This window comes from Macaca mulatta, chromosome 1 (assembly GCF_049350105.2).
Source record: "Macaca mulatta isolate MMU2019108-1 chromosome 1, T2T-MMU8v2.0, whole genome shotgun sequence".
Lineage (NCBI taxonomy): Eukaryota > Metazoa > Chordata > Mammalia > Primates > Cercopithecidae > Macaca > Macaca mulatta.
The window spans coordinates 86,362,583-86,430,368 of NC_133406.1; the positions used below are offsets into that span (position 1 = coordinate 86,362,583).

The 67,786-nt window shown below is 53.1% G+C and overlaps 1 non-coding gene and 15 pseudogenes across 1 annotated transcript; all 16 read left to right on the forward strand.

Moving 5' to 3' along the window:
• The first annotated feature begins 630 nt into the window (after positions 1–630).
• On the forward strand, positions 631–749 carry LOC114674822 (5S ribosomal RNA; annotated as a pseudogene).
• Positions 750–6,024: 5,275 nt separating this feature from the next.
• Positions 6,025–6,151, forward strand: LOC114674631 (5S ribosomal RNA; annotated as a pseudogene).
• A 3,623-nt stretch (positions 6,152–9,774) lies between these two features.
• On the forward strand, positions 9,775–9,893 carry LOC114674871 (5S ribosomal RNA; annotated as a pseudogene).
• Positions 9,894–12,501: 2,608 nt separating this feature from the next.
• Positions 12,502–12,620, forward strand: LOC144338847 (5S ribosomal RNA; annotated as a pseudogene).
• A 2,904-nt stretch (positions 12,621–15,524) lies between these two features.
• LOC144338828 (5S ribosomal RNA) lies at positions 15,525–15,643 on the forward strand (annotated as a pseudogene).
• Positions 15,644–20,524: 4,881 nt separating this feature from the next.
• Positions 20,525–20,643, forward strand: LOC114675111 (5S ribosomal RNA; annotated as a pseudogene).
• Positions 20,644–23,839: 3,196 nt separating this feature from the next.
• Positions 23,840–23,957, forward strand: LOC114674613 (5S ribosomal RNA; annotated as a pseudogene).
• Positions 23,958–26,637: 2,680 nt separating this feature from the next.
• On the forward strand, positions 26,638–26,756 carry LOC114674614 (5S ribosomal RNA; annotated as a pseudogene).
• A 5,481-nt stretch (positions 26,757–32,237) lies between these two features.
• LOC114674976 (5S ribosomal RNA) lies at positions 32,238–32,356 on the forward strand (annotated as a pseudogene).
• Positions 32,357–34,396: 2,040 nt separating this feature from the next.
• Positions 34,397–34,515, forward strand: LOC114674612 (5S ribosomal RNA; annotated as a pseudogene).
• Positions 34,516–36,762: 2,247 nt separating this feature from the next.
• Positions 36,763–36,881, forward strand: LOC114674624 (5S ribosomal RNA; annotated as a pseudogene).
• Positions 36,882–38,665: 1,784 nt separating this feature from the next.
• LOC114674610 (5S ribosomal RNA) lies at positions 38,666–38,784 on the forward strand (annotated as a pseudogene).
• Positions 38,785–42,959: 4,175 nt separating this feature from the next.
• On the forward strand, positions 42,960–43,078 carry LOC114674666 (5S ribosomal RNA). The gene has a single exon (XR_003725789.1). It is a non-coding gene; the product is annotated as a 5S ribosomal RNA (ribosomal RNA).
• Positions 43,079–45,450: 2,372 nt separating this feature from the next.
• Positions 45,451–45,569, forward strand: LOC114674802 (5S ribosomal RNA; annotated as a pseudogene).
• A 9,409-nt stretch (positions 45,570–54,978) lies between these two features.
• Positions 54,979–55,097, forward strand: LOC144338864 (5S ribosomal RNA; annotated as a pseudogene).
• Positions 55,098–64,810: 9,713 nt separating this feature from the next.
• On the forward strand, positions 64,811–64,928 carry LOC114674619 (5S ribosomal RNA; annotated as a pseudogene).
• Positions 64,929–67,786: the final 2,858 nt, after the last annotated feature.

The following is a 67,786-nucleotide window of genomic DNA, read 5'->3' on the forward strand; positions in this document are numbered from 1 at the left end:
TGTGTGTGCGTGCATGTGTGTATGTCTGTGTGTGTGTGTCTCTGCATGCACGTGTGTGTACATTCCCACATGTGACCACCCGGATGTGGCTGTGTGTGGGCCTGTGGATTTGCTCCTGATGGTGGTGTGGTGTGTCTGGGTTTCTCTCAGCCCCTCTCTCCGGAGATCCGGTTGCCAGCTCCAGTGCCAGCCTGGGGCAAACCAGGGCCATCAGCCATCCCCCAAACCCCCACGCCCTCTTGCCCACAGGCTGGGCCTTGGTTGGGACAAGCGTCCATGATAGGGGCCTTCTCAGAAAAAGGCCATGTTTGCCCTTGACCAGCCCTGACACCCCTGGGTGGGTGGGGCAAGAGGGGGCGTCACAGAAGCTCCCGAGTGGCCATGGATCTAGAAGAATACCTCTGAGACAGGGTGGATGGGCTGTCATGATTGTGGGCCCTGGGCCCTGATGCCTTGGAGCACTCCCTGTTCCATGCAGGCCCCACGTGGTGGAAACTCTGGAGCTTGGGAGCCAGGGAAAGGCCTCGGGCTAGCGGCTCCAGGGTCCAGATCTGAACCCGGTGGTGCCGGTTGGAAGCCAGCAGGCATGGCTGGGTGGCACTCATGGGGCAGCCATGGGACTCTGCTGCTGTCTATGGCCATACCACCCTGAACGCGCCCGATCTTGCCTGATCGCGGAAGCTAAGCAGTGTTGGGCCTGGTTAGTACTTGGATGGGAGACCGTCTGGGAATACCGGGTACTTTAGGCCTTTTTACTTTCTTTCTTTTGTACCTTCCTTTCTTCACTTCTCGTTCTCTCTTCTTTCTTTCTTTCTCTCTTTTCTTTCTTTCTCTCTCTCTTCCTTTCAATCTCTCTTTCTTCTTTCTTTCCTTCTTTCTTTCTTTTCTTTCTTTCTCTCTCTCTTTCTTCTTTCTTTCCATCTTTCTTTCTTTCTCTCTCTCTCTTTCTTTCTCTCCCTTCCTTCCTTCCTTCCTTCCTTCCTTCCTTCCTTCCTCTTTCTCTTTCTTTCTTTCTTTCTTTCTTTCTTTCTTTCTTTCTTTCTTTCTTTCTTTCTTTCTTTCTTTCTTTCTTTCTCTCTCTCTCTCTCTCTCTCTTTCTTTCTTTCTTTCTTTCTTTCTTTCTTTCTTTCTTTCTTTCTTTCTTTCTTTCTTTCTTTCTTTCTTTTTCTTTCTTTTCTTTCCTTCTCTCTCTCTCTCTCTCTGTCTCTCTCTCTCTTTCTTTCTCTTCCAGACGGAGTCTCACTCTGTCACCCAGGCTGGAGGGCAGTGTCGGGATCTTGGCTCACTGCAAGCTCCGCCTCCCAGGTTCACGCTATTCTCCTGCCTCAGCCTCCCGAGCAGCTGGGACTACAGGCGCCTGCCACCACACCTGGCTCATGTTTTGTAGTTTTAGTAGAGACGGCATTTTACTGTGTTAGCCAGGCTTGTATGGATCTCCTGATCTCGTGATCCACACACCTCGGGCTCCTAAATTGATGGGATTACAGGCGAGACCCAGCACGCCCGGCCCTGCTGTAGGCTTTTGTGGCTTTCCCCCTCCCTCCCTTCCCCCTACTGTCACCATGCTTCCCAACCTCCCCTGACTCTGCTCCCCGTTTATCGCCTGCCTACAATGCCTTCAGGGCCGGGAACCTCCTTCTGGGGTTCCGCCACCAAAGCTCCACCAGGCAGAAGCATCCCACTGCTTCTGCCTTGCCGTCGCCCAGCCAGGAGAAGGGCTCCAGCCCAGGAGGGCAGGTGGCCAGACCCCAAAGGCCCAGATGTGGGTTCCCTGCTGTTCTTGGTTCCTTCCTGCTCCCGGAACACCCATGCGATCCAATCCACTCATCAGGCGCCACTGCAACCTTCCAAACCGGGGGAAGGGGCAGGCAGGGGCAGTGAGTGCCACACACGCCAGCCAGGAACTCTGCTCCAGAGCACAGGGGCTGCTTTATCTGGGGGAAGGACATTGCTTCGCCAGCCACCAGGAAAACAGTCCCTGTGCACCTGGATTCCCATTGCCACCAACTTCTTGTAAACTCCAGTCCCAAGGACATGCCAGAGACCCAGGCCTCCGGCCCTGTGGGCATGCCGGGTGCCATGGCTCCCGCCAAATGGACCAGCACCCTCTGTAAATCCAGGGGTCCACTGCCCTGCACCAAGAGTACAGGGAGATGACAACAAAGGAACGAGTGTAGGAAACCCACCTCCAAAGCAAGCAATTAATCCAAGACAAAACCTGTCTCAGCACTCCACGTTACTCCTCTCGCATGGACGGCCTGGCCACCCTATTATGGCCGAACCCAAGCCCCTCCACCCTATCCAGGACTGCTCAAAAGGGCCCTGCCTACCGGTTCAGGGTGGTATCTCTCCAAGACTCTATTGCTCTCCCTCTCTAGCTCCCTCCCCCTCTGTTTTCCTGGTTTGCCCCTGCATCTCGCGCTACTTCTGATGCATTACCTCTGTTTCTGTCTGTCTCTGTCCCTCTCTCTCTCTTTGCCTCTCTGTCTGTCTCTTTCCCTCTCCCCATCCCCTGTCTCTCTCGATGGTTGTCTCTCTCCCTCCGTCAGTTTCAATCTCTCCATCCTTCTCTTCCTTGCTCTCCTTCAAGCTGGTTGTGTGTGCGTGCATCTGTGTGGGTGTGTGTGTCTGTGTGTGTGTGCATGTGCGTGTGTGGGTTCCCGCATGCGATCGCCCAGGTGTGTCTCTGTGTGGGGCAGTGGATTTGCTCCTGGTAGTGGTGGGGTGTGTCTGGGTTTCTCTCAGCCCCACTGGCCGGTTATCAGGCTGCCAGCTCAAGTGTCGGCCTGGGGCAAAGCAGGGCCATCCCCCATCTCCAACCTCTCACTCCCTCTTGCCCACCGGCCGGGCCTTCGTCAGGACAAGCGACTGTGGTGGGGGTGTTGTGATAAAAAGACAACGCGCAGCTGGGCTGGCTGTTGGCCCTTGGCCAGCTCTGACGGCTCTGGTTGGGTGGGGCAAGATGGGGACTCACAGGAGCTCCTGAGTGGCCAGGGATCCAAAAGAATACCTCCATGACAGGGTGGAGGACAGGACGGGGTCCCAGGATTGTGATCCCTGGGCCCTGACACCACAGAGCACTCCCTGTTCTGAGTGGGCCCAACGTGGTGGAAGCTCGGGAGATCGGGACCCGGAGGAAGGCCGAGAGCGAAGGGCTCAGGGGTCCCGATATGAGCCCGGAGGCCCCGGGCCGGCGGAACCAGCTGGAGGCCTGCGAGCACGGCTGGACTGGGCTCTTGAGGCATCCAGGCTCCTCTGCCTGTGTCTCCTGCCATACCACCCAGAATGCCCCCGATCTCTTCTCTCTCTTTCTCTTTCTTTCTTTCTTTCTTTCTTTCTCTTTCTTTCTTTCTTTCTTTCTTTCTTTCTTTCTTTCTTTCTTTCTTTCTCTCTCTCTCTTTCTTTCTTTCTTTCTTATTTCTTTCTTTACTTCTTTCTTTTCTTTCTCTCTCTCTCTTTTTTCTTTCTTTCCCTCTTTCTTTCTTCCTTTCTTCTTTCTATCTTTCTTTCTTTCTCACCCTCTCTCTTTATCTTCTTTTTTCTTTTCTTTCTCTCTTTCCTTATTTTCTTTCATTCTTTCTCTCTCTTTCTTTCTCTCCTTTCTTTCTATCTTTTATTTCTTTCTCTCTTTCTTTCCTTCTTTCTGTCTTTCCTTCTTTCTTTCTCTCTTTCATTATTTCCTTCTTTTGTTTTTCTGGTTTGTTTTCTTTCTTTCTCTCTTCTTTCTTTCTTCCTTCTTGCTTTCCTTCTTTTCTTTCTCTCTATCTTTCTTTCTTCTTTCTTTCCTTCTCGCTTTATTATCTTTCCCTCTTTCTCTCTCTCTTTCTTTCTTCCTTCTTTATTTCTCACTTTCTAATCTTTCCTTCTTTCTTTCTCTCTCTCTTTCTTCTTTCTTTCTTTTTCCTTCCTTCCTTCCTTCCTTCCTTCCTTCCTTCCTTCCTTCCTTCCTTCCTTCCTTCCTTTCCTTCCTCCCTTCCTTCCTTCCTTCCTTCCTTCCTTCCTTCCTTCCTTCCTTCCTTCCTTCCTTCCTTCCTTCCTTCCTTCCTTCCTTCCCTGCCTTCCTGCCTTCCTGCCTTCCTGCCTTCCTGCCTTCCTTCCTGCCTTCCTTTCCTTTTCCTTCCAAATGCAGTCTTGCTCTGTCACCCAGGCTGGAGGACAGTGGCGTGATCTCGGCTCACTGCTAGCTCCTCTTCCGGGGTTCATGCCGTTCTCCTGCCTAAGCCTCCCGAGCAGCTGGGAGTACAGGCGAGGCCACGACGCCTGGCTCATGTTTCATAGTTTTAGTAGAGATGGGGTTTCACCGTGTTAGACAGGCTAGTCTGGATCTCCTGACTACGTGATCCATCCGCCTTGGCCACACAAAGTGATGGACTACAGGCCTCATCCACTGTGCCCTGCCTGCTGTAGGCTTTTGTGGCTTCCCCTGCCCCTCCCTTCCCCCATCTGTCACCATGCTTCCCGACCTCCGCGACCCTGCTCCTGCTTTAACGCCCACCTACAACCGCGCTGCATCCAGGGACATTCTCCTGGGAGTCCGCCACCAAAGCACCACCGGGCATCCCACTGCTTCCACCTCGCCGCCGCCCTGCCAGGCTCCTGGATTCAGCCCGGGAAGGCAGAGCGCTGGACTCCAAAGGTGCAGGCGCAGGTTCCCTGCCTTTCCTGGTGCCTTCCCATTACCGGAACGCCCAGGCGATTCAATCCACCCATCAGGTGCCACCAGAACCTTCCAAACCGAGGGAAGGGGCGGTCAGGGGCAGCGGGTGCCACATACACCAGCCAACACCTCCGCTCCAGTAGGCAGGGGCTGCTTTATCCGGGGAAGGACATTGCATTGCCAGCCACCAGGAAAGCAGTCCTTGTGAACCCGTTTTCCCATTGTCACCAACTCTGTGTAAACTCCCGTCCCGAGGACACACCAGAGACCCAGGCCTCAGGTCCCGTGGGCACGCCCGGTTCCATGGCTCCTGCCAAACGGGAGGGCACACTCCACAAATCAAGGGGCCCACCGCACCACACCAAGAGCACAGGGAGGTGCCAACAAAGGAAGGAGCCCACGACTCCCACCTCCAAAGCAAGCAATTAATCCAAGACAAAAGCTCTCTCCTGTTGCATGGACAGCCTGACCACCCTGTTCTGGCCCAGCCCAAGCCACCTGCACCCTATCGCGGCCTGCCCAAAAGCGCCCCACCTACCGGAGCAGGGCGCTCCCTCTCCAAGGCTCTATCACTCTCACTCTCTAGCTCCCTCCCCCTCTCACTTCTGGGTTTGCCCCTGCACCTCGCACTACTTCTGTCACCTTCCCTCTGTCTCTCTGTCTCTCTCTTTCTCTGTCTCTCTGTCTCTTTCCCTCTCCCCCTCCCCTGTCTCTCTCAAAGGCTGTCTCTCTCCCTCCCTCGGTTTCAATCTCTCCATCCATCTCTTCCTTGCTCTTCTTCAAGCCGTTTGTGTGTGCGTGCATGTGTGTGTATCTCTGTGTGTGTGTGTGTCTGTGTGTGTGCCTCAGCCCCTCTCGCCAGAATCAGGCTTCCGGCTCTAGTGCCAGCCCGGGGCAAAGCAGGGCCATCCCCCAACCTCCAACCCACCACACCCTCTTGCCCAACTGCCAGGTCTTGGTCGGGACAAGCGACCTTGTTGGGGACATTGTGAGAAAAAGGCCATGCGTGGCTCGGCTGGCTGTTCACCCTTGGACAGCCATGACGGCACTGGGTGGATGGGGTAAGAGGGGGCCACCCAGGAGCTACTGAGCGGCCAGAAATTCAAAAGAATACCTCCGCAACAGTGGGGAGGACTGGATGTGGTCCCACGATCGTGGGCCCTGGGCCCTGACGCCTCGGAGCGCTTCCTGTTTCAAGCGGGCCTGACCTGGTGGAAGCTCGGGTGCTCAGGAGCCAGGGGAAGGCCACGGGCGAGCAGCTCGTGTGTCCCCATCCCAGCCTGGCGGCTCTGGGCTGGTGTTGCCGGCTGCAAGGCAGTGGGCACGGCTGGGGCTGGCTCTTAGGGCAGCCAGGCACCTCTGCCGGCGTCTACTGCCATACCATCCTGAACGATTCTGATCTCATCTGATCTTGGAAGATAAGAAGATAAGCAGGGTCGGGCCTGGTTAGTACTTGGATGGGAGATCACCTGTGTATACCGGGTGTTGTAGGCTTTTTTCCTTTCTTTCTTGCCTTTTTTTCTACCTTTCTTTCTTCCCTTCTCTCTCTCTCTCAGTGTCTCCTTCCTTCCTTCCTTCCTTCCTTCCTTCCTTCCTTCCTTCCTTCCTTCCTTCCTTCCTTCCTTCCTTCCTTCCTTCCTTCTTTCCTTTCTGTCTGTCTGTCTGTCTGTCTTTTTTTCCAGACGGATTCTTGCTCTGTCACCCAGGCTGGAGGGCAGTGGCGCTATCTCGGCTCACTGCAAGCTCTGCATCCCGGGTTCACCCCATTCTCCTGCCCGACAGACGGGGTTTCACCGTGTAAGCCAGGCTTGTCTGGATCTCCTGACCTCGTGATACACATGCCTCGGTCCCCAAAAGTGCTGGGATTACAGGCGTGGTCCACCGCACCCGGCCAGCAGTAGGCTTTTGTGGCTTCCCCCCTCCCTCCCTTCCCCCTACTATCGCCATGCATCCCAACATCCCCTGACTCTGCTCCCCCTTTATTGTGCCTCTACACCCCTGCCGCAGTCGGGGACCTCCTTCTAGGGGTGTGCCAACAAAGCACCCCCAGGCAGCAGCATTCCACCACTTCTGTCTAGCCGCCCTCCCGCCAGGAACCTGGCTCCAGCCTGGGAGGGCAGGGGGCCGGACCCCAAAGGCGCAGGCCCAGGTGTTGGCATTGTGAGAAAAATGCCAAGTGCCATGGGCCGCCTGTTCGCCATTGACCAACCCTTAGGTCTCTGGCTGGGTGGGGCAAGAGGGGGCCTCACAGGAGCTCCTAAGCTGCCAGGGATCCAAACGAATACTTCCGCGACAGGGCGGAGGACCAGACGGGGTCCCAGGATCCTGGGCCCTGGGCCCTGGGCCCTGGGCCCTGACGTCTGGGAGCACTCGCTGTTCCTAGCGGGCCCGATGTGGTGATAGCTTGGCAGCTCGGGATCCGGGTTAAGGCCGCAGGTGAGAGGTTCGGGGGTCCGGATACGAGCTGCGAGGCCCCGGGCTGGTGGTCCTGGCTGCACGCCGGCGGTCATGGCTGGGCCTGGCACTTGTGGCAGCCAGGCGCCTCTGCCTGCGTCTACGACCATACCACCCTGAACGTGTCCCATCTTGTCTGATCTCGGAAGATAAGCAGGGTAGGACCTGGTTAGTACTTGGATGGGAGACTGTCTCTGAATACCGTGTGCTGTTGTCTTTATTGCATTCTTTCGTCTTTTTTTCTTTTCTACCTTCCTTTCTTTCCTTCTCTCTCTCTTTGTTTCTTTTCTTTCTCTCTTTCTTTCCTTCTTTCTTTCTTCCTTTCTTTCTTCTTTCTTTCCTTCTTTCTTTCTCTCTCTTTCTTTCCTTCTTCCTTTTCTTTCCCTCTCTCTCTCTTTCTTTCTTTCTTTCTTTCTTCTTTCCTTCTTTCTTTCTTTTCTTGGTTTCTTTCTTCCTTTCTTTCTATCTTTCTTACTTTCTTTCATTCTTTTCTTTTCTTTCGTTCTTTCTTTTCTTTTCTTTCTTTCTCCTTCCTTCCTTCCTTCCTTCCTTCCTTCCTTCCTTCCTTCCTTCCTTCCTTCCTTCCTTCCTTCCTTTCTTTCTTTCTTTCTTTCTTTCTTTCTTTCTTTCTTTCTTTTCTTTTTTCTTTTCTTTTCTTTTCTTTCTCTCTTTCTTCTTTTTCTTCCAGACAGAGTCTCACTCTGTCACAAAGGCTGCAGTGCAGTGGCGCGATCTCGGCTCACTGCAAGCTCTGCATCCTGGGTTCATGTCATTCTCCTGCCTCAGACTCCTGAGCACCTGGGACTATAAGCGTCCTCCACCCCGTCCGGCTCATGTATTGTAGTCTTAGTAGAGATGGGGTTTCACCATGTTAGCCATGCTGGTCTGCATCTCCTGACCTCGTGATCCACCTGCCTCGGCCTCCCAAATTGCTGGGATTACAGGCATGATCCACTGCAGGCAGCTTCTGTGGCTTCCCCCCTCCCTTCCTTCCCCCTACTGTCGCCATGCTTCCCAACCTCCCCTGACTCTGCTCCCACTTTATCGCCTGCCTACACCCTCATCACAGCTGGAGACCTCCTCCTGGGGGGTCCGCTACCAAAGCACGACTGGGGAGCAACATCCGACTGCTTCTGCCTTGTCGCCGACTTGCCAGGAGCCCGTACAAGCGCGGGTTCCCTGCTGTTCGTGGTGCCTTCCTGCTCCCGGAATGCCCAGACGATTCAGTCCACTCATCGTTCGCTGCCTTCCAAATTGGGGGAAGGGGAGGGCAGGGGCAGCGCGTGCCACACACACTAGCCAAGACCTCCACTCCAGAACTCAGGGCTACTTTATCTGGGGGAAGGATGTTGCCTCGCCAACCACTGGTAAAACAGTCCCTGTGCACCGGATTCCCATTGTCACCAACTTCGTGTAAACTCCAGTCCTGAGGACACGCCAGAGACCCAGACCTCAGTCCCAGTGGGCACGCCCAGTGACACGGCTCCCACCAATAGGACGGGCGCAGTCTGCAAATCAATGTGACCACCGCACTGCACCAAGACCACTGGGTGGTGCCAACAAAGGAAGGAGCCTATGAAACCCACCTCCAAAGAAAACAATTAATCCAGGACAAAACCCGTCTCAGCGCTCCGTTGCTCCTCTAGCATAGACGGCCTGTTCACCCTGTTCTGGCCCAGTCCAAGCCCCCTCCAACCTATCCCGGCCTGCTCAAAACGTCCCTGCACACCGGAGTAGGGAGCTCCCTCTCCAAGGCTCTATCGATTTTGCTCTCTACCTCCCTGTGCCTCTCTCTTCTGGGTTTGCCCCCGCACGTGGCGCTACTTCTATCACCTTCCCTCTGTCTCTCTGTCTCTCTCTCTTTCGCTGTCCCTCTCTCTTTCTCCGCCTCGCTATCTGTCTCTTTCCCTCTCCACCTCCCCTGTCTCTCTCGATCACTGTATCTCTCCCTCGTTTTCAATCTCTCCATCCATCTCTTCCTTGATCTCCTTCAAGTCGTTTGTGTGTGCGTGCACTTGTGTGTGTGCGCGTGTATGTGTGTGTCTGTGTGTGTGCGCGTGTGCGTGCAATTTCCCACGTGTGCCTGTGTGTTGGGCTGTGGATTTGCTCCTGGTGATGGTGGGGTGTGTCTGGGTTTCTCTCAGCCCCTCTTGCTGGAGATCAGGTTGCCGGTTCTAGTGCCAGCCTGGGGCAAAGCAGGGCCATACCCCAACCCCCAACCTCCCATGCCTTCTTGCCCACCTGGCGCATCTTGGTCATTACAAGTGACCGTGGTGGGGGCATTGTGAGAAAAAGACCATGTGCGGCTTGGCCGGCTGTTTGACCTTGTCCAGCCACGACGGCTCTGGCTGGGTGGGACAAGAGGGGCCCTGACAGGAGCTCCTCAGTGGCCAGGGATCCAAAAGAATAACTCCATGACAGGGAGGAGGACCGGACAGGGTTCCAGGAACGTGGGCCCTGGGCCCTGACGCCTCGGAGCACTCCCTGTTCTGAGCAGGCCCAATGTGGTGGAAACTTGGGAGCTCGGGAGCCAGGGGAAGGCCATGGGCGAGTGGCTTGGGGATCCCGATATGATCCTGGTGGCCCCGGGCCGGCGGTGCCAGGTGGAAGACCTCGGGCATGACTGGGCCAGGTTCTTGGGGCAGCCAGGTGCCTCTGCTGGAGGCTATGGCCATACCACGCTGAACACACCCGATCTCGTCTGATCTCGGAAGATAAACAGGGTTGGGACTGTTTAGTACTTGCATGAGAGACCTCGTGGGAATACCAGGTGCTGTAGGCTTTTTTGCTTTCTTTCTTGTCTTTCTTTCTTTTGTACCTTCCTTTCTTTCCTTCTCTCTCTCTCCTTTCTTTTTCTTTCTTTTCTTTCTTTGTCTCTTTTTTCCTTCTTTCTTTCTTTATTTTTCTTTCCTTCTTTCTTTTCTTTCTTTCCTTCTTTCCTTCTTTTTTCTTTCTTTTCTTTCTCTCTTTCTTTCTTTTTTCTCTTTCATTCTTTCTTCTCTTCTTTCTTTCTTTACTTCTTTCTTTCTCTTTTTTTTTTTTTTTTTTTGAGACGGAGTCTCGCTCTGTCGCCCAGGCTGGAGTGCAGTGGCGCGATCTCAGCTCACTGCAAGCTCCGCCTCCCGGGTTCATGCCATTCTCCTGCCTCAGCCTCCCGAGTAGCTGGGACTACAGGCGCCCACAACCGTGCCCGGCTAATTTTTTGTATTTTTAGTAGAGACGGGGTTTCACCGTGGTCTCGATCTCCTGACCTTGTGATCCGCCCGCCTCAGCCTCCCAAAGTGCTGGGATTACAGGCGTGAGCCACCGCGCCCGGCCCTCTCTTTTCTTTCTTTGTCTCTTTCTTTACTTCTTTCTTTCTCTCTTTTCTTTCTTTGTCTCTTTCTTTCTTATGTTCTTTCTTCCTTCTTTCCTTCTTTCTTTCTCTTCTTTCTTTCTTTTTTCTGTCTCCTCTCTTTCTTTCTTTCTTTCTTACTCTCATTTTCTTCTAGATGGAATCTCGCTGTCTCATCCAGGCTGGAGTGCTGTGGCGCTATCTCTGCTCACTGCAAGCTCCGCCGTCCAGGTTCACGCCATTCTCCTGCCTCAGCCTCCAGAGCAGCTGGAACTACAAGCGCCCATCACCACACCAGGCTCATGTTTTGTAGTTTTAGCAGAGACTGAGTTTCACCGTGTTAGCCAGGCTGGTCTGGATCTCCTGACCTCGTGATCCACCCGCCTCGGCTTCCCAAAGTATTGGGATTACAGGCGTGACCCACTGGTCCCGGCCTGTTGTAGATTTTTTGGCTTCCTCCCTCACTCAATTCCCCCTACTGTCATCATGCTTCCCAACCCCCCCGACTCTGCTCCCCCTTTTTCACCTGCCTACACCCCGGCTGCAGCTGGGGACCTCTTCCTGGTGGTCTGCCACCAAAGCACCACCAGGAAGCAGCATCCCACTGCTTCCGCCTCACTTCCACCTGGCCAGGAGCCAGGTTCCAGCCCAGGAGGGCAGGGGGCTGGACCCCAAAGACACAGGCGTGGATTCACTGCCATACACAGTGCCTTCCTGCTCCCGGAACACCCAGGCAATTCAAGATACCCATTGGGTGCCGCCACAACCTTCCAAACCGGGTGAAGGGTTGGACAGGGGCAGCTCGGTGCCACACACGCCATCCAAGACCTCCTCTCCAGAACACAGGGACTGCTTTATCCTGGGGAAGGACATTGCTGCGCCAGCCACCAGGAAAACAGTCCCTCTGCACCCGGATTCCCATTGCCATCAACTTCGTGTAAACTCCAGTCCCAAGGACACAACAGTGACCCAGGCCTCGGGACCCGTGGGCACACCAGGTTCCACGGCTCCGGCCAAACAGGCAGGGGCACTCTTCAAATCAAGGGGCCCAGCGCACCACACCAAGAGCACAGGGAAAGTGCCAACAAAGGAAGGAGCCTACTAAAACCACCTCCAAACAAGCAATGAATCCAAGACAAAACCAGTCTCAGCACTCCATTGCTCCTCTCCCATGGATGGCCTGATCAACCTGCTCTGCCCCAGCACCTCACGCTACTTCAGTCACCTTCCTTCTGTCTGTCTATCTCTGTCTCTTTCTCTGTCCCTCTCTCTTTCCCTGCCTCTCTGTGTGTCTCTTTCCCTCTCCCCCTCCCCTGTCCCTGGATCGCTGTCTCTCTCCCTCCCTCAGTTTCAATCTCTCCATCCATCTCTTCCTTGCTCTCCTTCAAGCCTTTTGTGTGTGCATGCATGTGTGTGTGTGTGTCTGTGCGTGTGCGTGTGCACGTGTGTGGGTTCCCACACACGAGTGCCCGGGTGTGTCTGTGTGTGGGGCTGTGGATTTGCTCCTCGGGGTGGTGGGGTGTGTCTTTGTTTCTCTCAGCACCTCTCCATGGGGATCAGGCTGCCGGCTCCAGTGCCAGCCTGTGGCAAAGCAGGGCCGTCCCCCAACCCCCAAACCCCATGCCCTAATCCACCGGCAGGGTTTTCCTTGGGACAAGCTATCGGGGTGGGTTCGCTGTGAGAAAAAGGCCATGCTCTGCTGGGCCGGCTGTTCGCCCTTGGCCAGCCCTGACAACTCTTGGTGGGTGGGGCAAGAGGGGGCCTTGCAGGAGCTCCTGAGCAGCCAGGAATCCAATGGAATACCTGTGCTACGGGGTGGAAGACTGGATGGGGTCCCAGGATCGTGGGCCCTGGGCCCTGACACCTCAGAGTGCTCCCTGTTACGAACGGGCCCAACGTGGTGGAAGCTTGGGAGCTCGGGAAGCGGGGTAAGGACATGGGTGAGAGCCTCGGGGGTCCTGATCTGAGCCCGGTGGGCCCACGCTGGGGGTGCTGGTTTGAAGCCGGCAGGCATGGCTGGGCTGGGCTCTTGGGACAGCCAGGCGCCTCTGCTGGCATCTATGGCCATACCACCTTGAACGCACCCTGTCTCCTCTGTTCTGGGAAGCTACTCAGGGTTGGGCCTTGTTAGTACTTGGATGGGAGACCACCTGGGAATACTGGGTGCAGTAGGTTTTTGGCTTTCTTTCATTTCTTTCTTTCTTTTCTACCTTACTATGTTCCTTTCTCTCTCTCTCTCTCTTTCTCTCTTCTTTCTTTGTTTCTTTCCTACTTTCTTTTCTTTCTTTCTCACTTTCTGTCTTCTATCTTTCCTTCTTTCTTTTCTTTCCTTTTTCCCTCTTTCTTTCCATCTTTCTTTCTTTCCTTTCTTTGTTTCTCTCTTTCTTTCTTCTTTCTTTCCTTCTTTCTTTCTTTTCTTTCATTTCTCTTTCTTTCTTACTTCCTTTCTTCTATCTTTCCTTCTTTCTTTTCTTTCTTTGTTCTCTCTCTCTCTTTCTTTTTTCTTGCTTGTTTGCTTTCTTTCTTCTTTCTCTCCTTCTTTCTTTCTTTTCTTTGTCTTTCTTCTTTCTTTATTCCTTTCTTTCTTTGTTTCTCTCTTTTTCTTTCATTTCTTTCTCTCTTTCTTTTCTTCCTTCCTTCCCTTCTTTCTTTCTTTTCTTTCTTTGTTCTCTCTCTCTCTTTTTTCTTGCTTGTTTGCTTTCTTTCTTCTTTCTCTCCTTCTTTCTTTCTTTTCTTTGTCTTTCTTTCTTCTTTCTTTATTCCTTTCTTTCTTTTCTTTGTTTCTCTCTCTTTTTCTTTCATTTCTTTCTCTCTTTCTTTTCTTCCTTCCTTCCTTTCTTTTCTTTCTTTCTTTCTTTCTTTCTTTCTTTCTTTCTTTCTTTCTTTCTTTCTCTCTCTGTTTCTTTCTTTCTTCCATTCTTTTCTTTCTTTCTCTCTCTCTCTCTTTCTTTCTTTCTTTCTTTCTTTCTTTCTTTCTTTCTTTCTTTCTTTCTTTCTTTCTTTCTTTCTTTCTTTCTTTCTTTCTTTCTTTTCTTCTTTCTTTTCTTTCTTTCTTTCTCTTTTTCTTCCAGATAGAGTCTCGCTCTATCACCCAGGGTGGAGTGCAGTGGCGTGATGTCGGCTCATTTCAGGCTCCATCTCTCATGTTCACGCCATTCTCCTTAGTCTCCAGAGCAGCGTGGACTACAGACGCCTGCCCCCACGCTGGCCTCATGTTTTGTAGTTTTAGTAGAAACGGGGTTTCACCATATTAGCCAGGCTGGTCTGTGTCTCCTGACCTCGTGATCCACACTCCTCGGAATCCCAACGTGCTGTGGTTGCAGCCGTGATCCACGGAGCCTGGTCTGCTGTAGTCTTTTGTGACTTCAACCATCCCTCCCTTTCCCCTACTGTCACCGTGCTTCCGAAATTCCCCAGATTCTGCTCCGTCTTTATCGCCCACCTGCAGCACCACCGCAGCCTGGGACGTCCTCTTGGGGGTCCGCCACTAAAGCACAACTGGGCAGCAGCCTCCCACCACTTCCGCCTTGCCACCACCAAGCCAGGAGCCCGGGTCCATCCCGGGAGGTCAGGGGGCCAGACCATAAAGGCGCAGGCGCAGGTTCCCTGCCGTTGGCGCTGCCTTCCCACTCCCAGAACGCCCAGGAGATTCAATGCACTCATCAGGCGCTGCCACAACGTTGCAAACAGGGGGAAGGGGCGGGCAGGGTCAGTGGGTGCCACACACACCAACCAAGACCTCTGCTCCAGAACGCAGGGGCTGCCTTATCAAGGGGAAAGGCATTGCTTTGCCAGCCACCAGGAAAGCAGTCTCTGTGCACCCGGATTCCATTGCAACCAACTTTGTGTAAACTGCAGTCCCGAGGACATGCCAGAGACCCAGGCCTTGGGCAACGTGGGCACGCCCAGAGCCACGGCTCCTGCCAAATGGACGGGTGCACTCTGCAAATGTAGGGGCCCAATGCACTGCACCAGGAGCACAGGGAAGTGCCAACATAGGAAGGAGCCTACGAAACCCAACTCCAAAATAAGCCATTAATCCAAGACAACATCCGTATCAGTGCTGCGTTGCTCCTCTTGCATGGATGGCCTGGCCACCCTGTTCTGGCCCAGTCCAAGCCCCCTCCACCCTATCCCGGTCTGCTCAAAAGGGAACTGCCTACAGGAGCAGGGTGCTCCATCTCCAAGGCTCTATCACTCTCGATCTTTAGCTCCCTCCCCCTCTCTCTTCTGTGTTTGCCCCTGCACCTCCCGCTACTTCTGTCGCCTTCCCTCTGTCTCTGTCTCTCTCTCTCTCTGTCCCACTCTCCTTCTCTGAATCTCTGTCTGTCTCTTTCCCTCTCCCCTTCCCCTGTCTCTCTCGATGGATGTCTCTCTCCCTCCTTCGGTTTCAATCTATCCATCCATCTCTTCCTTGCTCTCCTTCAAGCCGTTTGTGTGTGCTTGCATTTGTGCGTGTGTGTGCACGTGCATGTGTGGGTTCCCACATGCAAGAGTCCGGGTGTGTCTGTGGGGCTGTGGATTTGCTCCTGGTGGTGGTGGCCTATGTCTGGGTTTCTCTCAGCCCCTCTCACTGGAGATCAGGCTGCCAGCTCTAATGCCAGCCCAGGGCAAAGCAAGGCCAAACCCCAACCCCCAACACCCCATGCTGTCTTGCCCACCGGCAGGGCCTTGGTCGGGATAAATTACCACGGTGATGGCTTTGTGAGAAAAAGTCCATGCGCTGCTCAGCTGACAGTTCACCCTTGGCCAGCCCTGATGGCTCTGGCTGGAGGGGTAAGAGGGGGCCTCGCAGGAGTTCCCGAGCCACCAGGGATTCAAGAGTACCTCCGTGACAGGGCGGAGGACAGGACAGGGTCCCAGGATCATGGGCCCTGGGCCCTGATGCCTTGGAGCATTCCCTGTTCTGAGCAGACCCAACGTGGTGGAAGCTCAGGAGCTCGGGAGCCGGAGAAGGCCGTGGGCAAGCAGCTCGGGCGTCCTGATAGGAGACTAGCGGCCCCGGGCTGGCAGTGCCAGCTGGAAGCTGGCAGGCATGGCTGGGCTGGGCTCTTGGGGCAGCCAGACGCCTCTGCCAGTGTCTACTGCCATACTACCCTGAACGCATCAGATCTCATCTGATCTTGGAAGCTAAGCATGGTTGGGTCTGTTTAGTACTTGGATGGGAGACTACCTGGGAATACCGGGTGCTGTAGGCTTTTTTGCTTTCTTTCTTTCTTTCTTTATTTTCTATCTTTCTCTCTTTCTTTCGTTCTCTCTTTCTTTCTTCCCTTACTTTCTTTCTTTCTCTTTCTTTCTTTCCTTCTTTCTTCTTCCTTCTTTTCTTTCTTTCTTTCTTTCTTCTTTCTTTTCTTTCTTTCTTTTTCCTTCCTTCCTTCCTTCCTTCCTTCCTTCCTTCCTTCCTTCCTTCCTTCCTTCCTTCCTTCCTTCCTTTCTCTCTCTCTCTCTTTCTCTCTCCTTCCTTCCTTCCTTCCTTCCTTCCTTCCTTCCTTCCTTCCTTTCCTTCCTTCCTTCCTTCCTTCCTTCCTTCCTTCCTTCCTTCCTTCCTTCCTTCCTTCCTTCCTTCCTTCCTTCCTTCCTTCCTTTCTTTCTTTCTTTCTTTCTTTCTTTCTTTCTTTCTTTCTTTCTTTCTTTCTTTCTTTCTTTCTTTCTTTCTTTTCTTTCTTTCTTTTCCTTTCCACATGGAGGCTCGCTCTGTCACCCAAGATGGAGTACAGTGGTGTAATCATGGCTCATTAAAAGCTCAGCCTCCCTGGTTCAAGCCATTCTCCTGCCTCAGCCTCCCAAGTACCTGGGACTGTAGGTGCTAGACAGCATTCCTGGCTCATGTTTTGTAGTTTTAGTAGAGATGGGTTTTCACTGTAATAGCCAGGCTGGTCTAGATCTCCTGAACTCGTGATCCACCGGCTTTGGCATCCAAACGTCCTGACATTACAGGTGTGATCCACCGCGCCCGACCTGCTGTAGGCTTTTGTGGCTTCCCCCTCCCTCCCTTTCCCCTACTGTCGCCATGCTTCCCAACCTCCCCTGACTCTGCTCCCCCTTTAACGCCCGCCTATACCCCCTCCGCAGCTGGGTATCTCCTGCTGGGTGTCCGCACAAAAGCACCACCGGGCAACAGCATCCCACTGCTTCTGCCTCGCTGCCGCCCCATCAGGATCCACTTTCCAGCCCTGGAGGGCAGGGGACCGAGCCCCAAAGGTGCAGGCATGTGTTCCCTGCCGTTCGCACTGCCTTCCCACTCCCGGAACGCCCAAGCGATTCAGTGCAGTCATCGGGCACCGACGCAACCTTCCAAACCAGGCGAAGGGGCGGGCAGGGGCAGCGGGTGCCACACATGCCAGCCAAGACCTCTGCTCCAGAATGCAAGGGCCGCTTTATCTGGGGGAAGGACATTGCTTGCCAGCCACAAGGAAAATAGTCCCTGTGCACCCGGATTCCATTGCTACCAACTTTGTGTAAACTCCAGTCCAGAGGATATGCCAGAGACCCAGGCCTCAGGTACCATGGGAACACCCAGTGCCACAGCTCCTGCCAAATTGACGGGCACACTCTGCAGATCTAGGGGCCCAAAGCACCGCACCAGGGGCACAGAGAGGTGCCAACAAAGGAAGGAGACTACGAAACCCACCTCCAAACAAGCAATTAACCCAAAACAAAACCCATCTCAGCGCTCCATTGCTCCTCTTGCATGGACGGCCTGGTCACCCTGTTCTGACCTAGCCCATGCCCCCTCCACCATATCCCGACCTGCTCGAAAGGGCCCTGCCTACCGGAGCAGGGTACTCCCTCTCCAAGGCTCTATTGATCTGGCTCTCTATCTCCCTCCCCTTCTATCTTCTGGGTTTCCCCTGCACCTCCCGCTATTTCTGTCGCCTTCCCTCTGACTCTCTGTCTCTCTCTCTTTATCTGTTCTTGTCTTTCTCTGAATCTCAGTCTGTCTCTTTCCCTCTCCCCTTCCCCTGTCTCTCTCAATGGATGTCTCTTTCCCACCATCGGTTTCAGTCTCTCCATCCATCTCTTCCTTGCTCACCTTCAAGCCGTTTGTGTGTGCATGCATGTGTGTGTGTGTGTGAGTGTGTGTGTGTGTGTCTGTGTGTGCCCGTGTGTGGGTTCCAACACGCAAGTGCCCAGGTGTCTGTGTATGGGGCTGTGGATTTGCTCCTGGTGGTGATGGGATGTGTCTGGGTTTCTCTCAGCCCCTCTCGCCGGGGATCAGGCTGGTGGCTCTAGTGCCAGCCCGGGGCTAAACAGAGCCATCCCCCAAACTCCAATGCCCCATGCCGTCTTGCCCCCCTGCCGACTCTTGGTCGGGACAAGTGACCGTGATGGGGAAGTTGTGAGAAAAAGGCCATGCATGGCTAGGCGGGCTGCTCGCCCTTGGCCAGCCCTGATGACTCTTGGTGGGTGGGGCAAGAGGGGGCCTTGCAGGAGCTCCAGAGCTTCCAGGGATCCAAAAGAATACTTCTGTGACAGGGCAGAGGACTGGATGGGGCCCCAGGATCGTGGGCTCTGGGCCCTGACACCTCAGAGCACTACCTATTCCGAGTGGGCCCGACGTGGTGGAAGCTCGGCAGCTCAGTAGCCGGGGAAAGGCTGCGTGCGAGCGGCTCTGGGGTCCTGATCTGAGCCTGGCATCCCCGGACTGGCAGTGCCGGCTGGAAGCCGGTAGACACGGCTGGACTGGGCTCTTGGGGCAGCCACGGGCCTCTGCCGGCATCTGCGGACATACCAGCTGAACGCACCTGACCTCCTGTGATCTCGGAAGCTAAGCAGCAGTCTGGTTAGTACTTGGATGGGAGACCGCCTTGGAATACTGGGTGCTACAGGCTTTTTTGCTTTCTTTCTTCTCTTTCTTTCTTTTCTACCTTCCTTTATTCTCTACTCTCTCTCTCTCTTCTTTCTTTCTTTGGTTTCTTTCTCTCTTTCTTTCTTTCATTCTTAATTTCTTTCTTCTTTCTTTCTTTCTGTCTCTCTCTCTCTTTCTGTCTTTCTGTCTTTCTTTATTACTGTCTTTTTCTTCCAGATGGAGTCTCTCTCTGTCACCCAGGCTGGGGTGCAGTGGCGTGATCTCGGCTCACTGCAAGCTCCGCCTCCCGGGTTCACGCCGTCCTCTTGCCTCAGCCTCCAGAGCAGTTGGAACTACAGGCGCCCGCCACCACGCCAGGCTCATGTTTTGTAGGTTTAGCAGAGACTGGGTTTCACCATGTTAGCCAGGATGGTCTGGATCTCCTGACCTCATGTTCCACCCACCTTGGCCTCCCAAAGTGCTGGGATTACAGGCGTGATCCACGAGTCCCAGCCTGCTGTAGGCTATTTTGGCATACCCCCTCACTCCCTTCCCTCTACTGTTGCCATGCTTCCCAACCTCCCCTGACTCTGCTCCCCCTTAATCATCCGCCCACACCCCCACCGCAGCCGGGGACCTCCTCCTGGGGCCTACCACCAAAGCACCACCGGGAAGCAGCATCCCACCATTTCCGCCTCACTTCCGCCCCACCAGGGGCCCGGCTCCAGCCTGAGAGGGCAGGGGGCCGGACTCCAAAGACGCCGGCGCAGGTTCCCTGCCATATGCTGTGCCTTTCCCCTCCCAGAACACCCAGGTGATTCAAGACACACATTGGGTGCCACCATAACCTTCCAAACCGGGGGAAGGTTCGGGCAGGGACAGCGGTTGCCACACATGCCAGCCAAGAAGTCCACTCCAGAGCGCAGGGGCTGCTTTATCCGGGGGAAGGACATTGCATCACCAACCACCAGGAAAACAGTCCCTGTGCACCCGGATTCCCATTGCCACAGGCTTCGTGTAAACTCCAGTCCTGAGGACATGGCAGAGATCCAGGCCTCAAGACCTGTGGGCACGCCAGATTCCATGGCTCCTACCAAACGGGCAGGGTCACTCTGCAAATCAAGGGGCAAATGGCACTGCACCAAGAGCACAGGGAGGTGCCAACAAAGGAAGGAGCCTACTAAACTCACCTCCATATCAAGCAATTAATCCAAGAGAAAACCCATCACAGAGCTCCATTGCTCCTCTCCTATGAATGGCCTGGCCACTCTGTTCTGGCCCAGCCCAAGCCCCCTCCACCCTATCCTGGCCTGATCAAAAGGGCCCTGCCTAAAGGAGCAGGGCACTCCCTCTCCACGGCTCTATTGATCTCGTTCCATAGATCGCTCCCCCACTTTCTTCCGGGTTTGCCCCTGCACCTCATGCTACTTCAGTCGCCTTCCTTCTGTCTCTCTGTCTCTCTCTCTTTCTCTGTTCCTCTCTCTTTCCCTGCCTCTCTGTGTGTCTCTTTCCCTCTCCCCCTCCCCTGTCCCTGGATCGCTGTCTCTCTCCTTTCCTCAGTTTCAATCTCTTCATCCATCTCATCCTTGATCTCCTTCAAGCCGTTTGTGTGTGCATGCATGTGTGTGAGAGTGTATGTGTGTATGTGTGCGTGTGTCTGTCCGTGTGCATGCATGCGTATGTAGGTCCCCACATGTGAAAGCCCGGGTGTGTCTGTGTGTGGGGCTGTGGATTGGCTCCTGGGGGTGGTGGGGTGTGTCTTTGTTTCTCTCAGCCCCTCTCACCGGGGATCAGGCTGCCAGCTCTAGTGCCAGCCTGTGGCAAAGCAGGGCCGTCCCCCAACCCCCAAACCCCATGCCCTAATCCACCGGCAGGGTTTTCCTCAGGACAAGCTATCGGGGTGGGTTCGCTGTGAGAAAAAGGCCATGCATGGCTGGGCCAGCTGTTCACTCTTGGCCAGCCTTGATGGCTCTCGGTTGGTGGGGCAAGAGGGGGCCTTGCAGGAGCTCCTGAGCAGCCAGGAATCCAACGGAATACCTGTGCTATGGGGTGGAAGACTGGATGGGGTCCCAGGATCGTGGGCCCTGGGCCCTGACACCTCGGAGTGCTCCCTGTTACGAGCGGGCCCGACGTGGTGGAAGCTTGGGAGCTCGGGAAGTGGGGTAACGACATGGGTGAGCACCTAGGGGGTCCTGATCTGAGCCTGGTGGGCCCATACTGAGGCTGCTGGTTGGAAGCTGGCAGGCACGGCTGGGCTGGGCTCTTGGGACAACCAGGCGCCTCTGCAGGCATCTATGGCCATACCACCCTGAACGCACCCTATCTCGTCTGTTCTGGAAAGCTACTCAGGGTCGGGCCTTGTTAGTACTTGGATGGGAGACCGCCTGGGAATGCCGGGTGCAGTAGGTTTTCGGTTTTCTTTCTTTCTTTCTTTCTTTCTTTCTTTCTTTCTTTCTTTCTTTCTTTCTTTCTTTCTTTCTTTCTTTCTTTCTTTCCTTTCTTTCTTTCTTTCTTTCTTTCTTTCTTTCTTTCTTTCTTTCTTTCTTTCTTTCTTTCTTTCTTTCTTTCTTTTCTACCTTACTATCTTCCTTTCTCTCTCTCTCTTCTTTCTTTGTTTCTTTCCTTCTTTCTTTCCTTCTTGTCTTTCTTTCTCTCTTTCTTTCTTACTTTCTGTCTTCTATCTTTCTTTCTTTTCTTTCTTTTTTCTCTCTTTTTCTTTCTTTCCATCTTTCTTTCTTTCTTTTGTTTCTCTGTTTCTCTCTTCCCTTCTTTCTTTCCTTTTATTATTTTTCTCTCTCTTTCTTTCTTCTCTTTCTTTCTTACTTCCTTTCTTCTATCTTTCCTTCTTGCTTTCCTTTCTTTTTTTCTGTCTCTCTTTGTTTCTGTCTTTCCATCTTTCTTTCTTTTGTCACTTTCATGCTTTCTTCTTTCTATCCTTCTTCCTTTTTTCTTTTTGTTCTCTCTCTCTTTCTTCCTTCATTAATGTTTTCTTTCTTTGCTTCTCTCCCTCTTTCTTTCTGTCTTTTCTTTCTCTCTCTCCTTCCTTCCTTCCTTCCTTCCTTCCTTCCTTCCTTCCTTCCTTCCTTCCTTCCTTCCTTCCTTCCTTCCTTCCTTTCTTTCTTTCTTTCTTTCTTTCTTTCTTTCTTTCTTTCTTTCTTTCTTTCTTTCTCTCTCTCTCTCTCTCTCTCTCTCTCTCTCTCTCTCTCTCTCTCTCTTTCTTTCTTTCTTCTTTCTTCCAGACGGAATCTCACTCTGTCACCTAGGATGGAGTGCAGTGGCATGATCTCGGCTCAAGGCAAGCTCCGTCTCCCGGGTTCACATCATTCTCCTGCCTCAGCCTCCAGTGCAGCTGAAACTACAGGCGTCTGCCACCATGCCAGTCTCATGTTTTGTAGTTTTAATAGAGAGGGGGTTGCACCATGTTAGCAAGACTTGTCTGGATCTCCTGACCTCGTGATACACCCGCCTTGGCATCCCAAGTTCCTGGGATTACAGGCATGATTCACCGCGCCCAGCCTGTTGTAGACTTTTGTGACTTGCCCCCTCTTTCCCTTCCCCATACTGTTGCCATGATTCCCAACCTCCCCTGACTCTGCTCCCCCATCATCGTGCCCCTACACCCCCACCACATCCGGGGACCTCCTTCAGGGGGTGTGCCACCAAAGCACCACCAGGCAGCAGCATTCTACCACTAATGCCTAGTCATCACCCCGCCAGGTGCCCGGCTCCAGCCTGGGAGGGCAGGGGGCCGGACCCCAAAGGCGCAGGCGCTGGTGTTGGCGTTGTGAGAAAAATGCCAATGCTGCTGGGCCGCCTGTTTGCCTTTGGCCAGCCCTGACGGCTCTCACTGGGTGGGGCAAGAGGGGGCCTCGCAGGAGCTCCTGAGCCGCCAGGGATCCAAAAGAATACCTCCGTGACAGGGCAGAGGACTGGACTGTGTCCCAGGATTGTGGGCCCTGGGCCCTGGGTCCTGACGCCTCACAGTGCTCCCTGTTATGAGCAGGCCGATGTGGCGGAAGTTCGGGAGCCTGGGAGCCGGTGGAAGGCCATGGGCGAGTGCCTCGCGGGTCCCGATATGAGCCCGTCAGTCCCAGGCTGGCGGTGCCAGTTAGAAGCCAGTGGGCATGGCTGGGACTGGCTCTTGGGACAGCCAGGCACCTCTGCTGGTGTCTATGGACATACCACCCTGAACTCGCTCAATCTAGTCTCTTCGTGGAAGCAAAGCAGGGTCCAGCCTGGTTAGTACTTGCATAGGAGACCACCTGGGAATACCGGGTGCTGTAGGTTTTTGGCTTTCTTGTCTTTCTTTCTTTTATACCTTCCTTTCTTTCCTTCTCTCTCTCTCTCCTTTCTTTTTTCTTTTTCTTTCTTTCCTTCTTTCTTTGTTCGTTCTTCTATCTTTCCTTCTTTCTTTCTTTTCTTTCTTTCTCTCTTTTTTCTGACTTTCGTTCTTTCTTGCTTTCCATCTTTCTTTCTTTCTCTTTTTATTCTTTCTTCTATCTTTCCTTCTTTCTTTCTTTTCTTTCTTTCTTTCTCTCTTTATTCTTTCTATCTTTTCTTCTTTCTTTCTTTTCTTTCTTTCTCTCTTTATTTCTTCTTTAATTCTTTCTTTCTTTTCTCTCTCTCTTTCTATCTTTTCTTTCTCTCTTTCTTTCCTTTTCTTTCTTCTTTCTTTCTTTTCTTTCCTTCTTTCTTTTTCCATCTCTCTTTGTTTGTCTCTTTTCTTTCTTTCTTTCTTTCTTTCTTTCTTTCTTTCTTTCTTTCTTCCTTTCTTTCTTTCAGTCTCTCTCTCTCTCTCTCTTTCTTTCTTTCTCTCTTTTTCTTCCAGACGTGGTCTTGCTCTCTCACCCAGGTTGGTGTGCAGTGACATGATCTCGGGTCGCTTCAAGCTCCACCTCCCAGGTAAACTCCATTCTCCTGCCTCAGTCTCTCGAGCAGCTTGGACTACATGCGCCCGCCACCACGCCCTTCTCATGTTTTGTAGTTTTAGTAGAGATGGGGTTTCACCGTGTAAGTCAGGCTTGTCTGGATCTCCTGACTTTGTAATCCACACTCCTCGGCCTCCCAAAGTGCTGGGATTACATTCCCTCTGGTGGTGCGCCACCAAAGTACTATTGGACAGAAGCATTCCACCACTTCTGCCTAGCCACCGCCCCACCAGGAGCCCGGCTCCAGCCTGGGAGGGCAGGGGCCGGGATCCCAAAGGCGCAGACCCGGGTGTTGGTGTTGTGACAAAATGTCCATGCGATTCTGGGCCGCCTGTTCACCCTTGCCCAGTCCTGACGGCTCTGGCTGGGTGGGGCAAGAGGGGGCCTCGCAGGGGCTCCTGAGCTGCCAGGGATCTAAAAGAACACTCTCTGACATGGTGGAGAAACGGACGGGGTCCAGGGATTGTGGGCCCTGGGCCCTGAAGCTTAAGAGCACTCCCTGTTCCAAGCGAACCGGACGTGGTGGAAGATCGGGAGGTTGGGAGCTAGGGGAAGGCCTCGGGCTTGCATCTCCGGGGTCCCGATATGAGCCCGGAGGCCCTGGGCTGGCGGTACCTGCTGGAAGCCGGCAGCCTGGCTGTGCCAGGCTCTTGTGGCAGCCAGGCGCCTCTGCTGGAGTCTTTGGCCATCCCACCCAGAATACACGAGATCTCCTCTGATCTCGGAAGCTAAACAGGGTCGGGCCTTATTAGTACTTGGATGGGAGACCGCCTGGGAATCCTGGGTGTGTATACTTTTTTCTTTCTTTTCTGCATTCCTTTCTTTCCTTCTCTCTCTGTCTCCTTTCATTCTTTCTTTTCTTTCTCTCTTTCCTTCTTTCTTTCTTTCCTTCTTTCTTTCTTTTCTTGCTTTCTTTCTCTTTCTCTTTCTTTCTTTCTTCTTTCTTGCCTTCTTTTTTCTTTCTCTCTCTTTCTCTCTTTCCTTCCTTCCTTCTTTCTCTCTCTCTTTCTCTTTCTTTCTTTCTTTCTTTCTTTCTTTCTTTCTTTCTTTCTTTCTTTCTTTCTTTCTTTCTTTCTTTCTTTCTTTCTTTCTTCCTTTCTGTCTCTCTCTCTCTATCTCTCCCTCCCTTCCTTCCTTCCTTCCTTCCTTTCTTTCTTTCTTTCTTTCTTTCTTTCTTTCTTTCTTTCTTTCTTTCTTTCTTTCTTTCTTTCTTCCTTCCTTCCTTCCTTCCTTCCTTCCTTCCTCTCCTCTCCTCTCCTTTCCTCTCTCCCTCCCTCCCTCCCTCCCTCCCTCTCCCTCCCTCCCTCCCTCCCTCCCTTTCTTTCTTTCTTTCTTTCTTTCTTTCTTTCTTTCTTTCTTTCTTTCTTTCTTTCTTTCTCTCTCTCTCTCTCTCTCTTTCTTTCTTTCTTTCTTTCTTTCTTTCTTTTTCATTCTCTTTCTTTTTCTTCCAGATGCAGTCTCGCGCTATCACCCAGGGTGGAGTGCAGTGGCATGATCTCGGCTCATTTCAGGCTCCATCTCTCATGTTCACACCATTCTCCTGTCTCAGCCTCCCGAGCAACGGGGACTACAGGTGCCCACCCCCATGTCGGGCTCATATTTTGTAGTTTTAGTAGAGACTGGGTTTTACCGTGTTAGCAAGGCTGGTCTGGATCCCCTGACCTCATGATCCACCCTCCTCGGAATCCCTGCTGTGGTTACAGCCATGATCCACCGAGCCCGGCCTGCTGTGGTCTTTTGTGGCTTCAACCCTCCTTCCCTTCCCTGTGCTGTCGCCATGCTTCCCAAATCCCCTGGACTCTGCACCCACTTTATTGCCCGCCTGCAACACCGCCACAGCTGGTGACTTCCTCTTGGCATTTGCCACCAAGGCACAACTGGGCAGCAGGCCCCCACCATTTCCACCTCGCTGCCGACATGCCAGGAGCCCGGGTCCATCCCAGGATGTCAGGGGGCCAGTCTATAAAGGTGCAGGCACAGGTTCCCTGGTGTTCGTACAGCCTTCCCGCTCCCAGAATGCCCCGGAGATTCAATGCACTCATTGGGCGCCGCCGCAACATTCCAAACCGGGGGACGGGGCGGGCAGGGGCAGCGGGTGCCACATATGCCAGCACAGACCTCTGCTCCAGATCGCAGGGGCCGCTTTATCCGGGGGAAGGACATTGCTTTGCCAGCCACCAGGAAAACAGTCCCTGTGCACCCAGATTCCATTGCCACCAACTTCGTGTAAACTCCAGCCCCAAGGATATGACAGAGACCCAGGCCTCGGGCACCATGGGCAGGCCCAGTTCCACCGCTCCTGCCAAATGGACGGGCACACTCTGCAAATCTAGGGGCCCAACACACCACACCAGGAGCACAGGGAGGTGCCAACATAGAATGGAGCCTACGAAACCCACCTCCAAAGCAAGGTATTAACCCAAGAATAAACTCATCTCAGCGCTCCATTGCTCTTCTTGCATGGACGGCCTGGTCAACCTGTTCTGGCCCAGTCCATGCCCCCTCCACCCTATCCCGGCCTGCTTAAAAGGGCCCTGCCTACCAGAGCAGGGCGCTCCCTCTCCAAGTCTCTATCGCTCTCGCTCTGTAGCTTCCTTGCCCTTTCTCTTGTGTGTTTGCCCCTGCACCTCGCCCTCCTTCTGTCGCCTTCCATCTGTCTCTCTGTCTCTCCCTCTTTATCTGTCCCTCTCTCTTTCTCTACCTCTCTGTCTGTCTCTTTCCCTCCCCCCTCCCCTGTCTCTCTTGACTGCTGTCTCTCTCCATCCTTCGGTTTCAATCTCTCCATCCATCTCTTCCTTGCTCTCCTTCAAGCTGTTTGCGTGTGCGTGCATGTGTGTGTGTGTGTCTGTGCGTGTTTACGTGCGTGTGTGGGTTCCCGCGTGCGAACGCCCAGGTGTGTCTGTGTGTGCGGCTGTGGATATTCTCCTGGTGGTGGTGGGGTGTGACTGGGTTTCTCTCAGCAACTCTCGCCGGAGATCAGGCTGCCGGCTATAGTGCAAGCCTGGGGAAAAGCAGGGCCATCCCCAACCCCCAACCCCTCACGCCCTCTTGCCCACTGTCTGGGTCTTGGTCAGGACAAGCGACCGTGGTGGGGGCATTGCGAGAAAAAAGCCACATGCCTAGACTGGCTGTTCGCCCTTGTCCAGCCCTGATGGCTCTGGGTAGGTGGAGCAAGAGGGGGACTCGCAGGAGTTCCTGAGTGGCCTGGGATCCAAAAGAATATCTCCGCGACAGAGCTGAGGATGGGACGAGGTTGCAGGATTCTGGGCCGTGGGCCCTGATGCCTCGGAACACTCCCTGTTCTGAGTGCACCCAAAGTGGTGGAACCTTGGAATCTCGGGCGCCGGGGGAAGGCCACGGGCCAGTGGCTCAGGGGTCCTGATTCGAGCCGGTGGCCCCGGGCTGGCGGTGTCAGCTGGAAGCCGTCAGGCATGGCTGCGCTGAGCTCTTGGGGCAGCCAGGCGCCTCTGTCAACATGTACGGCCATACCACCCTGAACGCACCTGATCTTGTCTGATCTCAGAAGCTAAGCAGAATCTGGCCTGGTTAGTACTTGGATGGGAGACTGCCTGGGAATACTGGGTGCTTTTTTGCTTTCTTTCTTTTCCACCTTCTTTTCCTCCCTGTTCTCTCTCTTCTTTTTTGCTTTCTTTCTTTCTTTCCAACTTACTTTGTTTTCTTTTCTTTCTTTCTTTCCTTCTTTCTTCTTTCTTTCCTTCTTTTCTTTCTTTCTTTCTTTCTTTCTTTCTTTCTTTCTTTCTTTCTTTCTCTCTCTCTCTTTCTTTCTTTCTCTCTCCATCTCTCTTTCTTTCTTTCTTTCTTTCTTTCTTTCTTTCTTTCTTTCTTTCTTTCTTTCTTTCTTTCTTTCTTTCTCTCTCTCTCTCTCTTTCTTCTCTCTCTCTCTCTCTTTCTCTCTCCTTTTCTTCCAAACAGATTCTCGCTGTATCACCTAGGATGGACTGTCGTGGCGCGATCTCAGCTCACTGTAAGTGCTGCCTCCCGGGATCAAGCCATGCTCCTGCCTCAGCCTCCCGAGCAGCTGAGACTACACGCTCCCGCGACCACGCCCAGTTCATGTTTTGTAGTTTTACTAGAGACGGGGTTTCACCTTGTGAGCCAGGCTGGTCTGTGTCTCCTGACATCGTAATCCACATGCCTCTGCCTCCCAAAGTGCTGGAATTACATTCGTGATCCACCGCGCCTGGCCTGCAGTAGGCTTTTGTGGTTTTACCCCTCCCTCCCTTCCCCCTACTATCGCCATGCTTCCCAAACTCCCCTGAGTCTTTCCCCTCTTTATCGCGCCCCTACACACCCAACGCAACTGGGGAACTCCTTCTGGGGGTGCACCACCAAAGCACCAGCGGGCAACAGCATTCCAGCGCTTCTGCCTAGCCCCTGCCCTGCCAGGAGCCCGGCTCCAGCCTGGGAGGGCAGGGGGCTGGACCCCAAAAGCACAGCCCCGGGTGTTGACATTTTGAGAAAAAGGCCATGCGCCGCTGGGTCGCCTGTTCACCCTTGGCCAGCCCTGATGGCTCTGACTGGGTGTGGCTAGAGGGGGGCTTCGCAGGAGCTCCTGATCCACCAGGGATCTAAAAGAATACCTCCGCGACAGGGCCAAGGAGCGGTCGGGGTCCCAGGATCTTGGGCCATGGGCCCTGGAGCTAAGCAGGATCGGGCCTGGTTAGTACTTGGAAGGGAGATCACCTGGGAATACCAGGTGCTGTGGGGTTTTTGCTTTCTCTCTTGTCTTTCTTTTCTACCTTCATTTCTTTCCTTCTCTCTCTCTCATTTCTTTCTTTCTTTTCTCTCTCTTTCTTTCTTACTTTCTTCTTTCCTTTTTCTTTCTTTCTCTCACTCTTTCTTTCTTTCTTTTCTTTAGTGCTTTCTTTCTTCCTTGTTTCCTTTTTTTCCATTCTTTCTTTCTTTCAGTCTCTCTCTCTTTCTTTCTTTCTTTCTCTCTCTCTCTTTCTTTCTTTCTTTCTTTCTTTCTTTCTTTCTTTCTTTCTTTCTTTCTTTCTTTCTTTCTTTCTTTCTTTCTTTCTTTCCCTTCCCTTCCCTTCCCTTCCCTTCCCTTCCCTTCCCTTCCCTTCCCTTTTTCCTTTCCTTTCCTTTCCTTTCCTTTCCTTTCCTTTCCTTTCCCCTTTCCTTTCCTTTCCTTTCCTTTCCTTTCCTTTCCCCTTTCCTTTCCTTTCCTTTCCTTTCCTTTCCTTTCCTTTCCTTTCCTTTCCTTTCCCCTTTCCTTTCCTTTCCTTTCCTTTCCTTTCCTTTCCTTTCCTTTCCTTTCCTTTCCTTTCCTTTCCTTTCCTTTCCTTTCCTTCCTTTCTTTTTCTTCCAGGTGGAATCTCACCCTATCACCCAAGGTAGAGTGCAGTGGCACTCACTGCAAGCTCCGCCTCCCAGGTTCATGCCATTCTCCTGCCTCAGCCCCCCGAGCAGCTGGGACTATAGGCACCCGCCACCATGTCCGGCTCATGTTTTTTAGTTTTAGTCGAGATGGGATTTCACCGTGTTAGCCATTCTGGTCTGCATCTCTTGACATCGTGATCCACCTGCCTTGGCCTCCCACAGTGCTGGGATTACAGGTGTGATCCACCGCACCTGGCTTGCTGTAGGCTTTTGTGGCTTGCCCCCTCCCTCAATTGCCCCTACTGTCGCCCTGCTTCCCAACGTCCCCTGACTCTGCTCCCCCTTTATCGCCCGCCTACACCCCGCCACAGCCAGGGACCTCCTCCTGGGGGTCCATCACCAAAGCACCTCCGGGCATCACAATCCCTCCACTCCCACCTTACCGCCGCAGCACTAGGAGCCTGTCTCCAGTCCGGGAGGGCAGGGGGCCGAACCCTAAAGGCATAGGTGCGGGTTCCCTGCTGTTCGCGGTGCCTTCCCGCTCCTCGAATGTCCAGGCAATTCGATTCACTCATCGGGAACTGCCACAACCTTCCAAACTGGGGGAAGGGGTGGGCAGTGGCAGCGGGTGCTGCATATGCCAGCCAAGACCTCAGCTCCAGAACACAGGGGCTGTTTTATCTGGGGGAAGGACATTGCTTCGCCAGTCACCAGAAAAACAGTGCCTGTGCACCTGGATTCCCACTGCCGCCATCTTCATGTAAACTCCAGTCCCAAGGACACTCCACGGACCCAGGCCTCAGGCCCCATGTGCATGCCTGTTTCTCATAGCTCCCACCAAAGGGGAGGGCACAATCTGCCAATCAAGGGGCCCACCGAATCGCACCAAGAGCACATGGAGGTGCCAACAAAGGAAGCAGCCTATGAAAACCACCTCCAAAGCAAGCAATTAATCCAAGAGAAAACCCGTTACAGAGCTTTGTTGCTCCTCTCGCATGAACGGCCTGGCCACCCTGTTCTGGCCCAGCTCAAGCTCTCTCCACCCTATCCCGGCCTGCTCAAAAGGGCCCTGCCTTAAGGAGCAGGATCCTGGACGCTGGGCCTTGACGCCTCAGAGCACTCCCTGTTCCTAGCAGCCCCGACGTGGTGGAACGTCGGAAACTCGGGAACTGGGGGAATGGCGCAGGCGAGGGGCTCGGGGGTCCTGATCCGAGCCCCGGGCTGGCGGTGCTGGCTGAAAGCCGGCGCGCATGGCTGGGCCGGTCTCTTTTCTATCTTCCTTTCTTTCCTTCTCTCTCTCTCCCTTCTTTCTTTCTTTTCTTTCTTTCTCTCTTTCTTTCTTCCTTCTTTCTTTGTTTTCTTTCTCTCTTTCTTTCTTTCCTTCTTCTTTCTTTCCTTCTTTCTTTCCTTTCTTTCTTTCTCTTTCTCTCTTTCTTTCTTCTTTCCTTCCTTTCTTTCGTTCTTTCTATCTTTCTTTCTTTCTCTCTCTCTTCTTTCCTCTCTCTCTCTTTCTTTCTTTCTTTCTTTCTTTCTTTCTTTCTTTCTTTCTTTCTTTCTTTCTTTCTTTCTTTCTTTCTTTTCCTTCCTTCCTTCCTTCCTTCCTTCCTTCCTTCCTTCCTTCCTTCCTTCCTTCCTTCCTTCCTTCCTTCCTCTCTCTCTCTCTTTCTGTCTTTCTTTCTTTCTTTTTCTTCCAGACGGAGTCTCACTCTGTCACCCAGGCTGGAGTGCAGTGACACGACCTTGCAGCCTCCCGGGTTCATGCCATTGTCCTGCCTCAGCCTCCCAAGCACCTGGGACTACAGGCACCCGTCACCACGCCCGGCTCATGTTTTGCAGTTTTAGTAGAGATGGGGTTTCACCGTATTAGCCAGGCTGGCCTAGGTCTCCTGAAGTCGTGATCCACCCGCCTCGACATCCCAAAGTACTGGCATTACAGGCTTGATCCACCACACCCGGCCTACTGTAGGCTTTTGTGGCATCCCCCTCCCTCCCTTCCCCCTACTGTCACCATGCTTCCCAACCTCCCCTGACTCTACTCTCCCTTTATCGCCCACCTACACCCCCACTGCAGGCTGGGATCTCCTGCTGGGGGTCCGCCACAAAAGCACCACTGGTCAGCAGCATCCCACTGCTTCCACCTCGCTGCCACCCCGCCAGGGTACCTTCTCCAGCCTGGGAGGGCAGGGGGCCGGACAACAAAGGTGCAGTCGCGGGTTCCCTGCAGTTCGCGGTGCCTTCCTGCTCCCTTAAGGCCCAGGCAATTCAATCCACTCATCTGGCACTGCTGCAATCTTCCAAACTGGGGGAAGGGGCGGGCAAGGAGAGCTGGTGCCACACACGCCAGCCAAGACCTCCGTTCCAGAATACAGAGCCTCTTTTATCTGGGGGAAGGACATTGCTATGCCAGCCACCAGAAAAACCATCCCTGTGCACCCGGATTCCCATTGACACCAACCTCATGTAAACTAAAATCCCGAGGACATGCCAGAGACCCAGGCCTCAGACCCCATGGGCACACCCATATCCACGGCTCCTGCCAAATGGGTGGGGGCACTCTGCAAATCAAGGGGCCCTCCGCACCGCTCCAAGAGCACAGGGAGGTGCAAACAAAAGAAGGAGCCTATGAAATCCACCTCCAAAGCAAGCAATAAATCCAAGACAAAATCGTTCTCAGTGCTCCATTACTCCTCTCACATCGACGGACTGGCCAACCTCTTCTGGCCCAGCCCAATCCCCCTGTACCCTATCCCAGCCTGCTCAAAAGGGCCCAGCCTACCAGAGCAGGGCGCTTCCTCTACACGGCTTTATCGCTCTCGTTCTCTAGCTCCCTTCACCTCTCTCTTCTGGATTTGCCCCTGCACCTCGCCCTACTTCTGTTGCCTTCCCTCTGTCTCTCTGTCTCTCTCTCTTTCTCTGTTCCTCTCTCTCTGCCTCTCAGTCTGTCTCTTTCCCTCTCCACATCCCCTGTCTTTCTCGATCACTGTATCTCTCTCTCCCTTGGTTTCAGTCTCTCCATCCATCTCTTCCTTGATCTCCTTCAAGCCAATTGTGTGTGCGTGCACGTGTGTGTGAGTGTGTGTGTCTGTATGTGTGCATTTGTGTGTGTGCACGCGCACGTGTGTGTTCCCCCGCACGAGTGCCCAGGTGTGTCTGTGTGTTGGGCTGTGGATTTGCTCCTGGTGGTGGTGGGGTCTGTCTGGGTTTCTCTCAGACCCTCTCACTGGAGATCAGGCTGCTGGCTCTAATGCTGGTCCGGGGCAAAGCAGGGCCATCCCCTAACCCCCACCCCCCACACCCTCTTGACCAGTGGGTGGGTTATGGTCGGGACAAGTGACCATGGTGGGGGCGTTGTGAGAAAAAGGCTATGTGTGACTGGGCCAGATATTCTCCCTTGGCCAGCAGTGACAGCTCTGAGTGGGTGGGGCAACACGGGGCCTCACAGGAGCTCCTGAGTGGCCAGGGATCCAAAAGAATACCTCCACGACAGGGCAGAGGACCGGACAGGGTCCCAGGATCGTGGGCCCTGGGCCCTGATGCCTTGGAGCCCTCCCTGTTCTGAGCGGTCCTGACGTGGTGGAAGGTCGAGAGCTCCGGAGCCAGGGGAAGAGCATGGGTGAGCGGCTTGGGGGTCCCGATACAAGCCCGGCGTCCCTGGACTGGCAGTGCCGGTTGGAATCTGGTGGGCATGGCTGGGCCAGGCTCTTGGGGCAGCCATGCGTCTCTGCTGGTGTCTACAGCCATACCACCCTGAAGGTGCCTGACCTCATTTGATCTCAGAAGCTAAGCATGGTCAGGCCTGGTTAGTACTTGCATGGGAGACCACCTGGGAGTACTGGGTGTTATAGGCTTTTTTGCATTCTTTCTTGTCTTCCTTTCTTTTCTCCCTTCCTTCTTTCCTTCTCTCTCTCTCTTCTTTCTTTTCGGTTTTTTCTTTCTTTTTCTCTTTCTTTCTTTCTTTCCTTCTTTCTTTTCTTTCTTTCTCTCCCTTTCTTTCTTTATTTACTTCTTTCTTTCCTTCTCTCTTTCTTTGTTTCTTCTTTCTTTCCTTCATTCTTTCTTTTCTTTCTTTCTCCCTCTCTTCTTTGTATCTTTTCTTTCTCTCTTTCATTCTTTCTTTCTTTCTTCTTTCTTCCCTTCTTTCATTCTTTTCTTTCTTTCTCTCTCCTTCTTACTTTCTTTTTTCTTTCTTCTCTCTTTCTTTCTTTTTCTTTTTTCTTTCTTTCTTTCTCTCTCTCTTTGTTTCTTTCCTCTGTCTTTCTTTCTTTTCTTTTTTCTCTCTTTCTTTCTCCTTTCTTTCATTCATTCATTCTTTCTTTCTTTCTTCTTTCCTACTTTCTTTCTTCCCTTTCTTTCTCTCTTTCTTTTCTTTCTTCATTTCTTTCTTTCATTCTTCCTTCTTTTCTTTCTGTCTTTCTCTCTTTCTTTCATTCTCCCTTTCTTTTTTCTTACTTTCTCTTTCTCTCTCTTTCTCTTTCTTTTTTCTTTCTTTCTTTCTTTCTTTCTTTCTTTCTTTCTTTCTTTCTTTCTTCCTTCCTTCCTTCCTTCCTTCCTTCCTTCCTTCCTTCCTTCCTTCCTTCCTTCCTTCCTTCCTTCCTTCCTTTTTCTTCCAAATGCAGTCTCAGTCTGTCACCCAGGCTGTCGTGCAGTGGCACGATCTTGGCTGACTGCAAGTTCCGCCTCCTGGGTTCACACCATTCTCCTGCCTCAGCCTCGCGGGCAGCTGGGACTACAGGCACCTGCCACCACGCCCGGCTCATGTTCTGTACTTTCAGTAGAGACAGGATTTCACTGTGTTAGCCACGTTGGTCTGGATCTCCTGAGATCGTGATCCACCCGCTTCGGCCTCACATAGTGCTGGGATTACAGGCATGATCCACTACGATCGGCCTGTTGTAGGCTTTTGTGGCTTGATCCCTTCCTCAATTGCCCCTACTGTCACCGAGCTTCTCAACCTCCCCTGACTCTACTCACCCTATATCGCCCATCTGCAACCTTGCCACAACCAGGGACCTCTTCCTGGATGTCCGCCACCAAAGCACCACGGGGAGCAGCATCCCACTGCTTCTGCCTCTCTGCTGCCCTGCCAGGAGCCCGACTCCAGACCGGGAGAGCAGGGAACAGGATCCAAATGCGCAGGGACTTGTTCCCTGCCGTTCGCAGTGCCTTCCCACTCCCGGAACGCCCATGTGATTCCATCCACACATTGGGCACTGCCACAACCTTCCAAACTGGGGAAAGGGGTGGGCAGGGGCAGTGGGTGCCACAGACGCCAGCCAAGACCTCCGCTCTGGAAGGCAGGGGCTGCTTTATCCGGGGGAAGGACATTGCTTCACCAGCCACCATTAACACAGTCCCTTTGCACCCGGATTCACATTGCCACCAACTTCTTGTAAACTCCAGTCCTGAGGACATGCCAGAGACCCAGGCCACAGGCCCCATGGGCACGCCCGGTGCCACGGCTCCCACCAAATGGGCCGGCGCACTCTGCAAATCAAGGGGCCCACTGCACTGCACTAAGAGCACAGGGAGGTGACAACAAATGAATGAGCCTACGAAACTCACCTCCAAAGCAAGCAATTAATCCAAGACAAAACCCGTCACAGCACTCCTGAGCAGCCAGGTACCAAAAGAATACCTCCATGACAGGGTGGAGGAATAGATGGGGTCCCAGGATCGTAGGCCCTGGGATCTGACGCCTTGGAGCACTCCCTGTTCAAAGCGGGTGCGACGTGGTCAAGCTTGGGAGTACAGGAGCCGGAGGGAAGGCTGTGGGCGAGCAGCTCGGCGGTCCCGATCCCAGCTCGGCGGCCCGGGGTCAACGGTGCTGGCTGGAAGCTGGCGGGCATGGTTGGGCTGAGCTCTTGGGTCAGCCAGGTGCCTCTGCCAGTGTCTACTACTATACCACCCTGAACGTGCCCGATCTCGCCTGATCTCAGAAGCTGTGCAGGGTCAGGCCTGGTTAGTACTTTAATGGGAGACCGTCTGGGAATACCAGGTGCTGTAGGCTTTTTTGTTTTTTTTCTTTTCCACCTTCCTTTCTTCCTTTCTCTCTCTCCTTTCTCTCTTTCTCTTTCTTTCTTTCTTTCTTTCTTTCTTTCTTTCTTTCTTTCTTTCTTTCTTTCTTTCTTTCTTTCTTTCTTTCCTTCCTTCCTTCCTTCCTTCCTTCCTTCCTTCCTTCCTTCCTTCCTTCCTTCCTTCCTTCCTTCCTTCCTTCCTTCCTTCCTTCTTTTACTTCCAGATGGAATCTCACTCTGTCACCCAGGCTGGATTGCAGTGGCGTGACCTCGGCTCACTGCAAGCTCCGCCTCTTGGGTTCACACCATTCCCCTTCCTCAGCCTCCTGTGTAGCTGGGACTACAGGTGCCCGCCATGACTCCCCCTCATGTTTTATAGTTTTAGTAGAGACGGGGTTTCACTGAGTTAGCCAGGCTGGTCTGGATCTCCTGGCTTCATGATCCACATGCCTTGGCCTCCCAAAGTTCTCGGATTATAGGAGTGATCCACCTTGCCCATCCTGCTGTAGTCTTTTGTGGCTGCCCCCATCCCTCCCTTCCCCCTACAGTCGCCATGCTTCCCAACCTCCCCTGACTCTGCTCTCCCTTTATTACCTGTCTACCCCACCGCTGCAACCGTGGACCTACTCCTGGGGGTCCACCACGAAAGCACCACTGGGCAGCAGAATCCCACCACTTCTGCCTCGCCGCCACTCTGCCAGGAGCCAGGGGGCTGGACCCCAAAGGCCCAGGTGTGGGTTCCCTGCCATTCGTGGTGCCTTCCTGCTCCAGGAATGACCGGGTGATTCAATCCACTCATCAGGCACCGCCACAACCTTCCAAACTGGGGGAAGGGGCGGGTAGGGGCAATGGGTGCCACACATGCCAGCCAAGACCTCCACTCCAGAACAAAGGGGCTGCTTTATCCAGGTTAAGGACATTGTTTCGCCAGCTACCAGGAAAACAGTCCCTGTGCACCTGGATTCCCATTGCCACCATCTTCGTGTAAACTCCAGTCCCAAGGACACTCCACAGACCCAGGCCTCCGGCCCTGTGGGCACGCCCATTGCCATGGCTCCCACCAAATGGACTGGCGCCCTCAGCAAATCAAGAGGCCCACCGAACCACACCAAGAGCACATGGAGGTGCCAACAAAGGAAGGAGCCTATGAAACCCGCCTCCAAATCAATCAATTAATCCAAGAGAAAACCCGTCACAGTGCTCCGCTGCTCCTCTTGCATGAACGGCTGGGTCACCCTGTTCTGGCCCAGTCTGAGCCCCCTCCATGCTATCCTGGCCTGATCAAAAGGGCCCTTCCTAAAGGAGCAGAGTGCTCCCTCTCTAAGGCTCTATCGCTCTCACTCTCTAGCTCCCACCCCCTCTCTCTTCTGGGTTTGCCCCAGCACCTCACGGTATTTGTGTCGCCTTCCCCCATCTCTCTGTGTCTCTCTCTTTCTCTGTCCCTGTCTCTCTGCCTCTCTGTATGTCTCTTTCCCTCTCCCCATCCCCTGTCTCTCTCAATCACTGTCTCTCTCCCTCCCTCAGTTTCAATCTCTCCATCCACCTCTTTGTTGCTCTCCTTCAAGCCATTTGTGCGTGCGTGCATGTGTGTGTGTGTGTGTGTGTTTCTGTGTGCCTGCACTCGTGAGTGTGTGGGTTCCCATGTGCAAGTGCCTGTGTGTGTCTGTGTGTGGGGTTGTGGATTTGCTTCTGGTGTTGGTGGGGTGTGTCTGGGTTTCTCTCAGTCCCTCTCTCCGGGGATCAGGCTGCTGGATCTAGTGCCAGCCCGGGGAAAAATAGAGCATCCCCCAACCCCCAACCCCCACGCCCTCTTGCCCACCGGCCGGGTCTTGGTCGGAAGAAGCGACCGTGGTTGGGGCGTTGTGAGAAAAAGGTCACAAGCGGCTGGGCCGTCTGTTCTAACTTGGCCAGTCCTGACGGCTCTGGGTCGGTGCGGCAAGAGGGGACCTCACAGGAGCTCCTGAGCTGCCAGGATCCAAAAGAATAGCTCTGCGACATGGTGGAGGACCGAACGGGGTCCCAGGATCATGGAGCCTGGGCCCTGACACATCGGAGCACTCCCTGTTCCGAGTGGCTCGGATGTGGTGGAAGCTCGGGATCTCGGGAGCCAGGGGAAGGCCGCAGGCGAGGGGCTCGGGGGTCCCGACTGGAGCCCGGAGAATCCGGGCTGGTGGTTCCAGCTGGAAGCTGGCAGGCATGGCTGGGCCAGGCTCTTGTGGCAGCCAGGCACCTCTGCCGGTGTCTACGGCCATATCACCCTGAACGCGCGAGATGTCATCTGATCTCGGACGCGAAGCAGGGTCAGGCCTTGTTAGTATTTGGATGGGAGACTGCCTGGGAATGCCGGGTGCTGTAGACTTTTTTGCATTCTTTCTTGTCTTTCTTTCTTTTCTACATTCCTTTCTTTCCATCTTTCTCTCTCTTCTTTCTTTCTTTTCTTTTCTTTCTTTCTTTCTTTCCCTCTTTCTTCTTTCTTTCCTTCTTTCTTTGTTTTCTTTCTTTTATTTCTCTCTTTCTTTCTTCTTTCTTTCCTTCTTTCTTTCTTTTCTTTCTCTCTCTCTTTTCCTTCTTTCTTTCTTTCTCTTTCTTTCTTCTTTCTTTCATTCTTTCCTTCTTTTCTTTCATCATTTCTCTGTCTCTTTATTTCTTCTTTCTTTCGTCCTTTTCTTTCTTCCTCTCTTTCTTTCTTCTTTCTCTCCTTTCTTTTTCTTTCTCTCTCTCTCTCTTTCTTTCTTTCCTTCTTTTGTTGTTTTTTCTTTCTTTCTCTCTCCTTTCTTTCCTTCTTTCTTTTCTTTCTTTCTTTCTTTCTTTCTTTCTTAATTTCTTCCTTCTTTCTTTCTTTCTCTCTCTTTCTTTCTTTCCTTCTTTCTTTCTTTCCTTCTTTCTTTTCTTTCTCTATTTGATTCATTCATTCTTTCTTCTTTCTTTTCTGTCTGTCTCTTTCTTTCTTTCTTTCGTTTTTTCTCTCTCTCTTTCCTTCCTTCCTTCCTTCCTTCCTTCCTTTCTTTCTTTCTTTCTTTCTTTCTTTCTTTCTTTCTTTCTTTCTTTCTTTCTTTCTTTCTTTCTTTCTTTCTTTCTTTCTTTCTTTCTTTCTTTCTTTCATCTTCCTTCCCTCCTTCCTTCCTTCCTTCCTTCCTTCCTTCCTTCCTTCCTTCCTTCCTTCCTTCATTTCTTTTTATTCCAGATGGCATCTCACTATGCCACCCACGCTGGAGTGCAGTGGCACAATCTTGGCTCACTGCAAGCTCCTCCACCCAGGTTCACACCATTCTCCTATCTCAGCCTCCCGAGAAGCAGGGACTACAGGTGCCCACCACCACGCCTGGCTCATGTTTTGTAGTTTTAGTAGAGACAGCGTTTCACCATGTTAGCCAGGCTGGTCTGGATCTCCTGACCTCGTGATCCACTTGCCTCGGATTCCCAAAGTGCTGAGATTACAGGCATGATCCACCGTGCTTGGGCTGCTGTCGGCTTTTGTGGCTTCCCCCCTCCATCCCTTCCTCCTACTGTCGCCATGCTTCCCAACCTCCCCTGACTCTGCTCCCACTTTATTGAACTCCTACCATTCCACCGCAGCCAGGGAACTCTTCTTGGGTGTTTGCCACAGAAGCACCACTGGGGAGCAACATCCCATCACTTCCACCTCTGGCTGCTGGCTCTAGTGCCAGCCTGGGGAAAAGCAGGGCCACCACCCAACCCCCAAGCCCCCACACCCTCTTGACCACCGGCCAGGTCTTGGTCGGGATAAATGACCATGGTGTTGGCATTGTAAGAAAAAGTCCACGTGTGCTCAGTTGCCTGTTCGCCCTTGGCCAGTCGTGATGGCTCTGGCTGGGTGTGGCAAGAGGGTGCCTCACAGGCGCTCCTGAGCTGCTAGGGATCCAGAATACCTCCTCAACAGGTCAGAGGTCCGGATGATGTCCCAGGATCATGGGCCCTCAGCCCTGATGCCTTGGAGCACTCCCTGTTCCCAGCGGGCCCAACGTGGTGGAATCTTGGGAGCTCGGGAGATGGAGAAAGGTGGACGGCGAGCGTCTCAGGGGTTCGGATATGAGCCTGGCATCCCCGGGCTGACAGTGCCAGCTGGAAGCCAGTGGGCATGGCTGGCCTGGGCTCTTGGGGCAGCCAGGCACCTCTGCCGGCATCTACGGGCATACCACCCTGAACCCACCCTATCTCGTCTGATGTCAGACGCTAAACAGTGTGGGGCCTGGTTAGTACTTGAATGGGAGACCGCCTGGGAATACCGGGTGCTGTAGGCTTTCTTGTTTTCTTTCTTTTCTACCTGCCTTTCTATCCTTCTCTCTTTCTGTCTTCTCTCTTTCTATCTTTCTTTTCTTTCTTTCTCTCTTTTGTTCCTTCTTTATTTCTTTCCTTCTTCCTTTCTTTCTCTTTTGTTCTTTCCTTCTTTTTTTCTTTTCTTTCTCTTTCTTTCGTCCTTTCTTTTCTTTCTCTCTCTTTCTTTGTTTCTGTCCTTCTTTCTTTCTTTCTCTGTTTTTTCTTCCCTTCTTTTCATTTGTTTTCTTTCTTTCTTCTTTGTTTCTTTATTTCTTTATTTCCTTCTTTCTTTTCTTTTCTTTCATTTTCTTTCTTTTCTTTCTTTATTTTTCTTTCTTTCTCTCTTTCTTTCTTTCCTTCTTTTCTGTCTTTCTCTGTCTCTTTCTTTCCTCTCCTTCTTTCCTTCTTTCTTTCTTCCCTTCTTTCTTTCTTTTCTTTTTTTTTTTTTTTTTTGAGACGGAGTCTCGCTCTGTCACCCAGGCTGGAGTGCAGTGGCCGGATCTCAGCTCACTGCAAGCTCCGCCTCCCAGGTTCACACCATTCTCCTGCCTCAGCCTCCCGAGTAGCTGGGACTACAGGCGCCCGCCACCTCGCCCGGCTAGTTTTTTGTATTTTTTAGTAGAGACGGGGTTTCACCGTGTTAACCAGGATGGTCTCGATCTCCTGACCTCGTGATCCGCCCATCTCGGCCTCCCAAAGTGCTGGGATTACAGGCTTGAGCCACCGCGCCCGGCCTCTTTCTTTCTTTTCTTTCTTTCTCTCCTTTTTTCTATTTTCTTTCTTTCTTTCTTTCTCTTTCTTTCTTTCTTTCTTTCTTTCTTTCTTTCTTTCTTTCTTTCTTTCTTTCTTTCTTTCTTTCTTTCTTTCTTTTTCTTCCTTCCTTCCCTTCTCTCTCTCTCTCTTTCTTTCTTTCTTTCTTTCTTTCTTTCTTTCTTTCTGTCTGTCTCTCTTTCTTTCTTTCTTTCTTTCCCTCCCTCCCTCCCTCCCTCCCTCCCTCCCTCCCTCTCTCTCTCTCTCTCTCTCTTTCTTTTCTTTCTTTCTTTCTTTCTTTCTTTCTTTCTTTCTTTTTCTCTCTTCTTTCTTTTTTTCTTTCTTTCCTTTTCTTTCTTTCTTTCATTCTTTGTCTTCCAGATGGAGTCTTGCTCTGTCACGCAGGCTGGAGTGCAGTGGCGTGATCTCACCTCACTCCAAGCTCTGATTCCCGGGTTCACGCCTTTCTCCTGCCTCAGTCTCCCTAGCAGCTGGGATTACAGGCGCTCACCACCACACCCAGCTCATGTTCTGTAGTTTTAGTAGAGACGGGGTGTCAACGTTTTAGCCATGCTGGTCTGGATCTCCTGACCTCGTGATCCACCAACCTCGGCCTCCCAAAGTGCTAGGATTACAGGCGTGATCCACCATGCCTGACCTGCTGAAGGCTTTTGTGGCTTCACCCCTCTCTCCCTTCCCCCTACTATTGCCATACTTCCCAACTTCCCCTGTCTCTGCTCCCCATTTATCGTGCACCTACACACCCGCCACAGCCTGAGAACCCCTCCTGGGTGTCTGCCACCAAAGCACCAGGGGGCTGCAGGACATCACCACTTCTACCTCGCTGTCACTCTTCCAGGTGCCCAGCTCCAGCACGGGAGGGCAGCGGGCTGGATCCCAAAGGCGCAGGCGCGGGTTGCCTGCCGTTTGCAATGCCTTCCCACTCCCAGAATGCGCAGGTGATTCAATCCACTCAACAGACCCTGCTGCAACCTTCCAAACGGGTTAAAGGGACTGGCAGTAGTAGCAGGTGCCACACACACTAGCCAAGACCTCCGCTCCAGACCGCAGGGCCTGCTTTTTCTGAGGGAAGGACATTGCTATGCCAGCCAACAGGAAAACAGTGCCTGTGCACCCGGATTCCCATTGCCAACAACCTCGTGTAAACTAAAGTCCCGAGGACTTGCCAAAGACCCAGGCCTTGGACCCCGTGGGCATGGCTGGTGCCATGGCTCCCGCTAAATGGGCAGGGGCACTCTGCAAATCAAGGGGCCCTCTGCACTGTGCCAAGAGCACATGGAGGTGCCAACAAAAGAAGGAGCCCATGAAACCCACCTCCAAAGCAAGCAATTAATCCAAGAAAAAACCCATCACAGAGCTCTGTAACTCCTCTCGCATGGACGGCCTGGCCACCCTGTTCTAGCCCAGCCCAAGGCCCCTCCACCCTATCCCGGCCTGCTCAAAGGGGCCCTGGCTAACAGAGCATTGTGCTCCCTCTCCATGGCTCTATCTCTCTCACTCTCTATCTCCCTCCCCCTCTCTCTTCTGGGTTTCCCTTGCATCTCCTGCTCTTTCTGTTGCCTTTGCTATGTCTCTCTGTCTATCTCTTTTTTCCTGTCCCTTTCTCTTTCTCTATCTCTCTGTCTGTCTCTTTCCCTCTCCCCCTCCCCGTCTCTCTCGATCTCTGTCTTTCTCCCTCCCTCGGTTTCAATCTCTCCATCCATTTCTTCCTTGCTCTCCCTGAAGACGTTTTTGTGTGTGTGCATGTGTGTGTGTGTTTGTGTGTGTCTGTGTGTGTCCACGTGCGTGTGTGTGGGTTCCGGCACGCGAGCACCCGGGTGTGTCTCTGTGTGGGGCTGTGGATTTGCTCCTGTTGGTGGTGGGGTGTGTCTGGGTTTCTCTCAGCCCCTCTCGCCGTTGATCATCCTGCCGGCTCTAGTGCTAGCCTGGGACAAAGCAGGGCCATCCCCCATCCCCAACCCACCATGCCTTCTTGCCCACTGGCCGGGCCTTCGTCGGAACAAGCGTCCGTTGTGGGGGAGTTGTGATAAAAAGGCTATGCATGACTGGGCCAGCTGTTCGCCCTTGGCCAGCTTTGTCTGCTCTGGGTGGGTGGGGCAAGAGGGGGCCTCACAGGAGCTCCTGAGCGGCCAAGTACCAAAACAATACCTCCCTGACAGGGTGGAGGACTGAACATGGTACCAGGATCGTGGGCCCTGGGCCCTGACTCCTCTGAGCACTCCCTGTTCCGAGCAGGTGGGATGGGGTGGAAACTCGGGAGCTCAGGAGCTGGGGTAAGGATGCGGGAGAGACGCTCGGGGGTCCGGATCACAGCCCCATGGCCCCTGGCTGGCGCTGCTGGCTGGAAGTTGGCTGGCATGGCTTGGCAGGACTCTTGGGGCTCTTGGAGCAGGCGCCTCTGTGGGCCATGGCACCCTGAACATGCCCTATCTCGTCTGATCTTGGAAGCTAAACAGCGTCGGCCCTGTTAGCACTTGGACAGGAGACCGCGTGGGAATAGTGCATGCTGTAGGCTTCTTTGCTTTCTTTCTTTTTTACCTTCCTTTCTTCCCTTCTCTCTCTTCTTTCTTTCTTTCTTTCTTTCTTTCTTTCTTTCTTTCTTTCTTTCTTTCTCTCTCTCTCTCTCTCTCTCTCCCTCCCTCCCTCCCTCCCTCCCTCCCTCCCTCCTTCCCTCCTTCCCTCCTTCCCTCCTTCCCTCCTTCCCTCCTTCCCTCCTTCCCTCCTTCCTTCCTTCCTTCCTTCCTTCCTTCCTTCCTTCCTTCCTTCCTTCCTTCCTTCCTTCCTTCCTTCTTTTCTTCCAGATGGAGTCTCGCTCTGTCAACCAGACTAGAGTGCAGTGGCACGATCTCGGCTCACTGCAAGCTCCACCTCGAGGGTTCACGCCATTACCCTTCCTCTGCCTCCTGAGCAACTGGGACTACAGGTGCCCACCACGACTCCTGGCTCATGTTTTGTAGTTTTAGTAGAGACGGGGTTTCACTGTGTAAGCCAGGCTGATCTGGATCTCCTGACTTCGTGATCCACATGCTTCAGCCTCCCAATGTGCTGGGATTACAGGAGTGATCTACCATGCCCAGCCTGCTGTAGGCTTTTGTGGCATCCCCCATCCCTCCCTTCCCCCTACTGTTGCCATGTTTCCCAACCTCACCTGACTCTGCTCCTTCTTTATTGCCTGCCTACACCCCTGCTGCAGCCGAGGACCTCCTCCTGGGTGTCCCCAGGACACCAAAGCAACACAGGGCAACAGAATCCCACCGTTTACGCCTCGTCGGTGCCCCACCACGAGCCTGGCTCCAGTCCGGGAGGGCAGGGGGCCAGACCCTAAAGGCACAGGCATGGGTTCCCTGCCATTCACCATGCCTTCCCGGTCCCAGGGGCCTCTGCCCATGTCTACGGCCATCCCACTCTGAATGCGTCTGATCTCATCTGATCTCAGAAGCTAAGCAGGGTGGGGCCTGGTTAGTACTTGGTTGGGAGACCGTGTGGAAATACCAGGTACTGTAGGCTTTTTTGCTTTCTTTCTTGTCTTTCTTTCTTTTCTACCTTCCTTTCTTCCCTTTTCTCTCTCTCTCTCATGTATTTCTTTCTTTGTTTCTTTCTTTGTTTCTTTGTTTCTTTGTTTCTTTCTTTCTTTCTTCTTTCCTTCTTTCTTTCTCTCTTTCTTTTTTCTCTTTCCTTTCTTTCTCTCTTTCTTTCTTTCTTTGTTTCCCTCTCTCTCTTTTTTTCTTTCTCTCTCTCTCACTTTCTTTTTTCTTTCTTTCTTTTCTTTCTTTTCTTTCTTTTCTTTCTTTCTTTCTTTCTTTCTTTCTTTCTTTCTTTCTTTCTTTCTTTCTTTCTTTCTTTCTTTCTTTCTTTCTTTCTTTCTTCTTTCTTTTTTTCTTTCCTTCCTTCCTTCTTTCTTTCTTCTCTTCTGTCTTCTTTTTCTTCCTCGCTCTGTCACCCACGGTGGAGTGCAGTACCGTGATCTCGGCTCACTGGAAGCTCCTCGTAGCACATTCACGCCATTCTCCTGCCTCACCCTCCCGAGCAGCAGGGACTACAGGCACCCACCCCCATGCCGGTGTCATGTTATGCAGTTTTCATAGAGACTTGGTTTCACCGTGTTAGTCAGGCTGGTCTGGATCTCCTGACCTCGTGATCCACCCGCCTCTGCCTCCCAAAGTGCTGGGATTACAAGCGTGATCCACTGCGCCTGGCCTGCTGTAGGCTTTTGGGGCTTCACCCCTCCCTCCTTTCCCCCTACTGTCAACATGCTTCCCAACCTCCCCTGACTCTACACCCCTTTTATCACCCACCTATGCACACGCCACAGCCTCAGTTGGGGACCTCCTCCTGGGGCTCTGCAAGCAAAGTGCCACCGGTCAGCAGCATACCACTGCTTCCACCTCGCTGCCACCCCATCAGGAGTCCGGCTGCAGCCCGGGAGGGCAGGGGGCCGGATCCCAAGGGCACAGACGCGTGTTGCCTGCTGTTCGCGGTGCCTTCCCGCTCCCGGAACGCCCAAGTGATTCAATCCACTCGTCGGGTGAAACCTCAACCTTCCAAACTGGGGGAAGGGGCGGGCAGGGGCAGCAGGTGCCACACACACCAGCCAAGACCTCTGCTCCACAACGCAGGGACTGCTTTATCCAGGGGAAGGACATTGGTTCCCCAGCCACTAGGAAAACAGTCCCCCTGCACCCGGATTCCCATTGCTGCCAACTTCGGGTAAACTAAAGTCCTGAGGACACGCCAGAGACCCAGGCCTCAGGCCTCCTGGTCACACCCGGTGCCATGGCTCCTGCCAAACAGGTGGGGGCACTTTGCAAATCGAGGGGCCCACTGCACTGCACCAAGAGCACAGGGAGGTGCCAATAAAGGCAGTAGCCTACGAAATCTACCTCCAAAGGAAGCAATTAATCCAAGACAAAACCGGTCTCAGTGCTCCGTTACTCCTCTTGCATAGGCATCCTGGAAACCCTGTTCTGGCCCAGCCCAAGTCTCCTTCACCCTATCCCGGCCTGCTCAAAACGTCCCTGGCTAATGGAGAATGATGCTCCCTGTCCAAGACTCTATTGCTTTTGCTCTCTTCCTTCCTCCCCCTCTCTCTTCTGTGTTTGCCCCTCCACCTCGTCCTACTTCTGTCACCTTCCCCCTGTCTCTCTGCCTCTCTTTCCCTGTCCCTCCCTCTTCCTCTGCCTCTCTGTCTGTCTCTTTCCCTCTCCCCCTCCCCTGTCTCTCTCGATCGTTGTCTCTCTCCCTCCCTCGGTTTCAATCTCTCCATCCATCGCTTCCCTGCTCTCCCTCAAGACGTTTGTGTATGCGTGCACGCGTGTGTGTGTGTTTGTGTGTGTCTGTGTGTGTGCACATGTGCGTATGTGGGTTACTGCATGCCAGCGCCCATGCGTGTCTGTGTGTGGGGCTGTGGATTTGCTCCTGATGGTGATGGGGTGTGTCTGGGTTTCTCTCAGTCCCTCTCACCAGGGATCAGGCTGCCGGCTCTAGTGCCAGCCCGGAGTCAAGCAGGGCCATCCCCCAACCCCCAACCACCCACGCCCTCTTGCCCACAGGCCAGTTCTTGTTGGGGAAGAGCGACCATGGTGGTGGTTGTGAGAAAGAGGCCATGCTCTGCTGGTCCAAGTGTTTGCCCTTGGCCAGCCCTGAGGGCTTTGGCTAGGTGGGGCAAGATGGGGTCTCACAGGAGCTCCTGAGTGACCACAGATCCAAAAGAATAACTAAGTGACAAGGCAGAGGATCAGACGGGGTCCCAGGATCGTGGGCCCTGGGCCCTGACGCCTCGGAGCACTCCCTGTTCCGAGTGGGCCCAACGTGGTGGAAGGTCGGGAGCTCTGGAGCCGGGAGAAGGCCACAGGCAAGTGTCTCGGGAGTCCTGATCTAGCATCTATGGCCATAACACCCTAAACGCGCCCGATCTAGTCTGATCTTGGAAGCTAAGCAGGGTCGGGCCTGGTTAGTACTTGGATGGGAGACCACCTGGGAATACCGGGTGCTGTAGGATTTTTTGCTTTCTTTCTTTTGTACTTTCCTTTCTTCACTTCTCTCTCTGTCTCTCTCTCTCACTTTCTTTCTTTCTTTCTTTCTTTCTTTCTTTCTTTCTTTCTTTCTTTCTTTCTTTTCTTTCTTTCCCTCTTTCTTTATTTCTTTCTTTCCTTCTTTCTTCTTTCTTTCCTTCTTTCTTTCTTTCCTTCTTTCTTCTTTCTTTCCTCTTTTCTTTCTTTTTTTCCTTCTTTCTCTCTCTCTTTCTTCTTTCTTTCCTTTTTTCTTTTCTTTCTTTCTTTCCCTTTCTTCCTTCCTTTCTTTCTCTTTCTTTCTTTCTTTCTTTCTTTCTTTCTTTCTTTCTTTCTTTCTTTCTTTCTTTCTTTCTTTCTTTCTTTCTTTCTTTCTTTCTTTTCTCTCTTTCCTTTTCTTTCTTTGATGGAGTCTTGCTCTGTCATGCAGGCTGGAGTGCAGTGGTGCGATCTCGGCTCAATGCAAGCTCTGCAACCTGGTTTCACACCATTCTCCTGCCTCATTCTCCGGAGCAGGTGGGACTACAGGCGCCCGACACCATACCCGGCACCACGCCTGGCTCATGTTTTGTAGTTTTAGAAGAGATGGGGTTTGACCGTGTTAGCCAGGCTGGTCTGGATCTCCTGACCTCGTCATCCACCTGTGTTAGCATCCCAAAGTGCTGGGATTACAGGCGTGACCCACCCCGCAGGTCCTGCTGTAGTCTTCTGTGGCTTCCCCCCTCCCTCCCTTCCCCCTGCTGTTGCCATGCTTCCCAACCTCCCCTGACTCTGCTCCCCCTTTATCGCCCGCCTACACCCCCGCTGCAGCCGCAGCCGGGGACCTCCTTCTGGGGGTCTGCCACCAAACCACCAGTGGGCAGCAGCGTCCCACCGCTTCCGCCTTGCAACCACCCCGCCAGGAGCCCGACTGCAGCCCGGGAGTGCAAGGGCCTGACCCCAAAGCTCAGGCGCGGGTTCCCTGCCTTTCGCAGTGCCTTCCTGCTCCCAGAACGCCCAGGCGATTCAAACTGCTCATCCGGCGCTGCCACAACCTTCCAAACCAGGGGAAGTGGCGAGTTGAGGCAGTGGGTGCTACACATGCCAGCCAAGACCTCCGCTACAGAAGGCAGGGGCTGCTTTATCCAGGGGAAGGACATTGCTTCGCCACCTACAAGGAAAAGTGACCCTGTGCATCCGGATTTCCATCGCCACCAACTTCGTGTAAACTCCATTCCCAAGGACATGTCAGAAACACAGGCCTTGGGCCCCGTGGTCATACCTAGTGTCACGGCTGTCTCCAAATGGGCGGGCACCCTCGGCAAATGTCAGGGCCCACTGCACCACACCAAAAGCACAGGGAGGTGCCAACAAAGGGAGGGTCCTAAGAAACCCACCTCCAAAGCAAGCAATTAATCCAAGACAAAACCTGTCTCAGCGCTCCATTGCTCCTCTTGCATGGACGACCTGGTCACCCTGTTCTGGCCCAGCCCATGCCCCCTCCACCCTAACCTGGCCTGCTCAAAAGGGCTCTGACTACCGGAGCAGGGAGCTGCCTCTCCAAAGCTCTATCGCTCTCACTCTCTAGCTCCCTCCCTCTTTCTCTTCTGGGTTTGACACTGCACCTCATGCTACTTCTGTCGACTTCCCTCTGTCTATCTGTCTCTCTCTCTCTCTCTCTGTCCCTCTCTCTTTCTCTGCCTCTGTGTCTGTCTCCCTCTCCCTCTCCCCTGTCTCTCTGGATTGCTGTCTCTCTCCCTCCCTCGTTTTCAATCTCTCCTTCCATCTCTTAATTGCTTTCCTTCAAGTCGTTTGTGTGTGCGTGCATATGTGTGTGTGTGCGTGCACATTTGTGCACGGGAGTGGGCAGGCGCATGTGTGTGTTACTCCGTGCAAGAGCCCGGGTGTGTCTGTGTGTGGTGCTGTGGATTTTCTCCTGGTGGTGGTGGGGTGTGTCTGGGTGTCTCTCAGCCCCTCTCGCCGGGGATCAGGCTGCCGGCTCCAGTGTCAGCCTGGGGCAAAGCAGGGTCATACTCCAACTCCCAATCCCCCACACCCTCTTGCCCACCAGCCGGGTCTTGGTCAGGACAAGTGACTGTGGTGGGAGCGTTGTGACAAAAGTCCACCTGTGGCTGGGAGTGCTGTTTGCCCTTGGACAACCCTGATGGCTCTGGGTGGCTGCGGCAAGAGGGTGCCACGGAGGTGCTCCTGTGTGGCCAGAGATCCAAAAGAATACGTCCGTGACAGGGCGGAAGACCAGACAGTGTTCCAGAAGCGTGGGCCCTGGGCCCTGATGCCTTGGAGCACTCCCTATTCTGAGTGGTCTCGACGTGTTGGAAGCTCGGGAGATCAGGAGCAAGGGGAAGGCTGCGAGCGAGGGTCTCAGGGGGTCCTGATCAGAGCCCAGTGTCCCTGGGCTGTCGGTGGCAGCTGGAAGCTGGCAGACATGGCTGGCCCGGGCTCTTGGGGCAGCCAAGGGCCTTTGCTAGGGTCTACGACCATACCACCCTGAACGCACCAGATCCTGTCTGTTCTCTGGAAGCTAAGCAGGGTCGGGTCTGGTTAGTAGTTGAACGGGAGACTCCTGGGAATACCGGGTGCTACAGGCGTTTTTGCTTTCATTCTTTCTTGTCTTTCTTTCTTTTCTACCTTCCGTTCTTCCCTTCTCTCTCTCCTCTTCCTTCCTTCCTTCCTTTCTTTCTTTCTTTCTTTCTTTCTTTCTTTCTTTCTTTCTTTCTTTCTTTCTTTCTTTCTTTCTTTCTTTCTTTCTTTTTTTCTTTCTTTCTCTTTCTTTCTCTATTTCTTTCTTTCTTTCTTCTTTCTTTCCTTCTTTCTTTTATTTCTTTCTGTCTTTCTTTTTCTTCCAGATGGAGTCTCGCTCTGTCACCCAGGCTGGAGTGCAGTGGCAAGATCTTGGCTCACAAAACGCTCGGCCTCCCGGGTTCACACCATTCTCCTGCCTCAGCCTCCTGAGTACCTGGGAATACAGGTACCCACCACCACGCATGGCTCATGTTTTGTTGTTTTAGTAGAGACTGGGTTTCACTGTATTAGCCAGGCTGGTGTAGATCTCCTGAACTCGTGATCCTCCCGCCTCGGCCTCCCGAAGTGCTGGGATTACAGGCATGAACCACCGTGCCCGGCCTGCTGTAGGCTTTTGTGGCTTCCCACCTCCCTCCCTTCCCCCTACTGTCGCCATGCTTCCCAACTTCCCCTGACTCTACTCCCCCTTCATTCCCTGCCTAGACACTCGCTGCAGCCTGGGACTTCCTCCTGGGGGTTCGCCACCAAAGCACCACCGGGCTGCAGGCCTCACCTCTTCCGCCTCACTGCCACTCCACCAGGAGCCCAGCTCCAGCCCAGGAGGGCAGCGGGCCAGACCCCAAAGTTGCAGGCACGGGTTCCGTTCTCACTCTCCTTTCTTTCTTTATTTTTTTCTTCTTTCTTTCTTTCTTTCTTTCTTTCTTTCTTTCTTTCTTTCTTTCTTTCTTTCTTTCTTTCTTTCTTTCTTTCCTTCTTCCTTCCTTCCTTCCTTCCTTTCTTTCTCTCTCTCTTTCTCTCTCTCTCTTTCCTTCCTTCCTTCCTTCTTTCTTATTCCTTCCTTCCTTCTTTCTTCTTTCTTTCTTTCTTTCTTCCTTCCTTCCTTCCTTCCTTTCTTTCTTTCTTTCTCTTCTAGCCAGTGTCTAGCTCTGTCACCCAGGCTGGAGTGCACTGGCGTGATCTCGGCTCACTGCAAACTCCGAATCCTGGGTTCACGCCATTCTCCTGCCTCAGTCTCCTGAGCACCTGGGACTAGAGGTGCTTGCCACCATGCCCAGCTCATGTTTTGTAGTTTTAGTAGAGATGGGGTTTCACCGTGCTAGCCATGCTGGTCTGGATCTCCTGACCTTGTGATCCACCTGCCTCAGCCTCCCAAAGTCCTGGCATGACAGGCGTGATCCAGCGTGCCTGGCCTGCTGTAGGCTTTTGTGGCTTCCCCCTCCCTCCTTTCCCCTTACTGTCACCATGCTTCCCAACCTACCCTGACTCTACTCCCACTTTATTGTCCGCCTACACCACCGCCGCAGCCAGGGACCTCCTCCTGGTGGTCCGCCACCAAAGCATCACCAGGCGGCAGCATCCCACCGCTTGCGCCTCACTGCCGCCCCGCCAGGAGCCCGTCTCCAGCCCGGGAGGGCAGGGGCCGGACCCCAAAGGTGCAGGCACGGGTTTCCTGCCTTTTGGGACCTTACCCCCTTCCGGAATGCTCAGGCATTTCAATCCACTCATCAGGCGACGCTGGAACCTTCCAAACCGGGGGAAGGGACAGGCAGGGGCAGTGGGTGCCAGACACGCCAGCTAAGACCTCCGGTCTAGATTGCAGGGGATGCTTTATCCGGGGGAAGGACATTGCTACCCCTGTCACCAGGAAAACAGTGCCTGTGCACCCGGGTTCCCATTGCCAAAAACTCCGTTTAAACTCCAGTCCCGAGGACACGCCAGAGACCCAGGCCTCGGGCCCTGTGGGCACGCTTGGTGCCACGGCTCATGCCAAACGGGTGGGTGCCCTCTGCAAATCAAGGGGACCACTGCACCACACCAAGAGCACAAAGAGGTTCCAAAAAAGGAAGGAGCCTACGAAATCCACCTGCAAAGCAGACAATTAATCCAAGACAAAACCCGTCTCAGTGCTCCATTGCTCCTCTCCCACGGAAGGCCTGGCCACCCTGTTCTGGCCCAGCCCAAGCCCCCTCCACCCTATCCCGGCCTGCTCAAAAGGGACTTGCCTACTGGAGCAGGGTGCTCCCTCTGCAAGGTTCTATAGCTCTCACTTTCTATCTCCATCCCCTTCTCTCTTCTGGGTTTGTGCTTGCACCTCGTGCTACTTCTGTTGCCTTCCATCTGTCTCTCTGTCTCTCTGCCTTCCTCTGTCCCTCTCTCTTTCTCTGCCTCTCTGTCTGTCTCTTTCCCTCTCCCCCTCCCCTGTCTCTCTTGATCGCTGTCTTTCTCCCTCCCTCAGTTTCAATCTCTCCATCCATCTGTTCCTTGCTCTCCTTCAAGCCGTTTGTGTGGTCTTGCATGTGTGTGTGTGTGTGTGTGTGTGTGTGTGTTTCTGTGTGTGTGGGTGCGTGAATGTCTGGGTTCCCGCACGTGAGCGCCTGGGTGTGTCTGTGTGTGGGGCCGTGGATTTGCTCCTGGTGGTGGTGCGGTGTGTCTGGGTTTCTCTCAGCCCCTCTTGCCGGGGATCAGGCTGCCGGCCCTAGTGCCAGTTCCGGGGAAAGCAGGACCATCTCCCAACCCCCAACCTCCCATGCCCTTTTGCCCACCGGTCGGGTCTTGGTTGGGACAAGTCACCGTGTTGGGTGCGTTGTGAGAAAAATGCCAGGCGTGGCTGGTCCAGCTGTTCAGTCTTGGCCAGCTCTGACAGCTGTGGGTGATTGGGGCAGCAGGGGCCCCGCAGGAGCTCCTGAACAGCCATGGATCCAAAAGAATATGTCCGCAATAGCACGGAGGACTGGACGGGGTCCTAGGACTGTGGGCCCTGGGCCCTGACGCCTCGGAGCACTCCCTGTTCTGAGCAGGCCTGATGTGGTCGAACCTCGGGATTTCGGGAGCCAGGGAAAGTGGCACGGGGGTCCCGATTCGAGCCCGGCGGCCATGGGCCAGCGGTGCATGCTGTCAGTCAGTGGGCATGGCTGTGCTGGGCTCTTGGGGCAGCCAGGCACCTCTACCAGCATCTACGGCCATACCACCCTGAATGCGCCCGATCTCGTCTAATCTTTGAAGCTTAAGCAAGGTCGGGCCTGGTTAGTACTTGGATGGGAAAATGCCAGGTGCTGTAGGCTTTTTTGCTTTCTTTCATGTCTTTCTTTGCTTTTCAGCTTCCTTTCTTCCCTTCTCTGTCTCTCTCTCTCTTCTTTTTTCCTTTCTTTCATTCCTTCTTTCTTTTCTTTCTTTTATTCTTTCATTCTTTTTTCTTTCTTTCCTTCCTTCTTTCTTTTCTTTCACTTTCTTTCTTTCTTTCTTTCTTTCTTTCTTTCTTTCTTTCTTTCTTTCTTTCTTTCTTTCTTTCTTTCTTTCTTTCTTTTTCTTCTTTTTTCTCTCTCTCTCTTTCCTTCTTTCTTCTTTTTCTTCCAAACAGTGTCCCGCTCTGACACCCAGGCTGGAGTGCAGTGGCACGATCTCAGCTCACTGCAAGCCCTGCCTCCTGGGTTCATGCCATTCTCCTGCCTCAGTCTCCCAAGCAGCTGGGACTACAGGCGCCCACCACCACACCTGGCTCATGTTTTGTAGTTTTAGTGCAGATGAGGTTTCACTGTGTAAGCCAGTCTGATCTGGATCTCCTCACCTCGTATTCCACATGCCTTGGCCTCCCAAAGTGCTGGGATTACATTCGTGATCCACCAGGCCTGGCCTGCAATAGGCTTTTGTGGCTTCCCCCCTCCCTCCCTTTCCCCTACTATCGCCATGCTTCCCAAACTCCCCTGAATCTGCTCCCACTTTATCATGCCCGTACACTCCCGATGCACCCGGTGAACTCCTTCTGGGGTTGCACCACCAAGGCACCACCAGACAGCAGCATTCCACCCCTTCCTCCTAGCTGCCGCCCTGCAGCAGCCCAGCTCCAGCCTGGGAGGTAGGGGGCTGGACCCCAAAGGCACAGGCCTGGGTGTTGGCGTTGTGAGATAAAGTCCACGCGCCACTGGGCAGCCTATTCTCCCTTGGTCAGCCCTGACAGCTCTGGCTGGGTGGTGCAAGTGGGGGCCTCAGAGGAGCTCCTGAGCCACCAGGGATCCAAAAGAGTACCTCCGTGACAGGGCAGAGGACCGGACGGGGTCCCAGGATTGTGGGCCCTGGGCCCACAATCCCTGATCCAAACGGGCCATACGTGGTGGAAGATCAGGAGCTCGGGAGCCGGGGGAAGGCCACAGGCGAGCGGCTCGGGGTCCAGATGCAAGCTCAGAGGCCCCGGGCTGGCGGTGCCGGCTGGAAGCTGGCAGGCATGGCTGGGCTGGTCTCTTGTGGCAGCCAAGCACCTCTGCCGGCATCTAGGGACATACGACCCTGAACACGTGAGATCTCATCTGATCTCAGAAGCTAAGCAGGGTTGGTGCTGCTTAGCAGGATTTGGATAGGAGACCGCCTGGGAATACCAGGTGCTGTAGGCTTTTTTGCTTTCTTTCTTCTCTTTCTTTCTTTTCTACTTTCCTTTTTTTCTTCTCTCTCTTCCTTCCTTCTGTCTTTTCTTTCTTTTCTTTCTTTTTCTCTTTCCTTCTTTCTTTCTTTCTTCTTTTCTATTTCTTTCCTTTCTTTCCTTGTTTCTTTGTTTCTTTCTTTGTTTCCTTCCTTCCTTCCCTCCCTCCCTCCCTCCCTCCCTCCCTCCCTCCCTCCCTCCCTTCCTTCCTTCCTTCCTTCCTTCCTTCCTTCTCTTCCAGAGGGAGTCTCTCTCTGTCACTCAGGATGGAGTGCAGTGGCACGATCTCGGCTCACTGCAAGCTCCGCCTCGCGCATTCACACCATTCTCCTCGGGGACTATAGCCGGGCTCATGTTTTGTAGTTTTAGTAGAGACGGTGTTTCACCGTGTTAGCCAGGCTGGTCTGGATCTCCTGACCTCATGATCCACCCTCCTTGGAAATCGAACGTGCTGTGGTTACAGGCGATTCACCGCACAGGGCCTGCTATAGTCTTCTGCGGTTTCCCCCCTCCCTCCCTTCCCCCTACTGTTGCCATGCTTCCCAACCGACCCGGACACTGCTCCCACTTTATTGCCTGCCTACAGCACCGTTGCAGCCGGGGACGTCCTTTTGGGGGTCCGCCACGAAAGCACAACCGAGCAGCAGCCTCCCAACGCTTCCCCCTTGCCGCCGCCAAGCCAGGAGCCCGGGTCCATCCCGGGAGGGCAGGGGGTGCGACCATAAAGACGCAGGCGCAGGTTCCCTCCCCTTCACGCTTCCTTCCCGCTCCCGGAACGCCCAGGCGATTCAATGTACTCATCAAACACCGCCACAACCTTCCAAACCGGGGGAAGGGGCAGGCAGGGGCAGAGGGTGTCACACACGCCAGCCAAGAACTCCGCTCCAGAACACAGGGGCCACTTTATCCGGGGGAAGACCTTGCTTTGCCAGCCACCAGGAAAACAGTCCGTGTGCACCCGGATTCCATTGCCACCAACTTCGTGTAAACTCCAGTCCCGAGGACATGCCTGAGACCCAGGCCTCGGGCACCGTGTGTACGCCTGGTGCCATGGCTCCTGCCATATGGTCGGTCGCACTCTGCGAATCTAGGGGCCAACACACCGTACCAGGAGCACAGGGAGGTGCCAACAAATTAAGGAGCCTACAAAACACACCTCCAAACAAGCAATTAACCCTAGACAAAACCAGTCTCAGTGCTCCATTGCTCCTCTTACATGGATGGCCTGGTCACCCTGTTCTGGCTCAGCCCATGCCCCCTCCACCCTATCCTGGCCTGCACAAAAGGGCCCTGCCTACTGGAGCAAGGAGCTCCCTCTCCATGGCTCTATCTCTCTCCCTCTCTACCTCCCTCCCCCTCTATCTTCTGAGTTTCCCCTGCACCTCCCGCTATTTCTGTCACCTTCCCTCTGTCTCTGTCTCTCTTTCTCTGTCCCTCTCTCTTTCTCTGAATCTCAGTCTGTCTCTTTCCCTCTGCTTTTCCCCTGTCTCTCTCGATGGATGTCTCTCTCTCACCATCAGTTTCAATCTCTCCATCCATCTCTTCCTTGTTCTCCTTCAAGACTTTTATTTGTGTGTGCATGTGTTTGTGTGTGTGTGTGTGTGTGTATGTCTGTGTCTGTGTACACGCGTGTGTGGGGGTTCCTGTGCGCCAGCGCCCGGGTGTGTCTGTGTGTGGGGCTGTGGATTTGCTCCTGGTGGTGGTGGGGTGTGTCTGGGTTTCTCTCAGCCCTTCTCGCCGGGGATCAGGCTGCAGGCACTAGTGCCAGCCCGGGGCAAACAGGGCCATCCCTCAACCCCCAACCCCCCACGCCCTCTTGCCCACCGGCCGGGTCTTGGTCTGGACAAGTGACCTTTGTGGGGGCGCTGTGAGAAAAAGGCCATGCGCAGCTGTTCCAGCTGTTCTTCCTTGACCAGCCATGACGGCTCTGGGTGGGTGGGATATGAGGGGGCCTCGCAGGAGCTCCTAAGTGGCCAGGGATCCAAAAGAATGCATCCGTCACAGGGCGGAGGATGGGACGGGGTCCTAGGATCCTGGGCCCTGGGCCCTAACGCCTCGGAGCACTTCTTTTTCCGAGTGGGCAGAACGTGGTGGAAGCTCCGGAGCTCAGGAGCTGGGGGAAGGCCACGGGCGAGCATCTCAGAGGTCCTTTTCTAAGCCCGGCGGCCCTGGGCTGGCGGTGCCAGCTGGAAACCAGTGGGCATGGCTGAGCCGAGCTCTTGGGGCAGCCAGGCGGCTCTGCAGGTGACTACGGCCATGCCACCCTGAACCCGCCCGATCTCATCTGATTTTGGAAGCTAAGCAGGGTCGGGTCTTGGTAGTTCTTGGATGGGAGACTACCTGGGAATACTGGGCACTGTAGGAGTTTTAGCTGTCTTTCCTTCTTTTCTACCTTCCTTTCTTCCCTTCTCTCCCTCTCTTCCTTCTTTCTTTCTTTCTTTCTTTCTTTCTTTCTTTCTTTCTTTCTTTCTTTCTTTCTTTCTTTCTTTCCTTCTTTCTTTTTTTCCTTCCTTCTTTCTTTCTTTTCTCCCTTTCATTCTTTCTTTCTCTCTTCTTGCTTTCTTTATTTCCTTCTTTCTTTCTTTCTCTTTTTGTCTTTCCTCCCTTTCGTTCTTTTATCTTTTCTTCTTTCTCTTTCTTTCTTTCCCTCTTTTCCTTCTTTCTCTCCTTTCTTCTTTCTTTTTTCTTTGTTTGTTTGTTTCTTTCCTTCATTCTTTCCTTTCTGTCTCTCTTCCTACTTTCTTTTCTTTCTTTGTCTCTTCTTTCTTTCTGACTTTCCTTCTTTCTTCTTTCTTTTCTTTCTTTTATCTCTCTCTTTCCTTCTTTCTTTTTTTTTTTTTTTTTTTTTTTTTGAGATGGGGTCTCACTCTGTCACCCAGGCTGGAGTGCAGTGGCCGGATCTCAGCTCACTGCAAGCTCCGCCTCCCGGGTTCACGCCATTCTCCTGCCTCAGCCTCCCGAGTAGCTGGGACTACAGGCGCCCGCCACCTCGCCCGGCTAGTTTTTTGTATTTTTTAGTAGAGACGGGGTTTCACCGGGTTAGCCAGGATGGTCTCGATCTCCTGACCTTGTGATCCACCCGTCTCGGCCTCCCAAAGTGCTGGGATTACAGGCTTGAGCCACCGCGCCCGGCCTCTCTTTCCTTCTTTCTTACTCTTTCTTTCTCTCTCTCTCCCTTTCTTTCCTTCCTTCCTTCTTTTCTCCTTTTCATTCTTTCTTTCTTCCCTCTTTCTTTCTTTTCTTTCTCTCTTCTCTTCTTGCTTTCTTTATTTCCTTCTTTCTTTCTCTTTTTGTCTTTCCTCTCTTTCGTTCTTTTTTCTTTTCTTCTTTCTCCTTCTTTCTTTCCCTCTTTTCTTTCTTTCTCTCCTTTATCCTTTCTTTCCTTCTTTCTTTCTTTCTTCTTTCTTTCTTAGTTTCTTTCTTTCTTTACTTCATTCTTTCTTTCTGTCTCTCTCCCTACTTTCTTTTCTTTCTTTGTCTCTTTCTTTCTTCTTTCATTCCTACTTTCTTTCTTTCTTCTTTCTTTCCTACTTTCTTTCTTTTCTTTCTTTCTCTTTCTTTCTTTCTTTCTTTCTTTCTTTCTTTCTTTCTTTCTTTCTTTCTTTCTTTCTTTCTTTCTTTCTTTCTTTCTCTTTAATTGTCTCTCTCTCCCTTCCTTTCTTTCTTTCTTTCCATGTTTTCTCATTATCTCTTGTTCTTTCTTTCTTCTTTCTTTAGTTCTCTCTCACTTTCCTTTCTTTCTCTCTCTTTCTTTCTTTCCTTTTTCTGTCTTTCTTTCTTTTTCTTTCTTTCTTTCTTTCTTTCATCTTGCAATCATTCTTTCTTTCTTTTCTTTCTTTCTCTTTCTTTCATCTTGCTATCGTTCTTTCTTCCTTTTCTTTCTTTCTCTTTCTTTCTTTCTTTCTTTCTTTCTTTCTTTCTTTCTTTCTTTCTTTCTCTCTCTCTCTCTCTCTCTCTCTCTCTCTCTCTCTCTCTCTCTCTCTCTCTCTCTCTTCCAGACAGAGTCTCACTGTGTCACCCTGGCTGGAGTGCAGTGGCGCGATCTTGTCTCACCACAAGCTTGGCCTCCCGGGTTGATGCCATTCTCCTGCCACAGCCTCCTGAACAGCTGGGACTGCCAGCACCGGCCACTCCCAATTCATGTTTTGAAGTTTTAGTAGAGATGGGGTGTCAACGTGTTAGCCAGGCTGGTCTGGATCTCCTCACCTTGTGATCCACAGGCCTCGGCCTCCCAAAGTGCTGGGATTACAGGCGTGATCCACTGTGCCTGGCCTGGTGTTGGCTTTTGTGGCTTCCCCCCTCCCTTCCTTCCCCCTACTGTCAGCGTGCTTCCCAACCTTCGGTGAATCTGCCCCCGCTTTATCCCCCGCCTACACACCCGCTGCAGCCAGGAACCTTCTCCTGGGTGTCCGCCACCAAAGTACCACTGGGCAGCAGGACCCCACCGCTTCTGCCTCACTGCCACTCTGCCAGGAGCCTGGTTCCAGCCCGGGAGGGCAGGGGGACGGACCCCAAATGCGCAGGCACGGGTTCCCTAACGTTCCTGGTGCCTTCTGGCTCCTGGAACGCCCAGGCATTTCTATTCAACCATCAGGCGCTGCTGCAACCTTCCAAACAGGGTGAAGGGTAGGGCAGGGACAGCGGGTGCCACACACGCCAGCCAAGAACTCCGCTCCAGAATGCAGGGGCTGCTTTATCCGGGGGAAGCACATTGCTTCGCCAGCCACCAGGAAAACAGGCACTGTGCACCCGGATTCCCATTGCCACCAACTTCCTGTAAACTCCATTCCCGAGGACACGCCAGAGACAAAGGCCTAGGGCCCTGTGGGCATGCCCATTGCCACGGCTCCTGCCATACGGACGGGTGAGCCCTGCAAATCAAGGGGCCCACCGCACCGCACCAAGAGCACAGGGAGGTGCCAACAAAGGAAGGAGCCTATGAAACCCACCTCCAAAGCAAGTAGTTGATCCAGGACAAAACCTGTCTCAGTGCTCCGTTCCATGGATAGCCTGGCCACCCTGTTCTGGCCCAGTCCAAGCCCCCTTCAACCTATCCCAGGCTGCTCAAAAGGACCCTGCCTACCGGAGCAGGGCACTCCCTCTCCAAGGCTCTATCGCTCTTGCTCTAGCTCCCTGTGCCTCTCCTGGGTTTGACCCGGCACTGCATGCTACTTCTGTCGCCTTCCCTCTGTCTCTCTGTCTGTCTCTTTCCCTCTCCCCCTCCCCTGTCTCTCTCTATCACTATATCTCTCCCTCCCTTGGTTTCAATCTCTCCATTCATCTCTTCCTTGATCTCCTTCAAGCCATTTGTGTGTGCATGCACGTGTGTTTGTGCATGTGTGTGTACGTTTGTGTCAGTGTGTGTGCGCGGGTGTGTGTTCCCGTGCAAGAGCGCCCGGGTGTGTCTGTGTGTTGGGCTGTGGATTTGTTCCTGGTGGTGGTGAGGTGTGTCTGGGTTTCTCTCAGCTCCTCTTGCTGGAGATCAGGCTGCTGCCTCTAGTGCCAGCCCGGGGCAAAGCAGGGCCATACCCCAACCTCCAACCCCCCATGCCCTCTTGCCCACCCGGCAGGTCTTGGTCATTACAAGAGACCGTGGTGGGGGCGTTATGAGAAAAGGCCATGCACGGCTGGGCTGGCAGTTCACCCTTGGCCAGCCCTGACGTCCTGGGTGGGTGAGGCAAGAGGGGGTCACGCAGGAGCTCCTGAGCAACCACGGATCCAAAAGAATACCTAAGCGACAGGGCGGAGGACTGGACCTGGACGGGGTCCCAGGATCATGGACCCTGGGCCCTGACACCTCGGAGCCCTCCCTGTTCTGAGTGGTCCCAACGTGGTGGAAGGTCGAGAGCTCTGGAGCCGGGGGAAGACCACTGGTGAGCGGCTCGGGGGTCCCGATACAAGCCCAGCATCCCCGGGCTGGCTGTGCCGACTGGAAGCCATCAGTCATGGCTGGGCAGGGCTGTTGGGGCAGCCAGGCGCCTCTTCTGGCATCTACAGCCATACGAACCTGAACGCGCGTGATCTTGTCTGATCTCGGAAGCTTAGCTGGGTCTGGCCGTTTGGTACTTGAATGGGAGACCGCCTGGGAATACTGGGCGCTGTAGGCTTTTTTGCTTTCTTTCATGTCTTTCTTTCTTTTCTACCTTCCTTTCTTCCCTTCTCTCTCTCTCTATTCTTTCTTCCTTTCTTTTTCTTTATCTCTTTTTTCTTTCTTCTTTCTTTCTTTCTTTCTTTCTTTCTTTCTTTCTTTCTTTCTTTCTTTTCTTTCTCTCTTTCTTACTTCTTTCTTTCCTTCCTTCTTTCTCTCCTTTCTTTCTTTCTTTCTTTCTTTCTTTCTTTCTTTCTTTCTTTCTTTCTTTCTTTCTTTCTTTCTTTCTTTCTTTCTTTCTTTTTTCTTTCTTTCCTTCCTTCCTTCCTTCCTTCCTTCCTTCCTTCCTTCCTTCCTTCCTTCCTTCCTTCTTTCTCTCTTTCTTTCTTTCTTTTTCTTCCAGACAGAATCTCGCTCTGTTACCCAGGCTGGAATGCAGTGGCACGGTCTCGGCTAACTTCAAGCTCTGCCTCCCCTGTACATGCCATTGCCTGCCTCAGCCTCCTGAGCAGCTGGGACTACAGGCTCCTGGCTCCATGGCCGGCTCATGTTTTGTAGGTTTAGTAGAGACAGGGTCGCACCATGTTATCCAGACTGGTCTGGATCTCCTGACCTCGTGATCCACCTGTGTCAGCCTCCGAAAGTGCTGGGATTACAGGCGTGATCCACCGGTCGTGGACTGTTGTAGGCTTTTGGGGCTTCCCCCCTCATTCCCTTCCCCCTACAGTCACCATGCTTACCAGCTTACCCTGACTCTGCTTCCGTTTCATCACCGGCCTACACCCCCGCCACAGTCGGGGATCGCCTCCTGGGGGTCCCCCACCAAAGCACCACCAGGCAGCTGCATTCCACCTCTTCCACCTCACCACCACCTCGCCAAGATCCCGACTCCAGCCCGAGATTGAATGGGGCCGGACCCCAAAGTCGCAGGCGCGGTTTCCCTGCCTTTCCCAGTCCCTACCCACTCCCGGAATGCCCAGGTGATTCAATCCACTCTTCAGGTGCCGTCGGAACCTTCCAAACCAGGGGAAGGTGTGGGCAGGGGCAGCGGGTGCCACACATGCCAGCCAACACCTATGCTCCAGTACGCTGGGGCTGCTTTATCCAGGGGAAGGACATTGCATTGCCAGCCACCAGGAAAACAGTACCTGTGCACCCAGATTCCCATTGCCAAAATCTTCATGTAAACTCCAGTCCCAAGGACACTCCACAGACACAGGCCTCGGGCCCCGTGGGCACGCCTGTTGCCACGGCTCCCATCAAACGGGCTGACACACTCTGCCAATTCAGGAGCTGACCAAATCGCACCAAGAGCACATGGGGGTGCCAACAAAGGAAGGAGCTTAAGAAAACCACCTGCAAAGCAAACAATTAATCCAAGAGGAAACCCGTCACAGAGCTCTGTTGCTCCTCTCACATGAACGGCCTGGCCACTCTGTTCTCGCCCAGCCCAAGCCCCCTCCACCCTATCCCGGCCTGCTCAAAAGGGCCCTGCCTAAAGGAACAGGGCGCTCTCTCTCCAAGGATCTATCGTTGTCGCTCTCTAGCTTCCACCCCCTCACTCTTCTGAGTTTGCCCCTGCAGCTCGCGATATTTCTGTCGCCTTCCCTCTGTCTCTCTGTCTCTCTCTCTTTCTCTGTCCTTCTCTCTTTCTCTGCCTCTCTGTATGTCTCTTTCCCTCTCCCTGTCCCCTGTCTCTCTCGATTGCTGTCTCTCTCCTTCCCTCGATTTCAATCTCTCCATCCATCTCTTCCTTGCTCTCCTTCAAGCCATTTGTGTGTACATGCATGTGTGTGTGTGTGTATGTGTCTGTGTGTCTGTGTGTGTGCCCGCGCTCGCGCGTGTGTGCATTCTTGTGCGAGAGCACCCTGGTGTGTCTGTGTGTGGGGCTGAGGATTTGCTTCTGGTGGTGGTGGGTTGTGTCTGGGTTTCTCTCAGCCTCTCTCACCAGGGATCAGGCTGCTGACTCTAGTGCCAGCCCGGGACAAAGCAGAGCATCCCCCAAACCCCAACTCCCATGCCCTCTTGCCCACCGGCCATTTCTTGGTCGGAACAAGTGACCGTGGTTGGCGTGTTGTGAGAAAAAGGCCACTGGGCCGGCTGTTTGATCTTGGCCAGCCTTGATGGCTCTGGGTGGGTGGGGCAAGAAGGGGGCCTCGCAGGAGATCGTGAGCCACCAGGGATCCAGAAGAATACCTGCGCGACAGGGCAGATGACCGGACAGGGTCCCAGGATCGTGGTCTCTGGGCCCTGACACCTCAGAGCACTCCCTGTTCTGAGCGGGCCTGACGTGGTGAAAGCTCAGGAGCTCGGGAGCTGGGGGAAGGCCGCAGGCGAGGGGCTCGGGGGTCCCGATCCCAGCCACGCGTTCCCGGGTTGGCGCGGCCAGCTGGAAGCTGGCGGGCATGGCTGGCCAGGGCTCTTGAGGCAGCCAGGCGCCTCTGGGCCGTAACACCTTGAACACGCCCAATATCCTCTGATCTCCGAAGCTAAGAAGGCTCGGGCCTGGTTAGTACTTGGATGGGAGACCGCCTGGGAATACCCGGTGCTGTAGGATTTTTTGTTTTCTTTCTTGTCTTTCTTTCTTTTCCACCTTCCTTTCCTCCCTTCTCTCTCTCTTCTTTGTTTCTTTGTTTCTTTCTTTCTTTGTTTCTTTCTTTCTTCCTTCCTTCCTCCTTCTCTTTTGTTCTCTCCTTTTTCTTTCTTCTTTCTTTCTTCTTTTCTTTCTTTCTCTCTCTCTTTCTTAGATTTTTTCTCTTTCTATCTTTCTTTCATCTGTCTTTCTTTTCTTTCTCTTTTTCTTCCATTCTTATTTCTTTCCTCCTTTCTTTCTTTCCTTCTTTCTTCCCTTTCTTTTTCTCTCTCTCTTTCTTTCTTCCTTTCTTTCTTTCTCTCTTTCTTTCATTCTTCCTTTCTTTCTCTCTTTGTTTCTTTCTTTCCCTCTCTTACTCTCTCACTTTCTTTCCTTCTCTCTTTCTTTTTTCTTTCTTTCTTTCTTTCTTTTCTTTCTTTCTTTCTTTCTCTCTCTTTCTTTCTTTCTTTCTTTCTTTCTTTTTCCTTCCTTCCTTTCTTTCTTTCTTTCTTTCTTTCTTTCTTTCTTTCTTTCTTTCTTTCTTTCTTTTTCCTTCCTTCCTTCCTTTCTTTCTTCCTTTCTTTCTCTTTCTTTCTTTCTTTCTTTCTTTCTTTCTTTCTTTCTTTCTTTCTTTCTTTCTTCTTTCTTTCTTTCTTTCTCTCTTTCTTTCTTTCTTTCTTTCTTTCTTTCTTTCTTTCTTTCTTTCTTTCTTTCTTTCTTTCTTTCTTTCTTTCTTTCTTTTTCTTTCTTTCTCTTTCAAATGCAATCTCAGTCTGTCACCCAGGCTGTTGTGCAGTGGCACGATCTCGGCTCACTGCACGCTCCGCCGCCTGGGTTCACGCCATTCTCCTGCCTCAGCCTCCTGACCCCCTGGGACTATAGGCACCCGCCACCTGTATAGGCCCGGCTCATGTTTTGTACTTTCAGTAGAAACAGGATTTCACCGTGTGAACCAGGCTGGTCTGGATTCCTGCCATTGTGATCCACCCGCCTCGGCCTGCTGTAGGCTTTTGTGGCTTGTCCCCTCCCTCATTTGCCCCTACTGTCGCCATGCTTCCCAACCTCCCCTGACTCTGCTCCCCCTATATCGCCCACCTACACCCCTGCCGCAGCCGGGGACCTCTTCCTGGGGGTCCGCCACCAAAGAACCAATGGGCATCTACATCCCACTGCTTCCGCCTTGCCGCCGCCCTGCCAGGAGCCTCGATCTAGACCGGGAGGGCAGGGGGCCGGACCCCAAAGGCGCAGGCGCGAGTTCCCTGCCGTTCGTGGTGCCTTCCCACTTCCGGAACGCCATGCGATTCCATTGACACATCGGGCGCTGCCGCAACTTTCCAAACTGGGGGACAGGGTGGGCTGGGGCAGCGGGTGCCACACATGCCAGCCAAGACCTCCGCTACAGAAGGCAGGGGCTGCTTTATCCGGGGGAAAGGCAGTGGCGCGATCTCGGGTCACTGCAAGCTCCGCCTCCGGGGATCATGCCATTTCCCTTGCTCAGCCTCCTCAGTAGCTGAGACTACAGGCACCTGCTGCGACTCTCGGCTCATGTTTTGTAGTTTTAGTGGAGACGGGGTTTCACTGTGTAAGCCAGGCTGTTCTGGATCTCCTGACTTAGTGATCCACAAGCCTCGGCCTCCCAAAGTGCTAGGATTACAGGCGTGATCCACTGTGCCCGGCCTGCTGTAGGCTTTTGTGGCTCCCCCCATCCCTCCCTTCCCCCTACAGTCGCCATGCTTCCCAACCTGCCCTGACTCTGCTCCCACTTTATCACCTGCCTTCACCCCCGCGGCAGCCGGGGACCTCCTCCTGGGCTTCTGCCACCAAAGCACCACCTGGCAGCAGAATCCCACCGCTTCTGCCTCGCCGCCGCCCCGCCAGAAGCCCAGCTCCACCCGGGAGGGAAGGGGGCCAAACCCCAAAGTTGCAGGCGCGGGTTTCCTGCCATTTGCGGTGACTTCCAGCTCCGGGAATGACCAGGCGATTCAATCCACTCATCAGGCACCGCCGCAACCTTCCAAACTGGGGCAAGGGGCGGGCAGGCGCAGCGGGTGCCAGACAGGCCAGTCAAGACCTTCGCTCCAGAACGCAGGGGTTGCTTTATTCGGGGGAGGGACATTGCTTCGCCAGCCACCAGGAAAAGAGTCTCTGTGCACCCGGATTCCCATTGCCACCATCTTCGTGTATCTCCAGTCCCAAGGACAATCCACAGACCCAGGTCTCCGGCCCCCTGGGCACGTCTGTTGCCACAGCTCCCGCCAAACCTGCGAGCACACTCTGCCAATCAAGGGGCGCACCGAACTGCACCAAGAGCAGATGGAGGTGCCAAGAGAGGAAGGAGCCTACGAAACCAACCTCCAAAGCAAGCAATTAATCCAAGACAAAACCCGTCTCAGAGTTCCATTGCTCCTCTTGCATGGACGGCCTGGTTACCCTGTTCTGGCCCACCTCATGCCCCCTCCACCCTATCCCATCCTGCTCAAAAGGGACCTGCCTACCAGAGCAGGGCACTCCCTCTCCATGGCTCTATCTCTTTTGCTCTCTACCTCCCTCCCTCTCTATCTTCTGGGTTTCCCCTGCACCTCCCGCTATTTCTGTTGCCTTCCCTCTGTCTCTCTGTCTCTCTTTCTCTGTCCCTTTCTCTTTCCTGAATCTCAGTCTGAATCTTTCCCTCTCCCCCTCCCCTGTCTCTCTCAATCCCTGTCTCTCTCCCTCCCTCGGTTTCAATCTCTTCATCCATCTCTTCCTTGCTCTGCTTCAAGCCGTTTGTGCGTGTATCTGTGTGTGTGTGTGTCTGCGTGTGTGCGTGTGCCCGTGTGTGGGTTCCAATGTGCCAGCACCCGGGCCTGTCTTTGTGTGGGGCTGTGGATTTTCTCCTGGTGGTGGTGGGGTGTGTCTGGGTTTCTCTCAACCCCTCCCACCAGGGATCAGGCTACTGGATCTAGTGCCAGCCAGGGTCAAACAGGATAATCCCCCAACATCCAACGCCCCACACCCTCTTGCTGACAGGCCGGGACTTGGTCGGGACAAACGACCATGGTAGGGTCATTCTGAGAAAAAGGCCACGTTGGCTGGGCTGGCTGTTCAGCCTTGGCCAGCCCTAAGGGCTCTGTGTGGGTGGGGAAAGAGGGGACCTCACAGGAGCTCCAAAGCGTCCAGGGATCCAAAAGAATACCTCCGTGACAGGGCGGAGTACTGGATGGCATCCCAGGATAATGGGATCTGGGCTGTGACGCTTCAGAGCACTCCCTGTTCCGACCGGGCCCTACGTGGTGGAAGCTCGGAATCTTGGGAGCCGGGGGAAGGCTGCGTGCAAGCAGCTCGGGGCTCCTGATCCGAGCCCTGAGTCCCCGGGCTGGCGGTGCCGGCTGGAAGCCGGCAGACATGGCTAGGCCGGGCTCATGGGGCAGCCAAGAGCCTCTGTGATGTCCATACCACCCTGAACTCGCCCGATCTCGTCTGATCTCAGAAGCTAAGCAGGGGCGGGTCTGGTTAATACTTGGATGGGAGACCGCCCGGGAATATCGGATGCTACAGGCTTTTTTGCTTTCTTTCTTTCTTTTCTATCTTCCTTTCTTCCCTTCTCTCTCTCTCTTTCTTTCTTTCTTTCTTTCTTTCTTTCTTTCTTTCTTTCTTTCTTTCTTTCTTTCTTTCTTTCCTCCCTCCCTCCCTCCCTCCCTCCCTCCCTCCCTCCCTCCCTTCCTTCCTTCCTTCCTTCCTTCCTTCCTTTCTTTCTTTCTTTCTTTCTTTCTTTCTTTCTTTCTTTCTTTCTTTCTTTCTTTCTTTCTTTCTTTCTTTCTTTCTTTCTTTCTTTCTTTCTTTCTTTCTCTTTCTTTCTTTCTTTTTTTCTTTTCTTTCTTTCTATCTCTCTCTCTTTCTTTCTTACTTTTTCTTCCAAACGGTGTCTCACTCTGGCACACAGGCTGCAGTGCTGTGGTGGGATCTCAACTCACTGCAAGCTCGGCCTCCCGGGTTCACGCCATTCTCATGCCTCAGCCCCATGAGCAATGTGGATTACATGCGCCCCCCACCACGCCTGGCTCATGTTTTGTAGTTTTAGTAGAGATGGTGTTTCACCGTGTAATCCAGGCTTGATCTCCTGACCTTGTGATCCACACGCTTTGGCCTCCTAAAGTGCTGGGATTACATCTGGGGTCCACTGCCACTGCGCCCGGCCTGCAGTAGGCTCTTGTGGCCTCCCCCCTTGATACCTTCCCTCTACTATCGCCTTGCTTCCCAACCTCCCTTGACTCTGCTCCCTCTTCATCGCGCCCCTACACCCCCGCCGCACCCGGGGAACTGCTTCTGGGAGTGAGACACCAAAGCACCACTGGGCAGCAGCATTGCACCACTTCCGCCTAGCCGCTGCCCCATCAGGAGCCCGGCTCCAGCCTGAGAGGCTGGGGCCCGGACCCCAAAGGCACAGGCCCAGGTGTTGGCATTGTGAGAAAAAGACTACACACTGCTGGGCCACTTGTTCACCCTTGGCCAGCCCTGAGGGTTCTGGCTGGGTGGAGCAAGAATGGGCGTCGCAGGAGCTCCTGAGCCACCAGGGATCCAAAAGAATACCTCCGTGACAGGGAGGAGTACCGTACGGTGTCCCAGGATTATGGGCCCTGGGCCTTGATGCCTCAGACTGCTCCCTGTTAGGAGTGGCCCGACATAGTGGAAGCTCGGGAGCTTGGGACCTGGTCGAAGGCCTTGGACGAGCGCCAGGGAGGTCAAGATACGAGCCCAGTGGGCTCCGGCTGGTGGTGCCAGATGGAAGCCGGCGTGCATGGCTGGGCTGGGCTCTTGGGACAGGAGGTGCCTCTGCTGGCGTCTACAGCCATACCTCCCTGAACGCGCCCTATCTCATCTGTTCTTGGAAGCTAAGCAGGTAAGCAGGGTTCTTGCTGGGTAGTGCTTGCATGGGAGACTGCCTGGGAATTCCAGGTGTTATAGGCTTTTTTGCTTTCTTTCTTCTCTGTCTTTCTTTTCTACCTTCGTTTCTTCCCTTCTCTCTATCTTCTTTCTTTCTTTCTCTTTCTTTCTTTCTTTCTTTCTTTCTTTCTTTCTTTCTTTCTTTCTTTCTTTCCTTTCTTCCTTTCTTCCTTTCTTCCTTTCTTCCTTTCTTCCTTTCTTCCTTTCTTCCTTTCTTCCTTTCTTCCTTTTTCTTCCTTTCTTCCTTTCTTCCTTCCTTCTTTCCTTCTTTCTTTTCTTTCTTTCTGTATCTCTCTCTCTCTCTTTCTTTCTTTCTTTCTTTCTTTTCTTTCTTTCTTTCTTTCTTTCTTTCTTTCTTTCTTTCTTTCTTTCTTTCTTTCTTTCTTTCTTTCCTTCTTTCTTTCCTTATATCTTTCTTTCTCTCTTTCTTTCTTATTCTCATTTTCTTTCAGATGGAGTCTCGCTCTGTTAACCAGGCTGGAGTGCAGTGGTGTGATCTCGGCTCACTGCAAGCTCCTCCTCTGAGGTTCACGCCATTCTCCTGCCTAAGCCTCCTGAGCAACTGGGACTACAGGTGTGGCCACCACGCCTGGCTCATGTTTTGTAGTTTTAGTAGAGACGGCGTTTAACCATGTTAGCCAGGCTGGTCTGGATCTCCTGACAACATAATCCACCCGCCTTGGCCACACAAAGTGATGAATTACAGGCATGATCCACCTCACTCGGCCTGCTGTAGGCTTTTATGGCTTTCCCTCTCCCTTCCTTCCCCCTTGTGTCTCCATGCTTCCCGAGGTCTCCTGACCCTGCTCCCACTTTGTTGTCCACTTACACCCCCACTGCATCTGGGAACCTCCTCCTGGGGGTTCGCCACCAAAGCACCAACAGGCAGCTGCAACCCATCGCTTCCACCTCACCTCCGCCTCACCAGGATCCTGGCTCCAGCCCGGGAGAGCAGGGGGCTGGACCCCAAAGGTGCAGGCATGGGTTCCCTGCCTTTCCCATTGCCTTCCTGCTCCCAGAATGCCCAGGAGATTCAATCCACTCATTGGGTGCCGCGGGAACCTTCCAAACCGGGGGAAGGGGCGGGCAGGGGTGAAGGGGTGGCCTGCCCCTCCACACCTGTGGGCGTTTCTCGTTAGGTGGAATGACAGACGTGAGAATAGAAATGAGACACAGATACAAAGTATAGAGAAAGAAAAAATGGGCCCAGGGGACCGGCGCTCAGCATACAGAGGACTCATACTGGCACAGGTCTCTGAGTTCCGTTAGTATTTATTGATAATTATCTTTACCATCTTAGAAAAATGGGAAGTGGAAGGATAATAGGATCATCGTAGGGAGAAGGTCAACAGTAAAACATATGAATAAAGATCTGTGTGACATGAATAATTTTAAGGAAAAGTGCTGTGCCTTGATATGCATATGCAAACATCTTCATAAACATTTTTAGTGCATAAAGAGCAGCATTATGCTA